The sequence below is a fragment of the Haliotis rufescens genome, unplaced genomic scaffold (assembly GCF_023055435.1).
Source record: "Haliotis rufescens isolate VD_foot unplaced genomic scaffold, xgHalRufe1.0.p SCAF_62, whole genome shotgun sequence".
Taxonomy (NCBI): domain Eukaryota; kingdom Metazoa; phylum Mollusca; class Gastropoda; order Lepetellida; family Haliotidae; genus Haliotis; species Haliotis rufescens.
Genome location: NW_025964353.1, coordinates 1,314,842 through 1,386,930, shown reverse-complemented (window position 1 = coordinate 1,386,930; position 72,089 = coordinate 1,314,842). Strand labels below are relative to the sequence as shown.

Sequence of the window (72,089 nt, the reverse complement as noted above, 5' to 3'; positions counted from 1 at the left end):
TCAGTTTGTTGATTTCACGTCTTCAGTATAGGGTCGTACAGTTAACAGGAACGTCTTTGGCGAACACTGTGATTTCCCTCTTCCAAAATGATACGGACATGATATAAATTCAGCTGATACATCAAGGAGACCAACTGTTGGTCCGATATTCAGAGCGCGGCACTAATGTGGCTTTTCAAATGTTCTTATAGGTGTAAGTTGAAGAAATTCTTCCAAAATGATCTTGAGCGTCGGTTCTGTCATGTTTGCAAACACAACTGCAGGCGCATGTTGATAATGCGTATGCATAGAAATGTCAACAATGCCCATATTTGGGCATATATCAATATTCATGCGCAACCAGATTTTGCAACCGGTTTCAGTTTGGTCTGTCAAGGAACGAAAGGTATGTATTTACACTTAAATATACATCTAACGTGGGAAATAAATAAAATACCACATTTTGGCTCGGTCAGATACCATAGAAAGTCAACTCTTTTCGTAAAAATGGTATCAAACGAGAATGAGTATAGTATTCTTCATAGGTTGCATCACAGTCCTGTGCAGACCATTGTGACGTCATCGGTTACCTTAACGTCACAATCAAAATGGCATCACTAAACTCTCTGCCACTGAAGCTGTGCTATATACACTCGACACACTAGTTATTACTGTTGACAAATAGAATCTCACCCTCGTGTCTTTCAAGCTCAAATATAATTATCGGATATCCTTGAATAATTGTAACTTTTAAAAACCCGTCATGATATATTTGATCTCGGAAGACACTCGGGTGAGATTCTTTGTTTATTAACGTGTGGTTATTTCAGGATCACAGTTTATTATAAAGTATGCACACCAAGAGGTTTGAAGTTTGCGATATGTTGGTACAAAACCAAACTGAATATGCTACTCATTCTGTCACGAGTTATGTCCGTCAGTAACTATTGGTACAGGTGAGTTCTGATCAGTATTGATCACCCTTGCTCACCGTCCGTCCGACCTGCCATACGTCACGTTCTGTTTCAAGAGCATAACCCAGAGATCATTTAATTTTTTATTACCAAACTGTGTATGACTATCGGACTTAAGCTAAATTTGTGCCAATTGTCTGAAAATTTAAATTGGGTTCTGAAAATTGCATTTAGCAATCTCCATGACAAGTTTGACTTACGTTCAAGTGACGGTATCTTTCGCAGGAGTATAATTCAGAGACCCTTTCATTGTTTGTTTTTTATCACACCCTGCACAGGGATTAGTCTGGCCATGAACATTAACTTGTGCTTTTTGCTTTTTAGGAATTTGGGATTTGGTTGTTTTTTTCCTTGACAACAAATTGGACAAAGTAGAGACAGTTTATGGATAACAACTTCTATATTTACTGTAATGGCGACGTTTCGGTATAGATCCTCATACCGGTGTCAAGCAAGACTGAATGAAGAACTTGGTACAGAATATATATGTTAGTTGGAGGAGTAACAGTAACAGCAATTGCATACATACGAGAGATCAACATGAGTAGGTCAAGTAATGCCAACAGAAGGATAATACTGTAACAACATGATGGACAGAGAGCACATGATGAGGAAGCCAATTAAATAAGACAGGGAGCCATATAACACAGGATTAAGCGTACATAAGTGGGGTGATTATTGCTGTTAATTGTTGTTAATTGTCTCTACCGATGACGTCATCTTTATAGTAAATGAAGAAGTTGTTATCCATAAATTGTCTCTACTTTGTTATCTGTCAACTTCTAAGTATTGCCTATCAAACAAATTGGACTTCAAATACACACCACTCAAGGGTTCATTTCCGGAGCATAACTCATGAACTGTTTGTATTTCTACACTTATCAATCAAGTGGTTAACTGGTGATCTGTAATTGCATTAAGAGGGTGGTATTTCATATATCATGTCAGTAAGCTAATATGTTATAAGTTCCAATAAACGAAAGCCTTTGAAAATATCAAATTGCTCATTTTTGTTGAGATAAATGAAGCTACTTTTCCGAGTATTAAAGGGGCACTGATCTAAAGCAATTCCCCGGGACTGGTGGTTGCCTTTGTTATTCCCCCCCCCCCCGTGAGTACCCGGATGATACGCAATGCAACTGAGCGTGACAAGAGACTGGGCTACCGTCTGCAAGGACAGTTAAATAAACTTGGAGGCAATATTTGTTTACGCATTTCTTAACACTGATTGATCTATAAAGATTTCGACAAAGGGCGCATGTTAATTAATTTCTTCAACCTAAACAAACAGACAAAAAGAATGGCGGAGCTCATCGAATGTCGTCATTTGGAAATACTCCTGATTGTTATGTTTTAATGATAAAAAAGTATCCATGCAGTGAAAGCATTTTCGGATTTCGGACTGCGTCGATAATACGATCACTACTCCCTTGTCAGCCACGTTTTCTGGTATAACTCTACACTTGTGTATTTGTCGTCATTCACTTGATGCTCAGTTAATGAATTTATTACAGGTATAATTAGTGGTAGCACCATTCAGATTACCTGACAAAGGTTCCCATTTGGCATTTATTGTGTCTGGGGTAATTATTCAATCTAAATCAAGGTTTGAAGTGAGGTGAAATGTGTGTTTTGTAATATGCACGTGGCAGCCCAGCAAGAGATAAATGATCAGTTGATTTACTTATTTTTGTAAATCAACGGATCGTTCCTAGTCATCAAAGGATTAACAGAAAATACGTTGATTGATTAATGGATATGTCAAAAGTGAGTGTTTACATGTCTAGCTTTACTAAAACAAAGGGAATACGCTGCTATATACGTGAAGTGCCGATGTAAAAACAACATACTTTGATCAAATGGTTAACCGATAATACGTTGATTGATTGCGCATTGTTATCTAACTCAATGGATTTGTTTTAGGAACCGTGGATGTTATGAAAATAGTTGTCACGTGGGCTTTCTCAGCCGACCTTTGAGACTTGACACCTATGTGAAACACCTGAAACAATCTAAGTAATCAGTTGAGAAACGAACACGGGTTATAATATCCCAAGAAACGATAAAATATTTGATTGTTACAGAGACACGTGACATCGAATAAGTTTAAGGTGGGATATTGTTCCTTTGAGTGGATATTCACGGATACATTCCTCGAACAAGGAAGCTGCCTAAAGTTATACACATAAATGTGGTAGGTTGTAATTATGATATTCGCATTTTGTTTTTATTCATTTGCTGTAGCATTCAACAGATTCATTTTTGTTCCTCTGCGTCTTGGTTGAGAAATTCTTCGATGCGCGACAGATGTTGTTTTCACAAGTCTTTTCCTTTGTAAGTGTGTATATATCACAGCCAATTTGTAAAATGTGATTCTCCATTTATTTAACAGATTGACTAAAAATGATTAAGACGATCAAAAGGGCCTAAAACATCACAATAGATTATTATGTAGGATTAGAAGCCAAACAATATAGAAATGTACTTTTCATCGTAACATTTTCAGTCTCTTGTTGGTGATGATATTAAACATAAACATGTTTGGAGTTCATTGTCATAATAATACAGAAGGACATATTTTTCAGTCAGTTTGTAAAATAACTGAATATTTTAGGCGTTTAGTAAATTTCCTAAGCGAAAATTTTGCACAGTTTGACTGTAAAAATATAAACACGATAAAATAGGCAATGCTCAGGTGAAATATTTACTTTGTGTTGCAAGTCACGGGAAAAAACAATAACTAAGGCAACAACCAGTCCCGGGGAATTGCTTTAGATCAGTGCCCCTTTAAGTATAATGCTATGTAACGCAGCAAAGGACTGTGACGTTACAATAAAAGAAATAGGGGGAGTATTTTATAGATCGAGTACTTTATGTTTGTTTCAATTTACATCGTGCTTGCGTTGACCGGCCGTGATGAGACCATGATCTACGACGGCTAGTAAAAAAGTTCTAAGTCTAACAAACAAAACCAACATTTGTGAAAGTGTTCTTTGGATCCCAGAATACAGTGGCCATAACTTTCTTCGCTGATCTTGAATTTCTTTGGTGCTGGAGAAGTGGAATGGTGCTATTGCATGGATTGACGTTTTGACTCGGGATCATAGTATAGTAGACTCATGTTTCATCAACAGAATTTAGAAACTTTGGCCCCCAAGGAGCAGATATCTTATTCATCTGTAAATGTTCATGAATGATAGTTTTAATGGATCCATGAGTTAGACCTCAAGTACAGCAATGGTAATACGTCTATCTGACAGTTTTTCTTTCTCCTTGATTGAATCTTCCTTGATGGAAGTTGAGGGACGTTCAGACCTAGGGTCATCATCAAGGCTTGTTCTCCCAGCCTTAAACATAGCTGCCTAACGTTTAACTGTGGAATAACTAGGTCACGTATCTCCATACACTTGTGACATGCGGTCAGGAATTTATTGGGGAGTACTTTCTCTAAAGTAAAAAAATTGGTGACTGCTCGGTCTTTTTTTCTCCATTACTGTGTCGATTTGGACCCCTATCACGTTCAACTGGCTGTCACCCATATACAAACGGCCTCAACAGACCAAATTCACTTGCAATGAATTATTCAAACAATGTACTACATTGACTAGTTCATTTTGTTTTGGCCTATAGTTGACAGTGGGGATATTTTCTATATTTTTAATATACAAACGGCCTCAACAGACCAAATACACTTTCAATGAACTACTCAAATAATGTACTACATTGACTAGTTCACTTTGTTATGGCCAATAGTTGAAAGTTATACAGGCTTAGAACTTTTTTACAAGCCCTCGTTTAATATTCACCAGAAGGTAAACATGTACATTTATTGAAATACTGTATCCAGAAGGCGCTTATTTCCTGTATAAACGGTCATTGTAAGATTGCCCTTATGGCCTCACATATGGGAAAAAACATCTCAATCTGTAAAAAAACAGTAGCAATATAAATCTTAATGTCGGTAAAATGTGCAGCAATAATATTTGTCCGTGTGTCATTTGTTTTTGTGTGTTTGTTGTGTAACGCTGCACTCGGCAGTATTCTATAGCTAAATGACAGCGGTCTGTAAAAACAATCTGGATGAGTAGGTCAGCTGTACATGAGTCATATTTCATCTGAACTGCTGAACTGTTCGAAAGAATTTGTTTGAATACTCAACAAGAAAAGAAGTTGTACACTGGATCAGTGTTTTGTTCATGCAATCAACCATTGTCTGTATTATGGGCCTATGGCCTTCTTACTGAATAAACTGTCTGTCTGTCTGTCTGTTTTGTCTATGTATTGAAACCAACTGTAAACGAATTGAATAACCAACATGATAAACTGTGTCTTTCCTAGATCTGAATTTGTTGTTCTTGCGGGCCACGTGAGATAGAACTATTTCGACGACCAACGTTCCTCGGTGTCGTGATCTCTTCCTCTTCAGGGGCGGTCGGGTAGTCTAGTGGTTAAAGCGTTCGCTCGTCACGCCGAAGACCCGGGTTCGATTCCCCAGATGGGTACAATGTGTGAAGCCCATTTCTGGTGTCCCCCGCCGTGATGTTGCTGGAATATTGCTAAAAGCGGCGTAAAACTATACTCACTCACTCACTCTTCCTCTTCAATGGATGGTATGTTCCTATTCTCATGTGTATGTGTATATTTAGTGTCGTTGTTAGCAATAGTAGAGCTGCTTTCCAGTGGCCTGTAAATAATCAAGTCTGTGCCTGACAAACCAGTGATTGGTATAATGAGCAACTTTCAACGCCGTCGGACACCTAATCAAGTCACCGATCCATTTAGTTGGCTCTCTAGTTGCCTCTTACCACAAGCATAGATTTGGGACCAACTGTACCCACGAATGATGCAGATGCTTGATGGGTTCCACTATAATGTCGTGGATGTTCAGGATTCTTCGAAGGTATTCAAATTGCAATTTCATACTGGCAGCCAGGAAGTGGTTCCAGGCAGTGCTAAACACATTTCACTCACTCACTCCGAGAGTATACAGTGATGTTCACAGCCTCAGGCCCTAATGGGCAAGTCTGTGCTGATGATAACTGTAAGGCTGCTGACCTGTCTTTGCTGCAGTCCTCAAGAATCCAGCCATATCATGGCGTCTGTAACTGAGTCTGGTCCAAGCAAAGCAGTGGTTGACGTTATGAGCAACATCCATGCGCTCTCAGTACCACGACATGCAATAAACCAAAAACCCACTCCAATGTCACCTCATGACAAGCTAAGCAGTGCTGGGACCTAGTGTAACCCCGGTCCCTACTGTCACCTCATGACAAGCTAAGAAGTGCTAGGACCTATTGTAACCCCGGTCCCTACTGTCACCTCATGACAAGCTAAGCAGTGCTGGGACCTAGTGTAACCCCGGTCCCTACTGTCACCTCATGACAAGCTAAGCAGTGCTGGGACCTAGTGTAACCCCAGTCCCTACTGTCACCTCATGACAGGCTAAGCAGTGCTGGGACCTAGTGTAACCCCGGTCCCTACTGTCACCTCATAACAAGCTAAGGAGAGCTGGGGCCTAGTGTAGACCTTGTGTAACCCAGGTCCCTACTGTCACCTCATAACAAGCTAAGCAGTGCTGGGACCTAGTGTAACCCCGGTCCCTACTGTCTCCTCATGACAAGCTAAGGAGAGCTGGGACCTAGTGTAACTCCGTTTCCTACTGTCTCCTCATGACAAACTAAGGAGAGCTGGGACCTAGTGTGACCCCGACCCCTACTGTCACCTCATGACAAACTAAGGAGAGCTGAGACCTTGTGTAAACCCAGGTCCCTACTGTCACCTCATGACAAACTAAGCAGTGCTTGGACCTTGTGTAAACCCGTCCCTACTGTCACCTCATGACAAACTAAGGAGTGCTGGGGCCTAGTGTAACCCAGGTCCCTACTGTCACCTCATGACAAACTAAGGAGAGCTGAGACCTTGTGTAAACCCGTCCCTACTGTCACCTCATGACAAACTAAGGAGAGCTGAGACCTTGTGTAAACCCGTCCCTACTGTCACCCCATGACAAGCTAAGCAGTGCTGGGACCTAGTGTAACCCCAGTCCCTACTGTCACCTCATGACAAGCTAAGCAGTGCTGGGACCTAGTGTAACCCCAGTCCCTACTGTCACCTCATGACAAGCTAAGCAGTGCTGGGACCTAGTGTAACCCCAGTCCCTACTGTCACCTCATGACAAGCTAAGCAGTGCTGGGACCTAGTGTAACCCAGGTCCCTACTGTCACCTCATGACAAGCTAAGCAGTGCTGGGACCTAGTGTAACCCCGGTCCCTACTGTCACCTCATGACAAGCTAAGCAGTGCTGGGACCTAGTGTAACCCCGGTCCCTACTGTCACCTCATAACAAGCTAAGGAGTGCTAGGACCTAGTGTAACCCCGGTCACTTCTGTCACCTCATAACAAGCTAAGGAGTGCTGGGACCTAGTGTAACCCCGGTCACTTCTGTCACCTCATGACAAGCTAAGGAGTGCTGGGGCCTAGTGTAACCCCGGTCCCTACTGTCACCTCATGACAAGCTAAGGAGTGCTGGGGCCTAGTGTAACCCAGGTCCCTACTGTCACCTCATAACAAGCTAAGCAGTGCTGGGACCTAGTGTAACCCAGGTCCCTACTGTCACCTCATGACAAGCTGAGGAGTGCTGGGGCCTAGTGTAACCCTGGTCCCTACTGTCACCTCATGACAAGCTAAGGAGTGCTGGGGCCTAGTGTAACCCAGGTCCCTACTGTCACCTCATAACAAGCTAAGCAGTGCTGGGACCTAGTGTAACCCCGGTCCCTACTGTCACCTCATGACAAGTTAAGCAGTGCTGGGACCTAGTGTAACCCCAGTCCCTACTGTCGCCTCATGACAAGCTAAGCAGTGCTGGGACCTAGTGTAACCCCAGTCCCTACTGTCACCTCATGACAAGCTAAGCAGTGCTGGGACCTAGTGTAACCCAGGTCCCTACTGTCACCTCATGACAAGCTAAGCAGTGCTGGGACCTAGTGTAACCCCGGTCCCTACTGTCACCTCATGACAAGCTAAGCAGTGCTGGGACCTAGTGTAACCCCGGTCCCTACTGTCACCTCATAACAAGCTAAGGAGTGCTAGGACCTAGTGTAACCCCGGTCACTTCTGTCACCTCATAACAAGCTAAGGAGTGCTGGGACCTAGTGTAACCCCGGTCACTTCTGTCACCTCATGACAAGCTAAGGAGTGCTGGGGCCTAGTGTAACCCCGGTCCCTACTGTCACCTCATGACAAGCTAAGGAGTGCTGGGGCCTAGTGTAACCCAGGTCCCTACTGTCACCTCATAACAAGCTAAGCAGTGCTGGGACCTAGTGTAACCCAGGTCCCTACTGTCACCTCATGACAAGCTGAGGAGTGCTGGGGCCTAGTGTAACCCTGGTCCCTACTGTCACCTCATGACAAGCTAAGGAGTGCTGGGGCCTAGTGTAACCCAGGTCCCTACTGTCACCTCATAACAAGCTAAGCAGTGCTGGGACCTAGTGTAACCCCGGTCCCTACTGTCACCTCATGACAAGTTAAGCAGTGCTGGGACCTAGTGTAACCCCAGTCCCTACTGTCGCCTCATGACAAGCTAAGCAGTGCTGGGACCTAGTGTGACCCAGGTCCCTACTGTCACCTCATGACAAGCTAAGCAGTGCTGGGACCTAGTGTAACCCCAGTCCCTACTGTCACCTCATGACAAGCTAAGGAGTGCTGGGACCTAGTGTAACCCCGGTCCCTACTGTCTACTCATGACAAGCTAAGGAGAGCTGGGACCTAGTGTAACCCCGGTCCCTTCTGTCACCTCATGACAAGCTAAGCAGTGCTGGGACCTAGTGTAACCCCGGTCCCTACTGTCACCTCATGACAAGCTAAGCAGTGCTGGGACCTAGTGTAACCCCGGTCCCTACTGTCACCTCATGACAAGCTAAGAAGTGCTAGGACCTATTGTAACCCCGGTCCCTACTGTCACCTCATGACAAGCTAAGCAGTGCTGGGACCTAGTGTAACCCAGTCCCTACTGTCACCTCATGACAAGCTAAGCAGTGCTGGGACCTAGTGTAACCCCGGTCCCTACTGTCACCTCATGACAAGCTAAGGAGTGCTGGGAACTAGTGTAAACCTGGTCTTTACTGTCACCTCATGACAAGCTAAGCAGTGCTGGGACCTAGTGTAACCCCGGTCCCTACTGTCACCTCATGACAAGCTAAGCAGTGCTGGGACCTAGTGTAACCCAGGTCCCTACTGTCACCTCATGACAAGCTAAGCAGTGCTGGGACCTAGTGTAACCCCGGTCCCTACTGTCACCTCATGACAAGCTAAGGAGTGCTGGGGCCTAGTGTAACCCAGGTCCCTACTGTCACCTCATAACAAGCTAAGCAGTGCTGGGACCTAGTGTAACCCCGGTCCCTACTGTCACCTCATGACAAGCTAAGCAGTGCTGGGACCTAGTGTAACCCCGGTCCCTACTGTCTACTCATGACAAGCTAAGGAGTGCTGGGGCCTAGTGTAACCCAGGTCCCTACTGTCACCTCATGAGAAGCAAAGCAGTGCTGGGACCTAGTGTAACCCAGGTCCCTTCTGTCACCTCATAACAAGCTAAGGAGAGCTGGGACCTAGTGTAGACCTTGTGTAACCAAGATCCCTACTGTCACCTCATGACAAGCTAAGCAGTGCTGGGACCTAGTGTAACCCGGTCCCTACTGTCACCTCATGACAAGCTAAGCAGTGCTGGGACCTAGTGTAACCCAGGTCCCTACTGTCACCTCATGACAAGCTAAGCAGTGCTGGGACCTAGTGTAACCCGGTCCCTACTGTCACCTCATGACAAGCTAAGCAGTGCTGGGACCTAGTGTAACCCAGGTCCCTACTGTCACCTCATGACAAGCTAAGGAGTGCTGGGACCTAGTGTAACCCAGGTCCCTACTGTCACCTCATGACAAGCTGAGGAGTGCTGGGGCCTAGTGTAACCCTGGTCCCTACTGTCACCTCATGACAAGCTAAGGAGTGCTGGGGCCTAGTGTAACCCAGGTCCCTACTGTCACCTCATAACAAGCTAAGCAGTGCTGGGACCTAGTGTAACCCCGGTCCCTACTGTCACCTCATGACAAGTTAAGCAGTGCTGGGACCTAGTGTAACCCCAGTCCCTACTGTCGCCTCATGACAAGCTAAGGAGTGCTGGGACCTAGTGTGACCCAGGTCCCTACTGTCACCTCATGACAAGCTAAGCAGTGCTGGGACCTAGTGTAACCCCAGTCCCTACTGTCACCTCATGACAAGCTAAGGAGTGCTGGGACCTAGTGTAACCCCGGTCCCTACTGTCTACTCATGACAAGCTAAGGAGTGCTGGGACCTAGTGTAACCCCGGTCCCTTCTGTCACCTCATGACAAGCTAAGCAGTGCTGGGACCTAGTGTAACCCCGGTCCCTACTGTCACCTCATGACAAGCTAAGCAGTGCTGGGACCTAGTGTAACCCCGGTCCCTACTGTCACCTCATGACAAGCTAAGAAGTGCTAGGACCTATTGTAACCCCGGTCCCTACTGTCACCTCATGACAAGCTAAGCAGTGCTGGGACCTAGTGTAACCCAGTCCCTACTGTCACCTCATGACAAGCTAAGCAGTGCTGGGACCTAGTGTAACCCCGGTCCCTACTGTCACCTCATGACAAGCTAAGGAGTGCTGGGACCTAGTGTAAACCTGGTCTTTACTGTCACCTCATGACAAGCTAAGCAGTGCTGGGACCTAGTGTAACCCCGGTCCCTACTGTCACCTCATGACAAGCTAAGCAGTGCTGGGACCTAGTGTAACCCAGGTCCCTACTGTCACCTCATGACAAGCTAAGCAGTGCTGGGACCTAGTGTAACCCCGGTCCCTACTGTCACCTCATGACAAGCTAAGGAGTGCTGGGGCCTAGTGTAACCCAGGTCCCTACTGTCACCTCATAACAAGCTAAGCAGTGCTGGGACCTAGTGTAACCCCGGTCCCTACTGTCACCTCATGACAAGCTAAGCAGTGCTGGGACCTAGTGTAACCCCGGTCCCTACTGTCTACTCATGACAAGCTAAGGAGTGCTGGGGCCTAGTGTAACCCAGGTCCCTACTGTCACCTCATGAGAAGCAAAGCAGTGCTGGGACCTAGTGTAACCCAGGTCCCTTCTGTCACCTCATAACAAGCTAAGGAGAGCTGGGACCTAGTGTAGACCTTGTGTAACCAAGATCCCTACTGTCACCTCATGACAAGCTAAGCAGTGCTGGGACCTAGTGTAACCCGGTCCCTACTGTCACCTCATGACAAGCTAAGCAGTGCTGGGACCTAGTGTAACCCAGGTCCCTACTGTCACCTCATGACAAGCTAAGCAGTGCTGGGACCTAGTGTAACCCGGTCCCTACTGTCACCTCATGACAAGCTAAGCAGTGCTGGGACCTAGTGTAACCCAGGTCCCTACTGTCACCTCATGACAAGCTAAGGAGTGCTGGGGCCTAGTGTAACCCCGGTCCCTACTGTCACCTCATGACAAGCTAAGCAGTGCTGGGACCTAGTGTAACCCAGGTCCCTACTGTCGCCTCATGACAAGCTAAGGAGAGCTGGGACCTTGTGTAAACCCGTCCCTACTGTCACCTCATAACAAGCTAAGGAGTGTTAGGACCTAGTGTAACCCCGGTCCCTACTGTCACCTCATGACAAGCTAAGGAGTGCTGGGCCCAGTGTAACCCCAGTCCCTACTGTCACCTCATAACAAGCTAAGGAGTGCTGGGGCCTAGTGTAACCCCGGTCCCTACTGTCGCCTCATGACAAGCTAAGGAGTGCTGGGACCTAGTGTAACCCCGGTCCCTACTGTCACCTCATGACAAGCTAAGCAGTGCTGGGACCTAGTGTAACCCAGGTCCCTACTGTCACCTCATGACAAGCTAAGCAGTGCTGGGACCTAGTGTAACCCCGGTCCCTACTGTCACCTCATGACAAGCTAAGCAGTGCTGGGACCTAGTGTAACCCCAGTCCCTACTGTCACCTCATGACAAGCTAAGCAGTGCTGGGACCTAGTGTAACCCCAGTCCCTACTGTCACCTCATGACAAGCTAAGCAGTGCTGGGACCTAGTGTAACCCCGGTCTCTACTGTCACCTCATGACAAGCTAAGCAGTGATGGGGCCTAGTGTAAACCTGGTCTTTATGGTCACCTCATGACAAGCTAAGCAGTGCTGGGACCTAGTGTAACCCAGGTCCCTACTGTCACCTCATGACAAGCTAAGGAGTGCTGGGACCTAGTGTAACCCCGGTCCCTACTGTCACCTCATGACAAGCTAAGCAGTGCTGGGACCTAGTGTAACCCCAGTCCCTACTGTCACCTCATGATAAGCTAAGGAGTGCTGGGACCTAGTGTAACCCAGGTCCCTACTGTCGCCTACTGAGTGTTAGGACCTGGTGTAACCCCGGTCCCTACTGTCACCTCATGACAAGCTAAGCAGTGCTGGGACCTAGTGTAACCCCAGTCCCTACTGTCACCTCATAACAAGCTAAGGAGAGCTGGGACCTAGTGTAACCCCGGTCCCTACTGTCACCTCATGACAAGCTAAGCAGTGCTGGGACCTAGTGTAACCCCGGTCCCTACTGTCACCTCATGACAAGCTAAGCAGTGCTGGGACCTAGTGTAACCCAGGTCCCTACTGTCACCTCATGACAAGCTAAGCAGTGCTGGGACCTAGTGTAACCCCGGTCCCTACTGTCACCTCATGACAAGCTAAGCAGTGCTGGGACCTAGTGTAACCCCGGTCCCTACTGTCACCTCATGACAAGCTAAGGAGTGCTGGGGCCTAGTGTAACCCAGGTCCCTACTGTCACCTCATGACAAGCTAAGCAGTGCTGGGACCTAGTGTAACCCCAGTCCCTACTGTCACCTCATAACAAGCTAAGGAGAGCTGGGACCTAGTGTAACCCCGGTCCCTACTGTCACCTCATGACAAGCTAAGCAGTGCTGGGACCTAGTGTAACCCCGGTCCCTACTGTCACCTCATGACAAGCTAAGCAGTGCTGGGACCTAGTGTAACCCCGGTCCCTACTGTCACCTCATGACAAGCTAAGCAGTGCTGGGACCTAGTGTAACACCAGTCCCTACTGTCACCTCATGACAAGCTAAGCAGTGCTGGGACCTAGTGTAACCCCGGTCCCTACTGTCACCTCATGACAAGCTAAGCAGTGCTGGGGCCTAGTGTAAACCTGGTCTTTACGGTCACCTCATGACAAGCTAAGCAGTGCTGGGACCTAGTGTAACCCAGGTCCCTACTGTCACCTCATGACAAGCTAAGGAGTGCTGGGACCTAATGTAACCCCGGTCCCTACTGTCACCTCATGACAAGCTAAGCAGTGCTGGGACCTAGTGTAACCCCAGTCCCTACTGTCACCTCATGATAAGCTAAGGAGTGCTGGGACCTAGTGTAACCCAGGTCCCTACTGTCGCCTCATGACAAGCTAAGGAGAGCTGGGACCTTGTGTAAACCCGTCCCTACTGTCACCTCATAACAAGCTAAGGAGTTTTAGGACCTAGTGTAACCCCGGTCCCTACTGTCACCTCATGACAAGCTAAGGAGTGCTGGGCCCAGTGTAACCCCAGTCCCTACTGTCACCTCATAACAAGCTAAGGAGTGCTGGGGCCTAGTGTAACCCCGGTCCCTACTGTCGCCTCATGACAAGCTAAGGAGTGCTGGGACCTATTGTAACCCCGGTCCCTACTGTCACCTCATGACAAGCTAAGCAGTGCTGGGACCTAGTGTAACCCAGGTCCCTACTGTCACCTCATGACAAGCTAAGCAGTGCTGGGACCTAGTGTAACCCCGGTCCCTACTGTCACCTCATGACAAGCTAAGCAGTGCTGGGACCTAGTGTAACCCCAGTCCCTACTGTCACCTCATGACAAGCTAAGCAGTGCTGGGACCTAGTGTAACCCCAGTCCCTACTGTCACCTCATGACAAGCTAAGCAGTGCTGGGACCTAGTGTAACCCCGGTCTCTACTGTCACCTCATGACAAGCTAAGCAGTGCTGGGGCCTAGTGTAAACCTGGTCTTTATGGTCACCTCATGACAAGCTAAGCAGTGCTGGGACCTAGTGTAACCCAGGTCCCTACTGTCACCTCATGACAAGCTAAGGAGTGCTGGGACCTAGTGTAACCCCGGTCCCTACTGTCACCTCATGACAAGCTAAGCAGTGCTGGGACCTAGTGTAACCCCAGTCCCTACTGTCACCTCATGATAAGCTAAGGAGTGCTGGGACCTAGTGTAACCCAGGTCCCTACTGTCGCCTCATGACAAGCTAAGGAGAGCTGGGACCTTGTGTAAACCCGTCCCTACTGTCACCTCATAACAAGCTAAGGAGTGTTAGGACCTGGTGTAACCCCGGTCCCTACTGTCACCTCATGACAAGCTAAGCAGTGCTGGGACCTAGTGTAACCCCAGTCCCTACTGTCACCTCATAACAAGCTAAGGAGAGCTGGGACCTAGTGTAACCCCGGTCCCTACTGTCACCTCATGACAAGCTAAGCAGTGCTGGGACCTAGTGTAACCCCGGTCCCTACTGTCATCTCATGACAAGCTAAGCAGTGCTGGGACCTAGTGTAACCCCGGTCCCTACTGTCACCTCATGACAAGCTAAGCAGTGCTGGGACCTAGTGTAACCCCGGTCCCTACTGTCACCTCATGACAAGCTAAGCAGTGCTGGGACCTAGTGTAACCCCGGTCCCTACTGTCACCTCATGACAAGCTAAGGAGTGCTGGGGCCTAGTGTAACCCAGGTCCCTACTGTCACCTCATGACAAGCTAAGCAGTGCTGGGACCTAGTGTAACCCCAGTCCCTACTGTCACCTCATAACAAGCTAAGGAGAGCTGGGACCTAGTGTAACCCCGGTCCCTACTGTCACCTCATGACAAGCTAAGCAGTGCTGGGACCTAGTGTAACCCCGGTCCCTACTGTCACCTCATGACAAGCTAAGCAGTGCTGGGACCTAGTGTAACCCCGGTCCCTACTGTCACCTCATGACAAGCTAAGCAGTGCTAGGACCTAGTGTAACCCCGGTCCCTACTGTCACCTCATAACAAGCTAAGCAGTGCTGGGACCTAGTGTAACCCCGGTCCCTACTGTCACCTCATGACAAGCTAAGCAGTGCTGGGACCTAGTGTAACCCCAGTCCCTACTGTCGCCTCATGACAAGCTAAGCAGTGCTGGGACCTAGTGTGACCCAGGTCCCTACTGTCACCTCATGACAAGCTAAGCAGTGCTGGGACCTAGTGTAACCCCAGTCCCTACTGTCACCTCATGACAAGCTAAGGAGTGCTGGGACCTAGTGTAACCCCGGTCCCTACTGTCTACTCATGACAAGCTAAGGAGTGCTGGGACCTAGTGTAACCCCGGTCCCTACTGTCTACTCATGACAAGCTAAGGAGTGCTGGGACCTAGTGTAACCCCGGTCCCTTCTGTCACCTCATGACAAGCTAAGCAGTGCTGGGACCTAGTGTAACCCAGGTCCCTACTGTCACCTCATGACAAGCTAAGCAGTGCTGGGACCTAGTGTAACCCCGGTCCCTACTGTCACCTCATGACAAGCTAAGAAGTGCTAGGACCTAGTGTAACCCCGGTCCCTACTGTCACCTCATGACAAGCTAAGCAGTGCTGGGGCCTAGAGTAACCCCGGTCCCTACTGTCACCTCATGACAAGCTAAGCAGTGCTGGGACCTAGTGTAACCCCTGTCCCTACTGTCACCTCATGACAAGCTAAGGCGTGCTTGGACCTAGTGTAACCCAGGTCCCTACTGTCACCTCATGACAAGCTAAGCAGTGCTGGGACCTATTGTAACCCCGGTCCCTACTGTCACCTCATGACAAGCTAAGCAGTGCTGGGGCCTAGTGTAACCCCGGTCCCTACTGTCACCTTATGACAAGCTAAGCAGTGCTGGGACCTAGTGTAACCCCGGTCCCTACTGTCACCTCATGACAAGCTAAGGCGTGCTTGGACCTAGTGTAAACCTGGTCTTTACTGTCACCTCATGACAAGCTAAGGCGTGCTTGGACCTAGTGTAAACCTGGTCTTTACTGTCTCCTCATGACAAGCTAAGCAGTGCTGGGACCTAGTGTAACCCCGGTCCCTACTGTCACCTCATGACAAGCTAAGCAGTGCTGGGACCTAGTGTAACACCAGTCCCTACTGTCACCTCATGACAAGCTAAGCAGTGCTGGGACCTAGTGTAACCCCGGTCCCTACTGTCACCTCATGACAAGCTAAGCAGTGCTGGGGCCTAGTGTAAACCTGGTCTTTACGGTCACCTCATGACAAGCTAAGCAGTGCTGGGACCTAGTGTAACCCAGGTCCCTACTGTCACCTCATGACAAGCTAAGGAGTGCTGGGATCTAGTGTAACCCGGTCCCTACTGTCACCTCATGACAAGCTAAGCAGTGCTGGGGCCTAGAGTAACCCCGGTCCCTACTGTCACCTCATGACAAGCTAAGCAGTGCTGGGACCTAGTGTAACCCCTGTCCCTACTGTCACCTCATGACAAGCTAAGGCGTGCTTGGACCTAGTGTAACCCAGGTCCCTACTGTCACCTCATGACAAGCTAAGCAGTGCTGGGACCTATTGTAACCCCGGTCCCTACTGTCACCTCATGACAAGCTAAGCAGTGCTGGGGCCTAGTGTAACCCCGGTCCCTACTGTCACCTTATGACAAGCTAAGCAGTGCTGGGACCTAGTGTAACCCCGGTCCCTACTGTCACCTCATGACAAGCTAAGGCGTGCTTGGACCTAGTGTAAACCTGGTCTTTACTGTCACCTCATGACAAGCTAAGGAGTGCTGGGTCCTAGTGTAACCCTGGTCCCTACTGTCACCTCATGACAAGCTAAGCAGTGCTGGGTCCTAGTGTAACCCTGGTCCCTACTGTCACCTCATGACAAGCTAAGCAGTGCTGGGACCTAGTGTAACCCCGGTCCCTACTGTCACCTCATGACAAGCTAAGCAGTGCTGGGACCTAGTGTAACCCCAGTCCCTACTGTCACCTCATGACAAGCTAAGCAGTGCTGGGACCTAGTGTAACCCCAGTCCCTACTGTCTCCTCATGACAAGCTAAGCAGTGCTGGGACCTAGTGTAACCCCGGTCCCTACTGTCACCTCATGACAAGCTAAGCAGTGCTGGGACCTAGTGTAACACCAGTCCCTACTGTCACCTCATGACAAGCTAAGCAGTGCTGGGACCTAGTGTAACCCCGGTCCCTACTGTCACCTCATGACAAGCTAAGGAGTGCTGGGACCTAGTGTAACCCAGGTCCCTACTGTCGCCTCATAACAAGCTAAGGAGAGCTGGGACCTTGTGTAAACCCGTCCCTACTGTCACCTCATAACAAGCTAAGGAGTGTTAGGACCTGGTGTAACCCCGGTCCCTACTGTCACCTCATGACAAGCTAAGCAGTGCTGGGACCTAGTGTAACCCCAGTCCCTACTGTCACCTCATAACAAGCTAAGGAGAGCTGGGACCTAGTGTAACCCCGGTCCCTACTGTCACCTCATGACAAGCTAAGCAGTGCTGGGACCTAGTGTAACACCAGTCCCTACTGTCACCTCATGACAAGCTAAGCAGTGCTGGGACCTAGTGTAACCCCGGTCTCTACTGTCACCTCATGACAAGCTAAGCAGTGCTGGGACCTAGTGTAACCCCGGTCCCTACTGTCACCTCATGACAAGCTAAGCAGTGCTGGGACCTAGTGTAACCCTGGTCCCTACTGTCACCTCATGACAAGCTAAGCAGTGCTGGGGCCTAGTGTAAACCTGGTCTTTATGGTCACCTCATGACAAGCTAAGCAGTGCTGGGACCTAGTGTAACCCAGGTCCCTACTGTCACCTCATGACAAGCTAAGGAGTGCTGGGACCTAGTGTAACCCCGGTCCCTACTGTCACCTCATGACAAGCTAAGCAGTGCTGGGACCTAGTGTAACCCCAGTCCCTACTGTCACCTCATGATAAGCTAAGGAGTGCTGGGACCTAGTGTAACCCAGGTCCCTACTGTCGCCTCATGACAAGCTAAGGAGAGCTGGGACCTTGTGTAAACCCGTCCCTACTGTCACCTCATAACAAGCTAAGGAGTGTTAGGACCTGGTGTAACCCCGGTCCCTACTGTCACCTCATGACAAGCTAAGCAGTGCTGGGACCTAGTGTAACCCCAGTCCCTACTGTCACCTCATAACAAGCTAAGGAGAGCTGGGACCTAGTGTAACCCCGGTCCCTACTGTCACCTCATGACAAGCTAAGCAGTGCTGGGACCTAGTGTAACCCCGGTCCCTACTGTCACCTCATGACAAGCTAAGCAGTGCTGGGACCTAGTGTAACCCCGGTCCCTACTGTCACCTCATGACAAGCTAAGCAGTGCTAGGACCTAGTGTAACCCCGGTCCCTACTGTCACCTCATGACAAGCTAAGCAGTGCTAGGACCTAGTGTAACCCTGGTCCCTACTGTCACCTCATGACAAGCTAAGCAGTGCTAGGACCTAGTGTAACCCTGGTCCCTACTGTCACCTTATGACAAGCTAAGCAGTGCTAGGACCTAGTGTAACCCCGGTCCCTACTGTCACCTCATGACAAGCTAAGCAGTGCTAGGACCTAGTGTAACCCCGGTCCCTACTGTCACCTCATGACAAGCTAAGCAGTGCTAGGACCTAGTGTAACCCCGGTCCCTACTGTCACCTCATGACAAGGTAAGCAGTGCTAGGACCTAGTGTAAGCCCGGTCCCTACTGGGCCACTGACTTAGTCACAGGTTGGTCCAACACAGCATGTCCACCAGGCCAAGTCAGGCTGTCTGATAAGAGCTGGGACCTAGTGTAACCCCGGTCCCTACTGGGCCACTGCCTTAGTCACAGGTTGGTCCAACACAGCATGTCCACCAGGCCAAGTCAGGCTGTCTGATAAGAGCTGGGACCTAGTGTAACCCCGGTCCCTACTGGGCCACTGCCTTAGTCACAGGTTGGTCCAACACAGCATGTCCACCAGGCCAAGTCAGGCTGTCTGATAAGAGCTGGGACCTAGTGTAACCCCGGTCCCTACTGGGCCACTGACTTAGTCACAGGTTGGTCCAACACAGCATGTCCACCAGGCCAAGTCAGGCTGTCTGATAATAACCCTGCCCACTACACCCCACATCAAATACAAATAACATTCATCATGTTCAAATGGTGTAAATATATTTCTTGTGTACATTTTAACAGTAGTTTAAATCTTTATTTTTTTAAATAAAAAATAAAAATTAATCCTTACTCTGTTTGAGGAAATCATCAACAACAGCAAAATGAATAAAAATGTGGTAAAATACAGCTGCATAAATATCATCAAAATCTGACATTTCTCTTAAACATATCAACATCAACATCAACAAATATGTGACTTATATGCTTGTACCAGTCAGAAGTCAGCAGTAATACTGAGCATGGCAAACACCAAATTCATGATAGTCATTCTGAGACATGTATCCAGCATCTTCCCAAGGCAAGGGCGTTAACTTACTATAAAGATCCAGTTTCTACTGGATGTTTACAGTCAGTTAACTCCCTTGCCCTAGGAAGCTGTTTATCCAGGAAAATATATATTAAATCATGAATTCTTTAAGCTTAAGATATAGCAGGTTATATTTAAAGGATATGTTATTTTTCCTTAATAATAATCCTTTGAAAACAAGAACAAATTTTAGCCTGGGCATATGACTTTGACCCACGTAATATATGCTTGATTTGTTCATATGACTATAGTTAATCTGTGTTGCCATGATGTACAGAGAAGCCACAAATCAAATCTGACTGATAATACATTGTAAAGGTGAAATGAAACTATGATTCCGGGTAAATCTTGAAATGAAAAAGTGAATAACTGCAAATTTATTGATATCGCAACACAATAGTATATACTTATATATAATAATATAATATACTTGAATATGCCTGATAATTTGATCAGAATAATAACTTGGGACACTCAGCCATTGGTCGTGTGTAATGAACTGTAGTTGTCGTATGATGGGAGCTGCATTCTGATATCAAGGCACTCATGGGAGCTGAGGTGAAATAAGGTTTAACCTCACATTCATAATTATTATCTATTCATCTTCCTGAGGCAAGGCTTTAACTGACTATAAAAGTCCAGTTTCCACCCTTGCCGAACCAGGCTGGAATTGCGGAGTTACAGTTTGGACAGTCCAATCAAAACTGCGTAACAAACAAGACATTCGGTTTGTAAACATGGATTTCAACGTGCAGATTTCGGTCAACTGCAGGATTTGAAAAGATATTGTAAAGATGGCAAATATTTAGCCACGTGCATGTGTGTGTGTGGCTGCTTTTACCAGTCCAGACCAATGCCAGTCTTATAGTGCTAGCCCACTGAGATACCATGCCACAGTTTAACATGGATACCACGCTCAGACACAGTATACTGAATCCAAGCTGACTTGTCATTGTTTCAACCCCTAATGCTGAGCACAAGGCAGGGAAACAAGAAGTACCACTTTTTAACATCTTTGATATGACCTGGACAGAGATCAACCACCAACCTTCTGCTCTATGTACAGATGTTCTATCCACTAGACCAAGGACGCTGAGCATTATCAAGTAATCAAAGCACTTAAAGTGCTAAATATACAGATCACTAATAAATATAATTAATATATTCGTACTATTATATTGTACTGATTGGGACTTTTCTGTAGAAACTGATGAAAGTAAGGGCAAGACATAATCATGACTAGTAACAGGGTAGCAGTCCTCCCACATCGTGAATCAAGGCAACAACCTATACCACAGTGTAGTGGTCCTCTTTAGTCTGGCTATTAGTCACAATCATAAAATGTTAATCATCTTCCAAAGTAGATGATCACAGAATTTACAGACACAACTATGTAATGGTGTTTGTGGTAAACCTTCAAATCACAATGGATGAAAAACTGCTGATGCAGTGTAAAGCAATATTCATCCATTCATCCATCCATCCATCCATCCATCCATTCATTCATTCCAATTGCTGTCTCCAAGGATAAACTAAAATATTCTAATATTACCAAAATACTTTCTTGTGATCTGTCAGATTGTAACAATGTATGATTCTACATTAAGAGTATTTTGTTGGTCAAGTTCATAGATTATTTCCATTTACCTCTACTTCCAAAGTCCCTGGAACCATACCAATGTTTTATTTTACTTTAATTAAAACATTGGGATAAGTCCTTGCTGTTGCAATATCCAACCTCCACTCCTCAGTGACAGAGACTATGGCTAAACAATAGTGTATACATATACATGCACTTGGTAAAGTCTAATCTACTCAATGTTCATGACATCAACATAAAGTGTTATTAATACTGTACATATAGTTTGTTCTCATTTCAACATTATGATAGCACGGGGCAATGCACGTGTCAGCTTCCATGTGGACAAGGCATGCAGCTGATACAGCGATAAACAATAACCACTCACTCACTCACTCACTCACTCCATCAAAGAAAGGTGAATGTCCTTGACTAATTCCAAGCTCACCTCCAAATTCAGGGTATTTATTTTCAATTAAAAAATATACTTTTGCTCTATAGTCAGGTAAAACGTTCACTCTTAGGCTTCACCACTGTGTGAATATAAAAGATATATTTATAGATAAGGCCACAATAAACTACATATTTGATATTTTTTTAAATGTGAGGAGAGAGGCATTCTATTTTCATATTCATTTTCCTTGAACAAATTGTTCAAGGAGTGTGTACATTAGCAGATTTCATTAAAATAAGGCAATAGTATTTGGTAGGACTACACATAAATCGTGTATTTCAAACGTTAAAGAAACAGGGAACATGCATAGTGATGTTCTTAGTGTGGAAGCACTTGGGGCCAATAACATGTCAGGCGGGGAGTATTGGGGATGAACATGTTATGGATTTACAACGGCCTCATGTTTATTGTCTATAGGGACGTGTGCAAAAGGTGGTTCAATTGGGCTTGCATAAAGGAGGTATATCAGGTTTGAAGTGGTTTAAAACAAAATGAGTTATAAAAAAACAACCCGTATAGATTGGTTTGGTTGGTTTGTTGTTTTGTGCTGCATTCAGCAATATTCCAGCTATATGACGGCGGTCTGTAAACAATCGAGTCTGGACCAGACAATCCAGTGATTGATATCATGAGCATCGATCCACGCAATTGGGATCGATGACATGCTTCAACCAAGTCAGCGAGCCTGACCACCCGAACCCGTTACGGGTAGTCGCCTGTTACGGGAGGCATGGGTTGCTGAAGACCTATTCTAACCCGAATCTTCACGGGTCTATCAGTAAAGATATCAAGTAGTCCCCTTTACAGGAGATGTTGAAGCACAAGTTGAAACACTCTCTGAAATATTCCTAATGTCGTCAGGGCTGATTATCTGCTTCTGGATAGTTCATTGAACCCAGGCCTTTTTCCACAAAGCAATCAAAGCAGTGCTAAAAACCCTTTGTGAAACAAGTCCCAGGGCCCAGTGTTAGGCCAGGAACTCACTGTCACCTTTTGCCTTTGTGTTTGGGGTTGTGTTTGGAGTTGTGTTTGGGGTTGTGTTTGGGGTTGTGTTTGGGGTTGTGTTTGGGGTTGTGTTTGGAGTTGTGTTTGGGGTTGTGTTTGGGGTTGTGAATGGGGTTGTGTTTGGAGTTGTGTTTGGAGTTGCATTTGGAGTTGTGTTTGCGAATGCATTTGCGTCTGTGATTGCAGAAAACTCATATATGCGTTTATGTTTGCAACTCTGAACTATTATTGTTCCCAACAGTTGGTAAAAGGCAGGCCAAGAGATTCTGTCTTTAAATATATATACATGTGCTTAAAAACTGCAAGAAGTACCCAAGTCACATGACTATAATCACATGTCTAAAGAACTAAAAATATGTTATATTTAACCTCCATTGGTGCGATATATGATGCAATGTGATTTAAAAATCCTGCCCATTTGATAAAATCGCAATGCAAAACAAATTGCAAAGCAGCAATATAAACACAAGTACACTGATGCAGTCAGTGAGTTTAACATAACATCATCTGATGCTTAAAATGGCAATAGCAGACCATATTTGCAAACATGAACACAGGCAAAACAGTGGCAGTGAGTTTTGGCCCTTACAAAGTGATCTAAGTGCTACAACTATGATGAGTGTGTGGGAGGTAAGGTAGTTGCATCCCAGTGAGAAGCAGATCCCCAGCTGCCTCCCATGCTCAAGCCGTCTGCTTCTCTATTTTGTCCATCACCAGTTTGGCCGACACAACATCCTGAATGCCAAGACCTGAAATACAAGGGCAAGTATTAAACTATGATGGGAATCCTACCATTGGTTTGATATTAATTTGAAATAGGATTTACCTTATAATAACTAGATTCAAAGTTTCACATTTTGCATACCGTGAGGCGAAAGGTTTAACGCTGCAGTGAGCAATATTCCAGCTTCGTCTCAGCAGCCTCTAAATAATCAGGCCTGGACCAAGAAAGTTATTAAAAGCATAGGCCATGCAACGACCCTTGCCATCAGTGCCTGACATCAGCCAAGTCACCGAGACTGACCACCCTATTCTGTTCAGCCGGCTCCTGTGGCAAGCAGGACATACAGGGAACCTATTCCTCCCCTGAATCCGAAGGGGATGTTTTCAATGATTTATGCAGTAAAAAGAATATGTTTTATATGTTAACAGTGTAATGATGTAACTTGCAGTATTATTCTGCCGTTGATGTAGGAGAAACATAGACTCTGTCATCCAATCTGTGTACCTAAGGATTCTATACTTGTCCTGAATGTAAATGTCCTGAATAAAAACTGGTGGATCCAGAGACGGGATGGCCTCCCCTTCTTATGAATATTACAAGCCGACCTATGTCATTCCCTTCCTGCAATTTTCACTTTCTGAATGAAATAGTGTCCAGAATAATGTCAACTTACCAAGAGATTTAAAGACGGTTGTTTTGTCCACGTGAGCTTCCTTCTTCCCGAGAATTACCTCCCCTAGTTCTGCATATATCTCTGCCTGTGAACAAGCAAAATTTGAGAAGGGCATTACTCTCTCACTGATCTTCTATATTTGTAATGACAATTTCTCCTGAAACTTTAACCATAGGTGGTGAGGTGAAATGGGGTTTAACGTTGCACTTATATAGCTACGTGCATGTACATGTGTGTGTTTGTGTGGCTGCTTGTACTAGTCTGGACTGATAGCGATTTATAGTGCTAACTCACTGAGATACCATGCTGCAGTTTAACATGAATACCCCGCTCAGACACAGTATACTGACTCCGAGCCGACCAGTCCTTGTTTTAGTCCCTTAATGCCGAGTGCCAGACAGGGTAACAACAAGTACCATCTTTGGTATGACGCGGTCGGGGATCGAACCCCAGACATTCCGCTCTCTGGGCGGACGCTCTACCACTAGACCATGGAGGCGGTCCCTTTAACCATAAATGAACCCATATAAACAAGCTTACATACCTTAGACAAGACAATGTCTCCACTCTCCTTGTACCCGCCTTCATAGCTGTCAGCATACACCATGCTGTGGAGCATCAGGTCAGGCTCAATCTCGTGCCAGTCAGGTCGACAGGCACCTACCGCTGTAACAGCATCAGCTTCGTCAATAGTATAAGAAACATCGGCAACCCCAACAGTATCAGCAACATTAGTAACAAGAGCATCAGCAACATCAGTAACAACAGCATCAGCAACAACACCATCAGCAACATCAGTAACAACACCATCAGCAACATAAGTAACAACACCATCAGCAACAACACCATCACCAACATCAGTAACAACACCATCAGCAACATCAGTAACAACACCATCAGCAACAACACCATCAGCAACATAAGTAACAACACCATCAGCAACTACAGCATCGGCAACAACAACAGCATCAGCAACATCAGTAATGACAGCATCAACATAAGTGAGTAAGTGAGTTGGGCTTAACACTGCTTTAACAGTATTTCAGTTTTATCGCGGCGTGTCAGCTTAATGTGGGAGGAAAGCCTGAAGTGATGCAGGTCTCAGACGTTTACCACTTCGGTGAAACCCATGAGCATGGGTATGGTGCTGACAAACCTAGAAACATAATCAGGGCGAACCTGGATTTGAACCCACAATCATAGGCTACTTAGAAGACTGGGCCACCCGTGCCCCCGCATCAACATAAGTAACAACACCATCAGCAACAACAGCATCGGCAACAATAACACCATCAGCAACATCAGTAACGACAGCATCAACATAAGTAACAACACCATCAGTAACAACAGCGTCAACATTAGTAACAACACCATCAGCAACAACAGTATCAGGCAACAGCAACAGCATTAGCAACTACAGCATCAGTAACAACAGCATCAGCAACATCAGTAACGACACCATCAGCAGCAACAACAACAGCATCCGTAAGAACATCGGCAACAACGACATTAGCAACAACAGCAACGACACTATCAGTAACAACAGCAGTAACAACAGCATCAGAAACAACAGTAGTAACAACAGCATCAGTAACAACAGCATCAGTAACATTAATTGCACCACCAGCATCAGCAACACCATCAGCATTAACCTGTGGTGCATGTCAAATCTTGATGGTAGCTTTACTCCAAGTGGGACTACTCTCCTGTCTGGAGCCCACTTTCTATGTAGATACAGACGATTCAAGCCTTGAGTGACACTTACTTAGTGTAATCATTCACTTCTTGATAGATTTACATATCTAGATGTTTGATTACCAATCAACAACACAGTTCTCTTACCATTGATGTGCGCCCCAGGTTTAACCCAGTCTTTCTTCAGGACTGGCGTCGGTGAGGATGTTACCGTGACAATGACATCAGCATCACAGACGGCCTCTTCTACAGTTGTACAAACTGTGGCCCCGATCTCAGCCGCCAGAATGTCAGCACGTTCCCTCCTCCAGTTCCACAGTCTCACCTAGTGAGTGAGTGAGTGAGTGAGTGAGTGAGTGAGTGAGTGAGTGAGTGAGTGAGAGGGTGTGTGGTTGAGTGAGTGAGTGAGTGAGAGGGTGAGTGAGTGAGTGAGTGAGTGAGTGAGTGAGTGGGTGGGTGGAGTTTTAAGCTATAGAGAAGTGTTATTGTAAGCGAGAATATTATCCTACCCTATTTTTTATCCCAGGGATGAAATTCTCTAGTGTCAGGATGATTCTCCCTAGTGAATTTGAACCCATACCAGTGTGTTTAATCCTATCCTATACTTTACTCTAGATTAAAACTTCCCCCAGGATAATATTTAGGTAGCATATAATCCTTGCTTACATTATCACCTGTGGAGCAAGGAAACCAGAGGCTTATACTTTCAGCACCACACTATGTTGATACAATAACAAATACTAACAATATTGCCCAATCTGGCCACCAAACTGTGGATTCAATGCCACAATCAGTGATCAGTGATTTTTACAGACTAGCTGAGAGGCCAGTCTTAGTCCCAAGGTCTGCGGAAACGTCAGTAAAAATTCACAAATCTGAATTAAAATATTCCCAATTTATGTTAATATTGTTACAACTTATGTTATGGCTTTTTAAAGTGATTTTCCTCTTACTCAAAACAGCACCAATAAAAAGGAAGAGTCATTATTGTCTCTTATCCAATATTAAAATTAATGAAAAATATTCAAAAAATCCCAATTTGGAACACAATAAGGATTTTCCCCCTAAAACGCCTGCTTAGGGGATTTAGTTTGGAATCCTACATATATATCCTTGCAAATTATCCGAATTCATGCAGGCTGTTTTTGATTATGTCTTGTCAAAGGCTAAGCAGAGACTACCTGATACACCAAAACAGCAATAATGATAAGGCTTCTGTTTTTCCCCAGATCAAGATTTTTGTTTGTGTAAACAAACAGTGATTACATGATAACTATCGGCCATTGACAATCAGAACTTTGATAATATTTTCTGATCAGAGGAACTATTAATTAATTCACTGTGCATGCTACATTTGAATTAGTCTTAAGACATAAGTGCCATTCACAATTTTTATTCTGCAATAAACAAAAAATGAAATGTGAGCACGTTACATTGTGGAAGGTTCTGACGCGAGCCAGGGCGTGGAAGTGGGATCTGGCCTGGGTGCCGGCACCGAGGATGGCGAGAGTCGTGGAGTTCGGGGCGGACAGGAACTGAAACACACAGCGGAGTACTTGTTGAGACACCACATCTGAGCATCTACACAAACTGTCAGCTTATAAAACCGGCGTCTAGGGCGTGACGAGCGAACGCTTTAACCACTAGGCTACCCGACCGCCCCTAGTAGTTGAACAAGAGTTCGCCCACTAACGTGGCTATATCCCCTGCCCATGTTGCAGAATTTATGACATAATTATATCTAAACAAACCCTAACCTTTTTTAACCGAGGTGGAACTTGTCATGGAAATTTTTAAAAAAAGAAGAGTTTGGAACCTAAGTCCATCTTGCTGCCATGGAAACGTAAAAAAATAAAAATTTCTAAAATTTCTAAATAACAAAAGGCACCAGTTCAGCATGTACCTGACACACCTGCAAAGTTTGATGAAAAGATATTGAATGGTGTATGAGTTATGCTCCGGAAACGAACCCTACCCTCACAGAACCTAAGTCCATCTTGTTGCCATGGAAACGTAAAAAATAAAAATTTCTAAAATTTCTAAATAGCAAAAGGCACCAGTTCAGCATGTACCTGACAGACCTGCAAAGTTTGATGAAAAAATATTGAACGGTATATGAGTTATGCTCCGGAAACAAACCCTACCCTCACAGAACCTAAGTCTATCTTGTTGTCATGGAAATTTAAAAAATAAAAATTTCTAAAATTTCTAAATAGCAAAAGGCACCAGTTCAGCATGTACCTGACAGACCTGCAAAGTTTCATGAAAAAATATTGAACGGTTTATGAGTTATGCTCCGGAAACGAAATGTGACGGACGGACGGAGCCCGTTTCTATATCCCCCGCCAACTTTGTTGGGTGGGGGATAACAATGCACGGAATGCATGAACAATGGTTAAACAATCATATCTAGTTGAACAATGCATCAAATGCATGAACAATGGTTAAACAATCATATCTAGTTGAACAATGCATCAAATGCATGAACAATGGTTAAACAATCTCTAGGATACGCTTGATGTAAAGTAGGGTTAAATAGGTGTCAAAAGGAATCACACACTTCATGGAAGTTGCAAACTCCTATAAAAATAGGATTTACAAAACACTAGGAATTAACAGAAATCAGGTAGTCAAAAGGGAAACGGAATCAAGGTGCTTTAAACACTTTCTCACACACACTTAAAATTACACTCTACCTACCTTGGTAGCCACCGCCGATGCTGCTGCCGTCCTCATCATTGTGATCACCTCTCCATCCATTATCTTCAAAACATAAAGTAAAGGACCAGTCTATACCATGACTTTAGCCATTAGTCACAAGCCAAAGAAGAACAAAAATCAGATACGAGTAACAATATTCCATAATCTCCAAAAACCGACACTATCTGTTGAAAATCATGTCTAATATTTGGAATAGTTTTCCACCCTGACTGTAGTTTAGACAGGTTTTTATACCTAGCAAAATGTCGGTCACATCTCTACTCGTTTCTTGAATTAAATATGTAGTGTAATCTGTTTAAAAGATAATCATGGCTCTATAACATATGATAAATATGATAAGAGAAGATATAAGAAAAAATGTTTTCCATGAATTGTTGTTCAAATTCTCAGCACCCAGAAACATACATTGTATAACCTGCCTGTAGTGCAGCTGAACTAGCTACCCTTTAATCTTTTCTCGATGTGGAATATCCAATTAGGCTACCCTTGTTCATATTTTTCCAGATATGGACTCACCAATAAACAATTACTGCCCTAAAGTATGTTTATCACTTATATATCAGCAAACTTTCAGAATAAGAAATAATCAAACTTGGATTTATTTGAAACACTGATAGAAGGAACTGAGCACCCACCGTTTGAAAACACTTTTAGGTTATGTTTTTGCCGAGATCATCCATCCAAAACAGTGCATCATAGGCCCAATATTTTTTTAGTATTCTATCATATATGTTTTCTAATTGTACTTGTTTTTGAAATAGTCCTTTTGGCATTACCATTTTCGTTAGTGCTGTTTATATCAGGATTACCTGGGTCTATGAGTAAACAGAGCCTGCCAGCTATATAAGTATTACCTTAATAGGGCCTCAGTGGGTTTTAACACTGGTCCATAGCGCAGTCATTGTGATGCTGGTAAAAACATCCTTCAACCCATATAGGGCCTTACACATACTTAGAATTCAGGTTTGTTTGTTTATTTGTTGTTTAACGCTGAACTCAGCAATATTGCAGCTATATGATGGCGGTCTGTAAATAATAGTCTGGACCAGACAATGAAGTGATAGACATCATGAGCATAGATCCATGCAAGTGGATATGATGACATGCATCAACCAAGTTAGCGAGCCTGACCACCCGATCCCATTAGTTGCCTCCTACGACAAGCATAGTCGCCTTTTACGGCAAGCATGGGTTGCTGAAGACCTATGCTACCCCGGTCAGAATACAGGTACATCGGGCAGGACACCCCATGGACAGAATTGTCCATGGATTTAACTGTTGTACATCTGTTAAAACTCTTTTGATTGTGTTTTTGTTAATGTCTGGGAAAAGAAGATGACGATCATAACACCTGTGTGGCAGTTAGCTGTCACATTGTGGAGGGTATCCAGGGATACAGCAAGTGAGTTTTGACAGTACAATTTATTTTAAACTAATAAAATGTCCAAAAAAATATGTTTATATTCCGTTGAGCAGGTTGAAATGGTACATAGTAGTATACAATGTTTTATTGTGAACACTTAGGCATAGGTTTTTTTAATATTTTTATAATGACCGACCTTGTTTCGAAAAGCTTGAATAAATCTGGGAAGCACAAAATTAAAAAAGTGTGGCCTATATGGGTGAAGAAGATTACCATCCTTACTCCAAATCCTATCAATTCTACCTAAATTTGGTAAGTGGGAATGTTTGGGGTTCAAATGTTGACAAAGGTAATACATTTTTCATGTCCCTATGGTCTGTACTTCATGTCCCTATGGTCTGAAATATTTGGGTACATAATTCATAGGATGATCTGTTTACAGGTAGATAATAATGGGTCATTGTGCACGGGTAGGAACTGCACACATCACATGATCACAGTGAGACATGACATTAACTTTGCCCATGTAAGCTTGGGACCACTACAGTTGCAGAACTACCTTTGAATCATTAATGCACTGGAATTCAATGTGATGTGCAGTTTCAGTTTCAATGTGCACAAAATCACTTAAACATTTATAAGGCATTTAGGTATGATATTTCCAATATGGCTGCAAAACAAGTGTAGTACATCCTCTATTATTTGAATAATAAAAGGAAGCGTGTTCATAATTCAAGTTAGCAGAGGATGGTGAGTGAGTGAGTTAAAGCTGTATTGAACAGTATTTCAGTTATATCACGGCATGCCTGATTGATGGAGGTGAGGTGAGGTGAGGTGAGGTGAGGTGAGGTGAGATGGGGTTTTACATCATGTCCAAGATTGTTGCACTCATATAGCGACGTGCTTGCACATGTGTGTGTCTGGCTGCTTGTACTAGTCCGGACTGATGCCGATTTATAGTGCCAGCCCGCTGAGACACCATGCCACAGTTTAGTATGGATATCCCACTCAGACACAGTATACTGACTCCAAGCCGACCAGTCCTTGTTTTAGCCCCTTAATGCCGAGCGCCAGACAGGGTAACAGGTACCATCTTTCAACATGTTTTGGTATGACGCGACCAGGGATCGAACCCCGGACCATCTGGTCTCCGGCAGTCGGATGTAGGAGGAAGGCTATAATGCAGGCATTAGACATGTACCACTTTGGTGAAACCCATGAGCACAGGGATGGTGCTGACAAACCCCAAAACACAAACTGGGATTTGAGCCTACGATCATGTTGCTGGTACATCCAAGGGACACAACTCTGCACAGCATATTGCAGAGCCTTCAAGGACTGGGTAACAAGTTACAAGGTTTTCTGACACAATGATCATGATGTTCAACCTACAGTTTTAGGTATTCCATTGTTGATGTCAAACACCAGGATAACGGCGTTGTGTGTTGGCACATCTTTATTCATGGGAAAGAATGTGACCAGCTTGGTCGCCAGAGCTTCATCGTGTTGACTGTAGCCAGGCATAACTCCAAAAAATCTGTCGTAATAAATTGAGAATTTGACCCTCTTGAGTTTTGATGTCATTACATCAGGTAGCCTCATGGGTAAGAATAAATACATGACCTAAAGTATATTAAAAGTTCCTATTTTATTTGTGAAGAAAGTTATACTCCAGTTTGGGAAAACACATGCGCAATGCAAATACAGATATAAAACAAAACGTTCACTTAATAAACAGTTACAAACACATGATCTTGGCTTTCAATTTGAAACAATTAAATACTTTATTATTTAAAGTTGCAAAACTAGGTGCTAACTCTAACAAATGTCATGTCACCTCAATAGCCATGCCACAAGCCATCCTGATATATCCATAAACACTTTCATGCACATGACGGGTTTTGTTGCATGTGCATCAACCACATTTACATGTTTTTCAAGAGTAGAATTTTTTGGGTGCACACATTTCACTTTGCTGTTTTTTTTATCAAAAATATCTAAACTGACAAGGCAAACTCCAAATCATGTCAAAATAAATTTTCCAAACTAGGTAAAAATAACTCCAAACTATGTTTAGTCATGATGATAAGGCCAAAACAACTCCATCATCCAACTGAAAAGTAAAAACAAGGTTGAATATTTGAAGTCCAAATGACAAGGTGTCAACAAGGTTAATTAGTTTGTTGATAGGAATATTTTTGCATAAGAGTAATCTTAACTCACTGATAACCCTATATGATTGTATTAACGGGGTCATTGACCTGCAAGGTCATTCACAGGTCATCCCTCCTGCTTAAGAGATGTTTGAGTTGGATAGAGTCTGCTGATGCATATGGGGGTGATTTAGGGCCGGTAACCTACATTAACTCTTACACATCTAACCCTAAATTGTAAGGATTGAAGAGGAACGCAAGACCAGTGTATAATCAGAGCCAGTGCTGGAGCCAATTAGCTAATAGCTTCACACGATAAAGTCAAGTCATGCCTGAGCTGCTGCCCTTGGAGAAACAACTCCTGAAGTTGTCCAAGTCAATGGTAGCTGTAGCCGAGAGCCGCGATGGCGTCCTCGGCTACGCTAGCTGCATTATGATTATGGTTACTTTTGACGAACCCGTTTTTCGGTGGAACAAAAATGACACTTCTCATCGGTTGGTCGACGCCTGATTCAGGGCGTGAAGAAAACTTCCTGAATGCAGATTCAATCGTGTCGATGAGGTCTTCATATTTTAAAACTTCCAAAACCTTGCCAGCAGGAACGATGCCTATATTTTCCACCATTTTGACCGAGAGAAACAAAGTCACATGACAGAGCCGGATTTGGCAAGGTGGGTGAGTTTTGGCTATTACTCGAGTATTTGTGAACATATGGAAACAGGGAACGGTTACCATTTTACTTAACAGAGACCATCTCTGCTTTTAACATAATGACATTATCAACCATTACTTTCTGTATTTTGATTTAGATTACTATAATGGCAGTATAATTAAATATAGAAGTTCCGTATATATTCCAACAAAAAGGATGAGCTCTTTAGTTCCTTGACAAATGTTTGTTTTATCTCAAAAACGCCAACCGGAAGTGGCAAAGACAAGCATGGCTGCGGAGCGGGAAAGAGAGTTGATGTATCTGGTAAATAAGATTATTATGCGGTAATTTCATTATAGGAAATTTAATATGAAATTTGCAGACGAATTATTAAAGTATACTGCTTCTTCAAAGTGATCAGAAACTAGCTTTCTTTCTTGATTGCTTATGGTGAAGGGAGAAATAATGAGTTGACATTTCAAAACAATATCCAAACTCATAATCACATTAGGTCTCGATCTACAATGAATGATTAAGATTTGGTTATTTCTCAAGACCTTGTTGGCAGTTAATAGATAAAACAGGTCACACCTGTTTAAATAATGGTAGTACCGTAATTATTTGTCACCAGCTGTTCATATGTGTCAATATTGGATCTGCAGATCTACTCAGCAGAAACTTGAAAGTTATGAAACGTTTTCTGTCTTATTATTTTCCCCGCACTGCACTCTCTTCTACGTCTTCCTGATTATCTACAAGTCATAAAATATATTTTTCTTTAATCAAGTAATGGCAGCAATGCAGTAAACCAGTTGCAGCATCGCCCTCTACCAACAGCTCAATTACCACGCTATTGCGCTGTCGCTGTCTCGCTATACCGTTACTGTGGCTTATGCTCGATTGCACTCGCACTCTTCTCAGGAGCTGACATGCCATGGCGATCCAACACCGATTTTCAATCTTTCAGAACTGACACACCTAGGCGACCCAACACCCTTTACGATCTTCGGGAGCTGTCTCGTCTTTACCATCCAATGCCCCTTTTTCGATCTTAGGGACCTGTCAGGCCTTTCCGATCCAACACCCCTTTTCAATCTTAGGGAACTGACACGACTTTCCGATCCAACACCCCTTTTCGATCGTGCGAGTTAGCCTGGTTAGGGCTAGGGCTCCATTTTGATGGACAATGGCAGGCGTGGCTACTTAAAAAATATGAATGGAGACACGTGCACAATCATTGTTTACTTAACTGCGCATACATGAAGATGAGGTGCAACATCTGTTATTCTTATATGAGATATCAACATTTTGTACAGCCTCTTTGTCAGTAGCGATTGTCATATCTCTCCCACTTTTGAATGCGATCATTCTGTCATCGCATTCATTGGCTTTGCCCAGCTACATCATATCATGTACATCAATGAGGAACAACATACAAGACACTTTCCTCTATAAAATAACGTCCAATTTATGTTATCAAGTTGCGAGCGCATGTTCGAATCTCCAGAAATGATGTCATGGTAGAACAATGTTTTATCGTGAAATAAACCACGCTTCTTTCTTCATTGTTCTTTACAATTTATCACGTAGCTAACTTTTATAACACAATATTGAATATCTGTGTGGACTTCATCTCAATTTGTTTGTTTTATAATTATCCTTTTTTTAAGGCTATTCCCTGTGGGTCCAGTGAGGCACTGTCAGCTACATGGGGGCTGGGCAACCAGCTGTATGTTTACCCACAGGGGCGACCAGAGACACTCAGCAAAAGTAAGTTGCATGACCTTCCAGCATATTGTTAGAAGACCTCCACATAAGCTCCACATTTGCCCTCAATATGCAAAATAAATCACCATTACCCAATTAATTATCCCCCGCCCAACAAAGTTGGCGGGGGATATAGAAACGGGCTCTGTCCGTCACGTTTCGTTTCCAGAGCATAACTCAGAAACCGTTCAATATTTTTTCATGAAACTTTGCAGGTCTGTCAAGTACATGCTGAACTGGTGCCTTTTCAGATATTTTTATTTTTTGCATTTCCATGGCAATAAGATGGACTTAGGTTCTGTGAGGGGAGAGTTCGTTTCCGGATCATAACTCATAAACCGTTCAATATTTTTTCATGAAACTTTGCAGGTTTGTCAGGTACATGTTGAACTGGTGCCTTTTGCTATTTAGAAATTTTAGTAATTTTTATTTTTTACGCTTCCATGGCAACAAGATGTACTTAGGTTCCAAACTCTTCTCTTTTTTTTTACAATTTCCATGACAAGTTCCACCTCGGTTAAAAAAGGTTAGGGTTTGTATAGACATAATTATGTCATAAATTCTGCAACAGCAGCGGGGGATATAGCCAGGTGAGTGGAAAACTCTTGTTTTGAGTTGATTGTTTACAAATACGCAAGAATTTCAAAATCCCTACTGTATCATAGCACTGCAACTATCCAATGTATCTTTCAACTTGAGTACCTGTATTTCATTACACATCTTTATTTATTGATCGAATGCAGACATCACACGTACATGAACTCTAGTCTACTGCTGTGAATAATGCATAAACAAGGCGCTGCTTCTTGCTTATTGTTACTTTGATATGTCTGCTGTTGTGAGTTTATGCAACATGTTTCACGCTTGGGGAAGCTCACTGATAAGTTATCTAGAGACGTGTGCTAGTGTTAGTTTCTTTGTTGAGAAAGAAGAAAACAACTTCTTGAGTTATAAAGTGATGTTACTTTTCCTTGGTTACAGACCGACGACAGGGAGCGGGGACATCTGCTGCTGAGGTATCTGACATCCGATGGAACACTGAGATGCATGGACCAGTCACACGCAAACTTGTCAACGAGTCACACAGTAAGGAAATCTAAGAAACTGGGTTAGAATTGGTCAGCAACCTATGTTGTCACAAGAGGCGATTTAATGAATGCGGGTGGTCAAACCCTGTGACTGATATTTGTGTGTGGGATGTGGCTCATAATGTCAGTCTCTGGTTCATCTGGTCAAAACTTGGTTATGAGGTGTTAAATAACAAACAGATGTTTTGATCTAAGTAGGGGTGTCACGATACAGGTACCTCACAATACGATACGTATCTCGATTTTGAGGTCAAGATATGATGCGTATCTCGATACAGCAATACCTACCTTTCATGCGTTAATTTAGGAGCAAACCTTTTAATATCAGGTTCACAATTATGTGTTCTTATCACTATCAGTAGACTAATTTGTAAAATAATAATACTTAGAAAAGGTTGATTCTGTTTAATTAAACAAGTTTCAGATAGTTTCGTATGTGTCAAATTCAGAAAATATGATGACATTTTGACTCGAAAAGAAAAATCAATCGATACGCGAACAAATGGATACCGAGTTCAATAAAATTTCGTATCTATATAAATTTACATGTATGTCAAATCGTATCGTAAGAATTATCTACTGATGCATCGGTACAATCGGTGAATCGTGACATCCCTAGATAAAAGTAAGTAAAGCCCCCAAAAAACTACACAAATCATGCAATGCTCTACTCTACTGTATACAGGTAGGTGAAACGGGATAAGGTTATACACATGGACGAAGTATCATGAATGGTCATGATTACAGAGGACAGCTGAATAATAACCTCTGGATCGCTGTGTATAGTGGTCTTGGTTCAATCTAATGTAGACAGATACCCAGGGAGGGAGTCTTCACCAACAAATCTTTACACTTCAGATATCTTCGTGATGCTCCAGGGGCAAGTCAACAGCCTGTCTGGGACCGCCCTACACACACAGTGAGTGGTTTATTGTGCCTCCTGATCTGATTGGGGTGGGGTGGGGTAGATTAAGGAGTAACACATACACTGGCAAGTATTATGTTTTACTCAATGATGTCCTTGTGCCAGGTTCAGTTTGACGTCGCTACTAGTTTTCAGTATAAGCCAAACCGTCATTACCATGGCATGTAGTAAGCGGCATGTTGTTGATGGGAGTTGTGATGGTTTGCTTCAGACTGGTGAAGGCCAGCAAGCAGTACCGCTCCGTCCTGAAGGCCTGCAGCATGGAGCTGTTGCACCTCGCAGGTAACTCTCGGACCGAGATTATTTTATCTTATCCTGACTCATACTTATATATGGAGACCCGTGAAGATTCATGGGTAGAACAGGTCTTCAGCAACCCATACTTGTCTACACCCGTGAAGATTCTGGGGTAGAACAGGTCTTCAGCAACCCATACTTGTCTACACCCGTGAAGATTCTGGGGTAGAACAGGTCTTCAGCAACCCATACTTGTTTACACCTGTGAAGATCCGCGGTAGAATAGGTCTTCAGCAACCCATGCTTGCCGTAAAAGGTGACTATGCTTGTCGTAAAAGGCGACTAACGGGATCGGGTGGTCAGGCTCGCTGACTTGATTGATGCATGTTATCGTATCCCAAATGCGTGGATCAATGCTCATGATGTCAATCACTGGATTGTCTGGTCCAGACTCTATTATTTTACAGACTGCCGCCATATAGCTGGAGTGCGGCGTTAAACAACAAACAAACAAACTTATATATGGAGCACAGAAAAACATTCCAGTTACACAAGTGGCGCGCTGAGAGGGTGATGAATTACTGGGTTGGTCACTTGGTTTTGGTGCGCATGAGCAAAATAAGGGTGCATTAGGGCTAGCTGTTTTCTCTGTTCTCCGCCAACACAGCGAAGGAAGTTTCCACTACGTGTTCGGAAAAGAGAGAGAAAAGCATAAGTATGAGTCAGGAGATGTATAAATGATATTTTTACACAAAAAAATACATTTTTCAACCTACATACTTGACTGCTCCAAAGTCACTTACCTCCAAATATGTGCACTGGTACCTTGATTCATTGAAAGTGAACTTTGGGATTCCAAATTGAAAACAAAAACCGGTATTCCATTTATTTCCACCAATATCGTAAGCCATTAGCATCGTACACTTCTGAATTTGTGATGCTAAATTTGCAGACACAACCCAGGATGACCACCAGCGGGCTTACTTCGAGGATCAGCTGCAGATGTTTGAGATGATTCAGCTCATCTGGAGCCTCTGTGAGATACTCTTTGTGGACACAAGCTCAGGTAGGTGCTGAGACCATGCAGACAATACAGTAGGATTACTATACCAGAGTTACTAAAGAAAACACCTCAAAATGATAAAATATTTGGAAGTCACAGCAAGTTTGGACTATTAGATTGCATAGATAACCAGTATCACTTGGTCAACTGAAGTAAACATGGTACAGATGAATGGTTGTTGGCATCTTCCCGAGGTAAAGGCGTTTACTGACTATAAAAGTCAAGTTTCCACCCTTGCCGAACTAGGCTGGTATTATGGAGTTATATTTTGGCTGGACTAACGAGTCTGTGCATTGTCCAATCACAATCACACAACGAAATCGAAATCTGGTTTGTAAACTGCCATGCAGATTTCGTGGATTTACAAAGCATGTTCACCGCCAACTCGTTGTCAACAGATATTTTCCAAATCTTTTCATGTTTTTAATCAAGGTGCTCTCTTGATTTGATGCACTTCGCGATATAAGACCAATTTTATGACAATATAGATCGTGATTATCGATCAGATCATCTTGACTTGGCGCCAATATTTTGTTTGAAACAAATGCAAGTGATGCGAGAGGTGGAATCTGATTGGTCCATAGGAGAGGCATAGAAGGGACATAATTTGTAATAGCCACTGGTGGCGCTACTATTGAGCCCAGGAATGCCAGCCCAGTTCGGCAAGGGTGGAAACTAGACTTTTATAGTCAGTTTACTCCCTTTGCCTCGGGAAGATGGGCCTCTCACAGCTTCGACTTTCTGTCTAAATACAGCAGTAAATGGTGTAATGCAGGATAAGTATACAAATGTAAAAATTTTACTAAATTCATTATCAACCCTCATAGCAATAGTGAAAATACACCCACTAGTCACCCATGTGTTTCTGCAGATAATTAGACTGATTATTCTCTGGTGTTGGCGCTTGCCAGTGCGTTTACATACAAGACCTTGATGCATCTAGATTATTGACACGTGTTGTGTCTCCTGTTGTAGATGGGCTGGTGTTGCGGCAGCTGCTGGACTGGCTGAGATGGCACTTCTCTGAGGGGAAAAGGATGGCAATGGAAGTACACAGAGACGAGCAGCCAGACTCGCACCCCATGTACTGGGACGCTGTGAGTGTCTTTGTGGTTATAGATAGTTGTACGACCCGTGAAGATTCAGGGTAGAATAGGTCATCAGCAACCCCTGCTTGCCGTAAAAGGCGACTATGCTTGTCGTAAGAAGCGACTAACGGTATCGGGTGGTCAGGCTCGCTGACTTGGTTGATGCATGTCACCGTATCCCAATTGCGTGGATCGATGCTCATCATATCAATCACTTGATTCTTGTCCAAACTCAATTCTTTACAAATCGTACATACAGCTAAATGTTGCTGATTGTGGCGTTAAACAACAACAACAACAACAACAAAAATAGCTCATGTAGTGGGATTCTACAAGACCTAATTCTGTGAATCTATGAAATCCTTGCTGGATTCCTGGCTGATCAGTTGGGGTATATGTGTTGGGCTGCCAGATGCAGACAGTGTGTGTGTACATGGGACTGCTACTGCAGGGGTTTGTCTGGGATGGGGAACTAAGTGCCCCTGGTAGGCAAAGTGTGTGTGTACATGGGACTGCTACTGCAGGGGTTTGTCTGGGATGGGGAACTAAGTGCCCCTGGTGGGCAAAGTGTGTGTGTACATGGGACTGCTACTGCAGGGGTTTGTCTGGGATGGGGAACTAAGTGCCCCTGGTAGGCAAAGTGGGAAAACATTGTTGCCTTGTTTTTATGTTCTCCTTTTGTTAGATTCAGAGATATGTTAACAGTGTATTTTGAGATTGCAGTCAATGCAATACATTCCAACTCTTCCTCTTTATTGGTGCTGTTATCAGTGAGATGAAGGTTACCTCTACTTTCCATACAAGCAGCTATTAGTTTTTACAGGAATAAGTTTTTTTCAAAACAGAAATTTGACATTGATTTGGTGTGGACTATCTGACAGGTCTTGGTAACTCTGTGTACTGTTCCCCCTCAGATCTACCGACTGACTCTCCAAGGGGAGGCTGAGAGCGTGAGGAGGCTTCTGTCCCAGCACTCCTCGGCAAACTCATCCGATGCATTTGCTGTCATGGATGAACTGCTCCGGAAAATGCCACAAGCACATGTAAGTCACTTCAGATGCACTTTTTCTCCTAAAACAATCAGGACCACTTGACGTCATGCCATGACATGTGACAACTAACCACCTACTGTTGGATAATGTGCAATATGTAATGCAGGATAAGTTAAAAATATTCAGAGTATTATGTTTATTTATATACTTATCCTGCATTACCCAGGGTTGCCCTGACTTATGGCTTCCTACCCACTGTACCATCAGCCCTGAGGGACGTCTTGAAGACAACAATGACACGTAGTGCAATATGTGATGCAGGATAAGTATGCAAAATAAACATGCTTCTTACGGAATGTTTATAGCAATGTGTGCTCTTGGTGTAACCCATGATATGACTGCCAAGTAGCCAAACATGTAACAACAGCAACAAAGTAGACACAATTTATGGATAACAACTTCAATTAGTGTAAAGGCGACATGTCAGTATAGATCCTTATACCATAGTCAAGCAAGACTGTCTTCTTTGACAACGGTATAAGGATCTATACTGAAACGTCGCCTAATTGTGTCTACTTTGTCATACGTCGACTTCTAAGTAATGCCTATCAAACAATTCATGTAACAAAGACACTGAGATGTATCTAATTATAAGGAAAAAGATTAACTGTTTGATTGGCATTCTAGAAGTTGGTGGGTAAATAAGAAAACATACAAATTTATGCATAACAGCTCCATGGATGTAGCGACATTTTGATGTAGGTTTTACACTGTTATAGTGGGTTACTCAAGCTAGGGGCAGTAAACCAGGTGCTGCTATCCATACAGTTGTATGTTTTCTCATGTAGGAAAGTGTTCGTAAAGGAACACCCTGGTACCTACTATTTCCTGCTTGACGTTACCATGGTTACCAATGTCTTACTACCTGTACAACAGCAGTACAATCACATCCCGTCGGCGGCGGAGTACGACATGAAGTGGCGACACTGGAGGGAAGAATGTGGCCGGGTGATGGAGGAGGGACAGTTTGCTGCCTTCACCAACTTGGAGACGTTAGCTCAGGTAGGTGACCACTGCCTCAGGTCCTCTGCCTGCTGTGTACACTGTTGTAGAATTCACTCAAGACTTACAAAGAATGATGAATTCATATATCACCATTAAGTTTAAGAAATTGGAAAAGAGATTGACTGTTGTATGTGTCAGATACTTGTTCCCTTTACAATGTACACAAACCATATTGTGAAATAACGCTTGTCAGATATGAGATTGTAACCCTTGAAGACTTGTGCATGAACAAAATCACCAAGTTCAAGTTTTGAGAGCGTTTAGTTTCTTCTCTTGCAAACTTAGATAAGAAATGGAGACTGTTTCCTTCGTATCCCACGTTTCTCCCATTCGTATCCCACGTTTCTCCCATTCGTATCCCACTTTTCTCCCATTCGTATCCCACATTTCTCCCTACCTGGACCAGTTTTCTAAGGTTATGGCATACCCATGTTTTTATGTATCTTAAGCATATAACTGTTATGTGCAAACACAAGTCAGTCAGAAAGTCACTTTGTTTGTTTTCAGATTTTGTGCGGTGATGATGCAATATTTACTGAAATGAAGGACTACTGTGAAACTTGGTATCACCTGCTTGTATCGAAGATGTTGTATCAGAACCCGACTGTCAAAGCCCTGGACCTTCACTTCCATGTGCAGGTAAGTGTTGCCATCAAACTCCAGTACCATGCTGCCATTCATTGCAGAGTTGTGTCCCTTAGGTGCTGCCATTCACTGCAGAGTTGTGTCCCTTAGGTGCTGCCCTTCACTGCAGAGTTGTGTCCCTTAGGTGTGCCCGAAACATGTTGTGGGTTCAAGTCCTAGATTTGCCCTGATTGTTTCCAGGTTTGTAGGCTTCGTACCTGTGCTTTTGGGTTTCATTGGTGAACATCTGCAACCTGCATCGCTTCTTCTTCCCACATGAAGCTGACACGCCGTGATATAACTGAAACACTGTTCCCAGCAGCGCTATACCAACTCACTCACTCCTGTACCAACTAATGCAAACAACTTAGGATCTGATACCTTAAAGAACTTCCTTTGATTTTTTAAATAAAAGAGGATGTTCTACACTGAATTCAGTCGTTGATTGTGTAAATTGTTCCTGTATAGACGTCTTAGTTGATTGTTTACACATATCAAAACCCGCGAAGATCCGGGGTAGAATAGGTCTTCAGCAACCCATGCTTGCCGTAAAAGGTGACTGTGCTTGTTGTAAGAGGCGAGTAACGGAATCGGTTGGTCATGCTCGTTGACTTGGTTAATGCATGTCATCGTATCCTAATTGCGTGGATCGTCAATTACAGACCGCCGTCATATAGCTGAAATATTGCTGAGTGCGCAAACAAACAAACAAACACATATGAAACTTGTGTTTTCATGTCAGAGCTGTATGGAGGAGTTCTGTCGTGTGGGAGCTCGTATGGGAGAGCTGGACAACATTCTGCAGGCAGCCATTGAGTTCGACATCCATCAAGTGATCAAGGACAGCAGGTAATGTCACTAAAGGTCTTGCTTTGGGGGGTCTCAGGTTGACTATGGTGCCACAATTCACTGATTCACAGTTGTGTCCCTTGGTCATGCCAGAACCTATGATTGTGGGTTCGAATCCTGGTTCGCCCTGAACATGTTTCTAGGTGTGTCAGCACTAAATCTGTGCTCGTAGGTTTCACCAAAGTGGTCAAGCCTAAGACCTGCATCACTGGGCTTTCCTCCCGCGTCACTATGTTTTGTAGGATGAATGTGTGTATGTGCTGTAATTGAAAAATCGAATAACATTGATAAAGTGGATTTGTTCCTGGAAATCTCGCCAACCATGTATGCTATTTTGCCACTACTTGTCCACTCCCCCCTTGAAGATCTGGGTTAGAATTGGTCTTCAGCATCCCATGTTTGTCATAACAGGTTACTAATGGGGTGGGCCAGTCAGACTCGCTGACTTGGTTGATGCATGTCATTGTATCCCAGTTGTGTAGCTCGATACTCATGATGCCATTTACTGAATTGTCTGGTCCAGACTCGATAATTTACAGACTGCCTTCATATGGCTGGAATATTGCTTAGTATGGCATTAAACAACAAACAATACTTATCCACTCACTCTTAATACTGGGGATATTTGCTCTCTTGAAAATAGGATCTCCCTACTGATTATAGGATCTCCCTGCCGATTATAGGATCTCCCTGCTAAAAATAGGATCTCCCTGCTAAAAATAGGATCTTCCTGATAATTTTAGGATCTCCCTGCTAAAAATAGGACCTCCCTACTTATTATAGATCTCCCTCCTGATTATAGGATCTCCCTTCTGATTAAAGGATCTCCCTGCTGATTGTAGATCTCCCTCCTGATAATAGGATCTCCCTCCATATTAAAGTATCTCCATGCTGATAATAGGATCTCCCTGCTGATTATAGGATCTCCCTGCTAAAAATAGGATCTCCCTGCTGAATTTAGGATCTCCCTGCTAAAAATAGGATCTCCCTGCTGATTATAGGATCTCCCTCCTGATTTTAGGATCTCCCTGCTGATTATGGAATATATGAATGCCTATTCTGATGCAGTGACATGATCTGTGTTCCAGTGCGTTTCTGAGTACCGGCAACTGGTGGTTCGTGTCTCACCTGACTGACATCCTCCACCACTGCGGCCAGCTCGACACACACAACCTCGCGTATGTCATGCACCTGCCACTTGCTTAATGGATGTAGCTTCAGTAAATATGAGATGACAACTAGTTTGTAGGGACAAGCCAATTATTCCACGATACATCAAACTGATATTAAACTTATTATCATGATTATGAGTATATGAAAATAGTGCAAACTCTGTCAAGAGTTGAGTATCGCAAATGTCTAGGTTATATAGCTTTTCACGTTTCATGCAATATTGGACCTTTGAAGATCCGGGGTAGAATAGGTCTTCAGCAACCCATGCTTGCCGTAAAAAGAGACTTATAATATGCTTGGATCGGGATCGGGAGGTCAGGCTCGGTGTCTTGGTTAATGCCTGTCATCGTATGATGCATGTCATCGATCAATTCTAATGAAGTCTATCACTGGATTGTCTGTTCCAGACTAGATTATTTACAGACCGCCGTCATATAGCTGGAATATTGCATAGTGGGCGTTAAACAACAATCAAAACAAAAATGCAATATTGTCTTAGTGGCATTTGGAAGATGATGACAACAACAGTGACTTATGGATTTCAACTTTTTTATTGAGAATGGAAAAATGTTTTTGATATTAACAGACATCAAAAGTTCATATGTTTTTTAAATGTTCTTGTCAAATGTCATGTTTGGTTTGTGTTGTATTTTCAGGTTTGGGTCAAATTTGCGAGAGTTTCTGTTGCTGGAGTATGCTTCAACTTTAATGTCACACAAAAGGTCAGTGCATGTAACGAAACACCATCATCTGAAGAACGTATGTCTGACTGTAATGGAGGTCAGTTTCAATGTTATAAAATTTCACCTATTACATGTTTTGTAATCAAGTGCTCCTTTCCGGAGCAGATCTTGAAAAACGTACAATATTTGTTCACCAAACTTGGCACATAGATAGGTCTAGTGGTAAACTGGTGCCTTTTGAAAGTTAGGGATTTTTCAAGTTTCCGTAGCAACGACTTTGATTTTGACTGAAAATGGCGGGAGTGCTCGTTTCCGGAGGGCTAGTGCACACAGCCGGACATGTCATGTTGGCGGGGGATATGAGTACCAGGGATATTTTATGCTTGTTTGATACAGTGTGAAGAATATTCCTTGTTTCAGCTTGTGGCAGGTTGGGGTGGACTATTTCGACTGCTGTCCGGTGTTTGGAAGGTAAGCAGTTGGGTATTTAAATACTGGAGGAATCGTGTCATAAGTGAACCCTTAAACAAAATTCCTGTTCAGGATTATATTTGGATATGTTTTACCTTTAACAGAGGAGAACTTGAGTCAACAAGCTCAGCCGGGATTCAGGAACAAACCATGCCCCAGACACCATGTTTGTCAAGGGACGACCGATATTACATGGGATTGTCACAGTGGCTGATGCCTTGATGGCCTCCATGCCCTGTGCAACTTGGCTGTTTTCATGGGATATTATACCATGACAACTTATAAGCCAGGCGTAATTACTCACTGCTGGTCCTTGTGAAGGCTGACTGTTTTATACCATCTCATAGTCGTTCATGTCATGTGAGAACCGATGGTGCTTGTACTAACCCATTGTCTTTTACACTGCAGCAAGTACCTGGAGCTGTACATCGAGCGTATTCCCCTGGAGACGGAGAAGAAGGCCCAGAAAGTGCTGCACATCTGTGAGGAGAGGAACATGATGGACCAAGGTGAGCTCCTGCAGGACGGCTTGGGAGCTGATGTGTGTAGTGTCGTAGTGTGACTATCTAGATACATGACGTGTCATAGTGTGACTATCTAGATACATGACATGTCGTAGTGTGACTATCTAGATACATGACGTGTCATAGTGTGACTATCTAGATACATGACATGTCGTAGTGTGACTATCTAGATACATGATGTGTCGTAGTGTGACTATCTAGATACATGACGTGTCGTAGTGTGACTATCAAGATACATGACGTGTCGTAGTGTGACTATCAAGATACATGTAGTGTCGTAGTGTGACTATCAAGATACATGTGTGGTAGTGTGACTATCAAGATACATGTAGTGTCGTAGTGTGACTATCAAGATACATGACGTGTCGTAGTGTGACTATCAAGATACATGTAGTGTCGTAGTGTGACTATCAAAGATACATGTAGTGTCGTCGTGTGACTATCAGGATACATGTGTCGTAGTGTGACTATCAAGTTACATGTGTCGTAGTGTGACTATTAAGATACATGTAGTGTCGTAGTGTGACTATCAAGATACATGTAGTGTCGTAGTGTGACTATCAAGATACATGTAGTGTCGTAGTGTGACTATCAAAATACATGTAGTGTTGTAGTGTGACTATCAAGATACATGTAGTGTCGTAGTGTGACTATCAAGATACATGTAGTGTCGTAGTGTGACTATCAAGATATATGAAGTTGTGCAATGTTGCTATCAAGATACATGTAGTGTTGCAATCAAGATACATGACGTGTTGCAATGTTGCTATCAAGATACATGGCATGTTGCTATCAAGATACATGACATGTTGCAATGTGGCTATCAAGATACATGACGTGTTGCAATGCTGCTATCAAGATACATGACGTGTTGCTATCAAGATACATGACGTGTTGCAATGTTGCTATCAAGATGCATGACATGTTGCAATGTTGCTATCAAGATACATGACATGATGCATTGTTGCTATCAAGATACATGATGTGTTGCAATGCTGCTATCAAGATGCATGACGTGTTGCAATGTGGCTATCAAGATACGTGTAGTGTTGCAATGTAGCTATCAAGATACGTGACGTGTTGCATTGTTGCTATCAAGATACATGATGTGTTGCAATGCTGCTATCAAGATGCATGACGTGTTGCAATGTTGCTATCAAGATACGTGTAGTGTTGCAATGTTGCTATCAAGATACATGACGTGTTACATTGTTGCTATCAAGATACATGACGTGTTGCAATGTTGCTATCAACATACATGACGTGTTGCAATGTTGCTATCAAGATACATGTAGTGTTGCAATGTTGCTATCAAGATACATGATGTGTTGCTATCAAGATACATGTAGTGTTGCAATGTTGCTATCAAGAAACGTGTTGCAATGTTGCTATCAAGAAACATGACGGGTTGTAATGTTGCTATCAAGATGCATGTAGTGTTGCAATGTGGCTATCAAGAAACATGTAGTGTTGCAATGTGGCTATCAAGATACATGATGTGTTGCAATGTGGCTATGAAGATGCATGTAGTGTTGCAATGTGGCTATCAGGATACATGATGTGTTGCAATGTTGCTATCAAGATACATGATGTGTTGCAATGTGGCTATCAAGATACATGACGTGTTGCAATGTGGCTATCAAGATGCATGTAGTGTTGCAATGTTGCTATCAAGAAACATGTAGTGTTGCAATGTCGCTATCAAGATGAATGTAGTGTTGCAATGTGGCTATCAAGATACATGTAGTGTTGCAATGTGCCTATCAAGATACATGTAGTGTTGCAATGTTGCTTTCAAGATACATGTAGTGTTGCAATGTGGCTATCAAGATACATGTAGTGTTGCAATGTGCCTATCAAGATGCATGTAGTGTTGCAATGTTGCTATCAAGAAACATGTAGTGTTGCAATGTTGCTATCAAGATGCATGGAGTGTTGCAATGTGGCTATCAAGATACATGTAGTGTTGCAATGTGGCTATCAAGATACATATAGTGTTGCAATGTGGCTATCAAGATACATGACGTGTTGCAATGTTGCTATCAAGATACATGTAGTGTTGCAATGTGGCTATCAAGATACATGTAGTGTTGCAATGTTGCTTTCAAGATACATGTAGTGTTGCAATGTGGCTATCAAGATACATGTAGTGTTGCAATGTTGCTATCAAGATACATGTAGTGTTGCAATGTGGCTATCAAGATACATGTAGTGTTGCAATGTTGCTTTCAAGATACATGTAGTGTTTAATGTGGCTATCAAGAAACCTATAGTGTTGCAATGTGGCTATCAAGATACATGATGTGTTGCAATGTTGCTATCAAGATACATGATGTGTTGCAATGTTGCTATCAAGATACATGTAATGTTGCTATCAAGATACATGATGTGTTGCAATGTGGCTATCAAGATACATGTAGTGTTGCAATGTTGCTTTCAAGATACATGTAGTGTTATAATGTGGCTATCAAGAAACCTATAGTGTTGCAATGTTGCTATCAAGATGCATGACGTGTTGCAATGTTGCTATCAAGATACGTGTAGTGTTGCAATGTTGCTATCAAGATACATGACGTGTTACATTGTTGCTATCAAGATACATGATGTGTTGCAATGTTGCTATCAACATACATGACGTGTTGCAATGTTGCTATCAAGATACATGTAGTGTTGCAATGTTGCTATCAAGATACATGATGTGTTGCAATGTTGCTATCAAGATACATGTAGTGTTGCAATGTTGCTATCAAGATACATGATGTGTTGCAATGTTGCTATCAAGATACATGATGTGTTGCAATGTTGCTATCAAGATACATGTAGTGTTGCAATGTTGCTATCAAGATACATGATGTGTTGCAATGTGGCTATCAAGATACATGTAGTGTTGCAATGTGGCTATCAAGATACATGATGTGTTGCAATGTTGCTATCAAGATACATGTAGTGTTGCAATGTTGCTATCAACATACATGATGTGTTGCAATGTTGCTATCAAGATACATGTAGTGTTGCAATGTTGCTATCAAGATGCATGTAGTGTTGCAATGTTGCTATCAAGATGCATGATGTGTTGCGATGTTGCTATCAAGATACATGTAGTGTTGCCATGTGGCTATCAAGATACATGATGTGTTGCAATGTGGCCATCAAGATGCATATAGTGTTGCAATGTTGCTATCAAGATGCATGATGTGTTGCAATGTTGCTATCAAGATACATGTAGTGTTGCAATGTTGCTATCAAGATACATGATGTGTTGCAATGTTGCTATCAAGATGCATGATGTGTTGCAATGTTGCTATCAAGATGCATGATGTGTTGCGATGTTGCTATCAAGATACATGTAGTGTTGCAATGTTGCTATCAAGATGCATGATGTGTTGCAATGTTGCTATCAAGATACATGACATGTTGCAATGTGGCTATCAAGATACATGTAGTGTTGCAATGTGGCCATCAAGATGCATATAGTGTTGCAATGTGGCTAGCAAGATACATGTAGTGTTGCAATGTTGCTATCAAGATGCATGTAGTGTTGCAATGTTGCTATCAAGAAACATGTAGTGTTGCAATGTGGCTATCAAGATGCATGTAGTGTTGCAATGTGGCTATTAAGATACATGTAGTGTTGCAATGTTGCTATCAAGATACATGACGTGTTGCAATGTGGCTATCAAGATACATGACGTGTTGCAATGTGGCTATCAAGATACATGTAGTGTTGCAATGTTGCTATCAAGATGCATGTAGTGTTGCAATGTTGCTATCAAGATACATGACATGTTACATTGTTGCTATCAAGATACATGATGTGTTGCAATGTTGCTATCAACATACATGACGTGTTGCAATGTTGCTATCAAGATACATGTAGTGTTGCAATGTTGCTATCAAGATACATGTAGTGTTGCAATGTTGCTATCAACATACATGACGTGTTGCAATGTTGCTATCAAGATACATGTAGTGTTGCAATGTGGCTATCAAGGACATGGAATATCGCAAACTGCTATCATGAATTACTAACATAGTATCATAACATAGATCGATAGACATACAGACAGACAGACAGTTGATATTTCAGCCTTATTATAAGTTACAACTAGTATTACAGCCAAGTATATCTCCATCCTTCAGCACAGAGTATCTGCAAGTTGATGGGCATGAAGAGCTACAGGAATGGCCGCCTGGGTTCAGCTCTCTCCTGGTTTCTGCAGTCTAAGGTAAGCCTTTTGTGTGTTTTTGAGAACAGTTGAAAAGTTTGAGCTATTGAGTTTTATTAGGTTGTACATTGGACTTAGAAACTGCCCTTTCCTATTTCATGAGGCCTAATAGACTTTGTTACTTTTTTAGCTTTGCTTTGTTTGGCCTGACCATGTTCACTGTTCGAGCTAGGCAGTTCTATTGCAGCAGTCTCTTGATCTTATGTTGCGAGCCTAGTCGGTGGTTCGAATCCCGACTTGCTCTGATTATCATCAGTGTTTAACTGAAGTGGTAAACGTTGAAGACCCTCATCACTTCCGGCTTTCCTCCCACATCAAGCTGACACGCTGTGATATAACTGAAATACAGTTAAAAGCGGCGTTAAAACCCAACTGACTCACTCGTTATGTTGGGTGATGAGTGTTGGTGATCAGTGAGGCTATAACAGATATTTTTTTGTTGTCCTGCATCACTCCTTCATGCATCTGCTGCTTACCTTTGACAAAGAGACAGTGCCTAGAGGTGGTCCTAGATGAAGGAAAAAGGTTGTTTCCACTTTGAGTCTACTTTACTAAGGACCCATCACAGCTGTCATGTGACTGACTGTACTAAACGTTTGCTGATGATAAAGGATGAAAGTTTGCATCATCATATTGACGAGACCGCCTCCGTGGTCTTGTGGTAGAGCATCGCCCGGAGAGCGGAAGGTCCGGGGTTCGATCCCCAGCCGCGTCATACCAAAAGACGTTAAAAGATGGTACTTGTTGTTACCTTGTCTGGCGCTCGGCATTAAGGGGCTAAAACAAGGACTGGTCGGCATCGAGTCAGTATACTGTGTCTGAGTGGGGTATTCATGTTAAACTGCGGCATGGTATCTGAGTGGGCTAGCAGTATAAATCGGCATCAGTCCGGACTAGTACAAGCAGCCACACACACGTGCATGCACGTCGCTATATAAGTGCAATTATCTTGGACGCGACGTTAAACCCAATTTCACCTCACCTCATTTTGACTAATTGATGGTTATCAGATGTTCCCTGCTTTGGGATATGTTTATGCCTGCATTATTATGTCTGACATTGTGGAACTGATTGCAGGACGTCGCAGCTGCCACGAGGTTAACAGAGAAGTAAGTATTGATCTCCTGGTAGTTATGTCAGCCTCAGCTCATCCTCACCAGCCCACATTTGGTGAGGAGACTTCTTTTCTTTTCTTTTTTCTTTCTTTTTTAAATTTCCCCCCCAAATATGTATACAGTCAACAGATACTCTTTTACATTCACATGTGTCTCAGATTGTCACATGCATACGTTTCACCATACCAACAGAACCCTAGAGTTATATTTATTGATGTAGTGGTTGTACAGACATTATGTATTCCTCATCATATTGTGCACTGTACACATGTGTTTGCTGGAAACAGGTATTTGTTCAAGTAGATGTAATAACTGTTTAACAAACTGTAGATATTCATCAGCCCAGAGTTAATGCTTCTCAGAATTATTATAATAATTGGAAAACACCAGGGTGGGGCAAATGCAGCAGACTAAGGGTTCAGCACAGATGGATCTTTCCCACTTTCAGGATTAAAGTTCTAAAAAGTTGGCTACTTCATGAATTGCAACTTTCAATTGCGTTATCAATTTATATCTCACCCCCCAATAATCCTGTACTAGTATCTTACTATTTTAAAAAATAGTCGGTTGTTAATTGTTTTTTTTGAATGACTTGGCTGATTGTGTGCCATCTTCCCTGAGTGTGTAGATCTTTGCTTGAACTTTCTATCACGGGCTTCCCTGCTCAAAGCCGGGTTACTTAAGGCGCCTGTGGAGCTGGAATAATGCAGACAGCTGCCTTAACCAACATTTTACCATGACATTAAGAAAGGCTTGATTCTGATTGGTTAAAAAGAGGTATCAAATTTCCATTCGATACCTCCAAATTAAGCCTGTTCACACACAAAATGTGCATAAGAATGGCTGCTGATAATCTATCAGAGCTTTGCTCGGTTCCGGATTAAAATGATCTAAATACAGTCAGACGACCTCAAATTTCAAAACACAGTAGATTTATCTCCTAACTCACTCAATCAATAGCCCAGGGAAACTTTGAAGGAGTAAATCAGGGGACCATTATGTTCTTTGTTGTGGATTTGGCACCTTCTAGCAATGATCTGGTTGATTTAGTCAGTCATCATGTGTCATGAAATTGTCACAATGTCAAGACAACTGGTCAGTCTTTGTTACGACACTATGCACCAATACATTCACTGATTCTGAGAGGAGTGGCTCAGTTGTCTGAAACCACACTACTTTGTGTGAAGAGTTGTGTCCCTTGGCTGTCAGGATCTGCTGATTATGATCTTTGGTCTGTTTGCATCATACCTGATTTTTTCTGAACTGTGACACTTTTGGTTCAAGAGATGCTGTTCAAAGCAGTGTTGTACACCAAGTCCCTTACTTTCATCAAATTATGTACAGGATAAAAAACGCCTACTCGGGTTTGGTTCAAAATGTAAGACCTTGAGTTCAGCCAAAACTGAGGAGGCGTGTTTTATCCAACTTAGGAACCGTCTAAATGCAAGAAATACAGAAAAAATAAGAAAACATTGACATACCTTATGGTGAAACAATACAGTGTATCACAGTATAGAAGGAATTGGCTCAAAGCGTGTGATAGAAAAAACATGTGCAGCATGGAGTATCTGTAGTCATGACATGAAAAAAGAACAACTTCTCATCACCTGCCCCGGTAGCTCAGTGGGAAATCAGTGGGTAACAAAGCTTAACATGATATGGGAATGTTAAAAATAATTTGGGACATTTAACCAATCATCAAACACAATTGTATTCACATCAAGAGGCAAGGTTATAAAACGTTAATTGTAAAACCTAGGTATTACAATTAAAATGTATTCATCAGGTCCCCGGCAACGCCCCAGGCATTGTTGATATTGCCTGCCTTGTAAGTTTATCAACATTTAGAAGAACCTAGTGTTACTGTAGTGTGATGTCATCAGAGGTTCATAAGTCTGAATTCATCAGAGGTTCATAAGTCTGAATATTGCTGAGAAGTGCTAAGATTGGTTCCTACTTGCAGCTATGCCTCTAGACAGTAGACAGTAGACAGTAGACAGTGCCTCATTAACTTAGATAGACTGCACTATCATCCTCATCTTTGACCTTGAATCCCTGTTCCAGATTTCTCCTGGAGTATGGCGAGAGGGGGCAGTTCTCTCACCTTGATCTCCTTGACAACCTTGGATCATCTATGTTACTTAGCAACAGGCTGACATTTCTTGGTAAGAATCACATCTTTTCGTGAACTTTTTATGGAATAAACGTTCTGAAAAGTACCAATTCTAAATGTCAATCTTTAAATAATGAGAATAGCCCAAGTTAATAGGAACATTGTATTTGCATTGTTTACCTTCCTCACGTTATATAGAGCATGAAGCACACGGGTGAACACTGAAGGGACGTGTGTCCTGTCCTGTAGTCAGTCCCTTAGGCATGCTAGAAATCTACAATCATGGGTTTGAATCTCAGCTAGGCCTTAATTATGTTTCTAGTTTTGTAAGCACCATACCCACAGAGCTCGAGATCAGCTGCGTATTTGTGTAAAATACCCATTAAATAAACTGAAATACACAGACACATCAAATCTTAGCGTATCAAATTCGCAGCAAAAACTATAAATACGCTATTGAAATAAAATTAATGCGTATATTACAACTATGAGATAAAACCATTGTGTATCAGCCAATTGGCATATTCAGTTAGTTACATTCAGGAAAAGCTTCTGCGACAAACATACCCCGGTACTAATAGATGCCAATTGAAAAGCACATTGTGTCTAGTCAATGTACATGGATCTTCATTAGTCGCCGAGTTCCTCACACATCAAGCTGACATGTTACATAACAAAAGGTTGGTTGGTTGGTTTGTTGTTAAGCGCAATATTCCAGCTATATGACGGCGGTCTGTAAATAATCGAGTCTGGACCAGACAATCCAGTGATTAATATCATGAACATGGATCCATACAATTGGGATCGATGACATGTATCAACCAAGTCAGTGAGCCTGACCACCCGATCCCGTTAGTCGCCTTTTACGACAGGCATAGTCGCCTTTTACGGCAAGTATGGGTTGCTGAAGACCTATTCTACCCTGGAATCTTCACGGGTCACATAACTAAAGGACTGTCCAATTTGGTATGTAACCAAATCACTCACTCAGTGCTAGGTGGACGTTGACACTCTATGTTCGTTAGTGCGGTCACCCTGACCGTAGTCTGTGACCATACCTTGAGAAATCAGGCCACAAAGTGGATATTTTGGTGAAACTCTGTTGTTGTTATTCAGGAAAATACCGCGAGTTCCAGAAACTGTATGAAGACCATGACTTTGATGGCGCTGGCTCCTTGCTACTGTCCCTTCTCTCTGCAAGACTTGCTCCCAAGAAGTAGGTTCAAAATGCCAAAGAATCCGTTGCATGGATGTGCTGCTTTTAGAAAATGAAATGGTGAAATAAACTTGTACATGTCTCTGCATTGTGGGCAGATTCACATTTTCTAAATTATTTACGATGTTTTGGCTGGTGGACCATGATTGGGAATACTTGTTTAAGGTGCTCACTGATCCTTGCTATTGAAATGCATTACCGTATATCGCCACCTATAAAGTGACCCCACCTATAAGGCGACCCCCATGTACACCTTCAAAATCCTATACCCCATCTCTATAGCGACCTGGAATGAAGCACATCACCAGTGCACACACCTTATGTTTGCAATAATAACGTGTTTGTCCTGCCTTTTTTCTGTGATGCTTTGTTGAGTGTGTAACTCAAGCACATATCACAATATTTGTGTTCACACGGTGCAGCACCAAATTGGTGCCCAAAAAATAAAGTTCAAGTAATAAGGACATCTGTTGTTGAACATTTCAGTTTCTGGATCACGCTGCTGATGGATGCCATGCCGCTGCTGGAGGCACCCAAGGTGAGACACGAGGGGAAAGTGATGTCAGGAATGCAAGAAAAATGCTTGTCCTGCTTCATTTAATAAATACGAATCATAGGGCTATGGAAATAGCATAATAATGCAAATCTGCCTAATCTAGCCTATCCTAGCTGACACTGTGATTAGCCTAAAAATGTACTTTTACAGGTAAAATGATGATAAACTTGGAAAATATTCCTATTTTGTCATGCATGTATGAAACAGCCTGTCGCCTGAGGTAATTATCAACACCTGTCCCGAGGTGATGACCTCACACCGTCCCGAGGTGATGACCTCACACCGTCCCGTGGTGATGACCTCACACCGTCCCGAGGTGATGACCTCACACCGTCCCGAGGTGATGACCTCACACCGTCCCGTGGTGATGACCTCACACTGTCCTGAGGTGATGACCTCACACCGTCCCGAGGTGATGCCCTCACACCATCCCATGCATTGTCACAGGTACATGATGTCACCTGAGTAGGGGGTGGTCTCAGTAATTGCTGTTATTGTACTTTTTTTTGATATGTGTTGACAGGGGCAGCAATTAAGATTGTGGAAGTTGTGTTATATCTTGACACGAACACTTCACATTTAGCCCAGATAAGCTCAGAAGGGTTGAGCTCACAATCTGGCTAACATACTGTTTCAGATGATCTGAAGTTAACATTGCAAGATGTCAGATATTCCTGCCTTCAGACTACTCATGGTTGGCAGGACCGGGCGATATGATAACTGAGTTATCCATGACAATGACACTGGGGTTGTTTAGATTGGGCAGTAGCTGATGTTCCATCCAGTCCATGAACAGAGTAAACTAAGTCTCTATGTTTGATTCTGTGTTCAGGTGATCTTCAGCAGCAGCAAGACATACGAGATGATGCATTGTCTGGAGGAACTCACACAAGAGCTCATCAGGGGAGATAACTCTCAATACAGTACTTCAAAGGTAGGTTTCATGTTGTCAGACAAAAGCACATTTGTAGTCTTTGGACAGTTTTTGATGGAGTTTGGATTTCGGTTGAGTTGGGTTGATTTGGAAGATGTTGCTACTTCTTGCTATGTTTATGTTTGTTGTTTAACGCCGCACTAATAATATTCCAGCTATATGACGTCGGTCTATATGTAAATAATCTGAGTCTGGACCAGACAATCCAGTGATTGACACCATGAGAATCAATCCACGCAATTTGGATACAATAACATGCGGTGGTTGGTTGTTTAACGCCACACTCAGCAATATTCCAGGTATATGACGGCGGTCTGTAAATGATCGAGTCTGGGCCAGACAATCCAGTGATTAATATCATGAGAATCGATCCACGCAATTGGGATACAATGACATGCGGTGGTTGGTTGTTTAATGCCACACTCAGCAATATTGCAGCTATATGATGGCGGTCTGTAATTAATCGAGTCTGGACCTGACAATCCAGTGATTAATATCATGAGCATCGATCCACGTAATTGGGATCGATGACATGCATGAACCAAGTCAGCGAGCCTGACCACACAATCCCGTTAGTCGCCTCTTGCGAAAAGCATAGTCGCCTTTTACAGCAAGCATGGGTTGCTGAAGACCTATTCTACCCCGGATCCTTCTTCTTGCCCCATCATCAGGGCGTGACATTTCAGGACTACTTCCTGCCCCTCCATCATGGGCAAGACGTAGCCGTGAAACGTTGTTACAAGAATAAAGAAGTTTGTTATCCATGTGTGTTTCATGTCTTCATTTATTGAAACAAAACTGGGTAAAAACCCAGTTAATTAGGTAACAGTTCCTGGCTTTGACACCTCATCTCTGTTGTAGGGTCTGACGGATGTGGAGAATGAGCGCCTGGAACTGCTCCGCCTCGCGCTCACACGGAACCTGTCCCGAGCGATCATACATGAAGGCACCATCACCCCCTCCTGATACCCACGACTGACATGTTGGGTTGACCGGTGTAATGTCCTTATTCCAGCTACACTCCCTGCATATCGCCGGGGCAGTGGGAACTGAGTGGCAACATGACAACAATGATGGCTGTGTGTGAACTGTTTCTTCATGTGTTCACGAAATGTGTCTGACAGTTGTGAGCCATCTAAGCGTGGTGATTGACCAGCGTGGAGGTTCAAGATGGCACAGTGAACTAAGTGGAAGTATGTTATGCTGGAGCTGTGTAAGACAGCCCACACTGATACAAGACTCGGTGAGATTGTGTGGAAGTCACCGGGAGTGGACACTGACCAGAGGATAACCGTGATGACCCATACTGAACTGAAAGGGCGGATGTCGGCATGTCAAGTGTTTCCGCTACATACATGTCCTGCATCTGTGTTCATAAATGCTCCTAATGATTGCTTAAAAATGTAATGAAATAAAAAATACTTTTGATGATTCTGTTGAGCTTTTTGATAGTAACGTCACATTTTGAAATGGTTACTCGTCTTCCTGAGACTGTTTTGTATCTGATTATCCGTTTTCATGGCGTCTAAAGATTCTCAACATATACAGTGCCAGGTACATATGTCCAAACAGAATAATTCTCTCCACAATAATTTAAGGATTGACTGTTCTACAAAAGTTTGCACCTCAATGAACTGAGAAATATACACAGTCAATGCTTATAATTAAATTCGACAATGTAAAACATGTTTTATCTACAATAGTTTAACCCAAAACAGTTGTATATATCGAAACAGACAAAAATGAAAAGATTGAAAAACATTGAAAAACATTCCAGGTGTATGAATATATACTGTGGCGTGACATGAATCAGGTGATCGTTTAATTTATGCACATAACTTGATACGCCTACACAGTCAGTAGCCAATCAACGCAGAGTAGGAGCAAAACAATGTTCATTGGACCTGTGAATCAAGGCAAAAGGCGAGAAGAACTGCAACAGTCAGACTGTAACGAACCGGAAGAAATATATCCGGGAGAAGGCGGCTGTTCAAATGGCATGGTCAGTTACCGCCCAGATTCAAACATTAGTTCCCTTAAATCGGGAAAACACAGTTGGAAAAATGCTAGTTAGAAACTTGTGGCTAGTTAGAAAGTTGTGGAACCGAGGCTAGCGGGAGGGGGGGTGGGGGGGAACAAAACAGGCGAGTGAGCCTGCATGTTTGGTGTTTCATTCCTCCTCTGCCCTTGGCTTCAAAGGGTAGTTTGGACAATACAGGAGAGAGGAAGACAACACAACACATTTGATGTAAAACGTTTAATTTCCTAACAAACAAAGATTGTATACATGATTATTGCTTAGCAGTCGTGAAAATTAATGCTCACCGTAATGTAACATTAAGAATATCTGTAGATTCAGTACATCATGTTAATAAAAATGTAAAAACTGGATTATGTCCCCTTACTCCACCAGAGAGTTGAGACAGCAGGATACATCAGCCTGTCATTCATTCTGGTGCAACAGCGTGAGTGTTGTGTTATGTTGACATTCTTAGAAATCTCCACTACATCATGGCAACTGCCTGTATAAGACTGATGAAGCCAGGATCAGAGGATGTAAGAGAAGCTGTCAAGGACAAATATTGGGGAAGTATCTGTTCTGGTGTGCTGCTGCTTCAGGGCAACACATCGCAGAAGGCAGTTTTGTTTGTTTGTTGTTTAACGCCACACTCAGCAATATTCCAGCTATATGACGGCGGTCTGTAAATAACGAGTCTGAACCAGTCTATCCAGTGATTGACATCATGAGCTTGGATGCACGCAGTTGGGATACCATGACATGCATCAAACCACTTCGGCGAGCCTGACCACTCGATCCCGTTAGACGCCTCTCACGACAAGCATACACAGAAGGCAGAAGCTGCAGATTGTACTTCCCCCATGCCCTTCTGACTTTCATCTTCTCCAAGATGAAGGCAGCTAGAGACAGACAAGATGGAGCATCACTGGAACACGTGTATTGAAGTCAAAGGCGATTATATAAAAACTATGTGAATCTGTCAAATTACCCTCATAGCACTGGGGACTTGTATCCAAACTTAGGAGCCATTGTTCCCCATCAGCCCCATCAGCCTGTTGCTTCCTTCACGGACTATTTGTAGCATTATGAACCCACTCACATTATCATGTTATTTACAAAAGTAGAAAACTTCGTTAGGTGACCACAAATACACTTATTTCATAAATGGGCTAATCTAAGAAAAATAAGCACATTGAATATATACATACTCGTGAAATCACCTGAAAGTGGACATCATTAAATACGGAACCATAAATTGCACGTTTGTGAGAAATTGTACCAGGATGATATCAGAAGGTATCACTGACCATGTGCATATCTATAAGCATTGCTGACATTCAGCATGCTCAGTCTTTTCAAATTTCAACATCTGATTTGCCTATTAAACTTTATGTTAAACATTTGAGGTAGATCTCTACATAATCCCTGCACTAGTTCAGCTGTGAAAGGCTTGCACACTCGAGTGTAGTTCTGTTCCACAGATGTAAAGTAAAATGCTGGTCCAGGGTAGCATCAGTAGAGAATATGGAGGTTCAGTCCTTGTGTTTACCAAGAAAAATAAATCTACACATTTCAGAACAAGTTAGCAGTGGTTGAAAATCATGACCAAAAAAATTTCTACTATAACAGCATTCAAGTAACACATAAATACAGAATTGGATCACCTGTACATCAATACATAAATACACCTGGAAAAAACTTAAGTACCTTTCATTTATTAGGAATGATATTCCCAACTTTCATGTCAGTTTTGGAAATATCTACACATAACATTGGCGTCACTTTTATGTACCGTATTCGACGTAATAAGCGCCCCGCTCTAATAAGCGCCCACCTCAACATTTGCTAATATATTGCCTAGTGAACAATCCCAATTAGCACCCCTTCCAATTGATCAATGTACACAAGACTTATTTATTCGTGTCTTATGTGCACCCTTAATTATGGGCAATTAAATTCTGGAAAAATATGTCTGTCGTACATAAACACTTCAGGCTGTCAGCATAAACCACAAAATTTATCTTTCAACTCTGTTTTTTTCCACCAAAATATTATTCTAATAAGAGCCACCTATTTCTAATTTCGAGAGCACCCTGGGCGCTTATTACGTCGAATACAGTATGTCAAAAATAATACTGCATGTTTCTCCAGATATCATGCGATGCCAAGATGCAGAGGATGCAGCAACGGTTTGTCAAACTTCTATTGCCATGGAAGAGTTACACAATGTGTATTTCAATACGAGTCGTGTCAGTTTGTAAACAAAAATAAATGTGTTTCATCTGAAAGTAAAGGATGTGTTGGGTTTTTTAATTTGCTATTTTATATGGAGTGAGTGAGTGAGTATGGTTTTACGCTGCTTTTAGCAATATTCCAGCTATATCATGGCGGCGAACACCAGAAATGGGCTTCACACATTGTACCCATGTCAAGAATCAAACCCGGGCCTTCAGCATGACGAGCCAACGCTTTAACCACCAGGCTACCTGACCGCCCCTATTTTACATGGAAATGTTTTTGACGGTGCTTAAATATATTCCAGCTGTATTTTTGATGATTCTAATGCACGATATACATATTCAATATACTTTTATAAATAATAAAAATTGTATTGAAATAGTGCAACAATTCACAAATAGATATGCTCTGTGTGCTTATAAATAGCGACTGTAAGATTGTTGAGACAGAAATGTCTTAAGCTGAGATTTGAAGAGGAAATGGTGGCAGCAGATTTCTGATTTTCTGGCAGATTGTTGTTCCCCAGAGACGCTGCAGTGTATGACAATGTTCTGTTTTCGAAAGTAAAAGTAAAACACCAGGAACTATGAAGAGATGTTGTTGAGATCAGAGACAATGTTCTGTTGTCGAAAGTAAAAGTTTTAACACCAGGAACTATGAAGAGATGTTGTTGAGATCAGAGAGTTTGTTGCGGGACGTAAATCGGTCAGAGTTTCACTGAGGTAGGCAGGTGGAAGGTTGCCACAACACTTGTAGGCATTGATGAGGATCTTATAGTTGACTTGTTGACAGGTGGAAGGTTGCCACAACACTTGTAGGCATTGATGAGGATCTTATAGTTGACTTGTTGACAGGTGGAAGGTTGCCACAACACTTGTAGGCATTGATGAGGATCTTATAGTTGACTTGTTGACAGGTGGAAGGTTGCCACAACACTTGTAGGCATTGATGAGGATCTTATAGTTGACTTGTTGACAGGTGGAAGGTTGCCACAACACTTGTAGGCATTGATGAGGATCTTATAGTTGACTTGTTGACAGGTGGAAGGTTGCCACAACACTGTAGGCATTGATGAGGATCTTATAGTTGACTTGTTGACAGGTGGAAGGTTGCCACAACAGATCTTATAGTTGACTTGTGCAGCACTTGACAGCCAGTGGAGCTCCATGGGATGTTGAGAGACATGGTCAAACCTAGAATATCTGAATATGAGTCTAGCAGCTGTATTTGTGATGGCCTGAAGTCTGTTTATCTGCTCTTTGGATACATTCACAAGGAGGCTGTTACAAAAGTCCATTCTAGATATGGTTAGAGACAATCCAAGTATAAGGCCGAATTAATCCACTATTTGTGTGGTGACAATTAGCTGTGAGCCACACACTGGTCACAAGATAGTCCACAATCTGCTGCTAGTGACATGCCCAGATTTTCCACTTTCTCAGGGCAGAACAATGACTGCATCACCTATCCATTTCTGGATTTCATGTTTGGGGTGTATCACAAAAAATTCCTGGTTATCATCAGCATACTGGGGTTGACTGACTTCGTGCTTGTCACCAATGTTGCTAAGAGATCGTGTACCTAGTGTAAACAGTACTGGTCCTAAGATATAACCTTGAGGGACGCCATGGTCAAGCTTGTAGGCAGGAGTATGCTGATAGATCATCTCTGTCACTTAGAGAGGATCAAAAGCATGGCAGTGTTATAAGGAAGAATGGTTGACCATATCAAATGCTGCCAACAAGCCTTAACAGTAACAAATGTTAAGATTTGGGATAACACTTTCTTAGTAAAATACAGATTCTTGTACTCTTTTGGGTCCAAAAAAAAGTATGAGAATCTGTATTTTACATTTGTTACATTTGACCACTTTCTAAATGGCACTGTGTGTTCAAGTCTTAACAGTATTAGTGCTATCATTTTCCCGTGATCCGCAGCAAGTTAAGATGTCATTCGTGACCCTGATCCACAGCAAGTTAAGAGGTCATTCGTGACCCTGATCCACAGCAAGTTAAGAGGTCATTCGTGACCCTGATCCACAGCAAGTTAAGAGGTCATTCGTGACCCTGATCCACAGCAAGTTAAGAGGTCATTCGTGACCCTGATCCACGGCAAGTTAAGAGGTCATTCGTGACCCTGATCCACAGCAAGTTAAGAGGTCATTCGTGACCCTGATCCATGGCAAGTTAAGAGGTCATTCGTGACCCTGATCCACAGTAAGTTAAGATGTCATTCGTGACCCTGATCCACAGCAAGTTAAGAGGTCATTCGTGACCCTGATCCATGGCAAGTTAAGAGGTCATTCGTGACCCTGATCCACAGCAAGTTCAGATGTCATTCGTGACCCTGATCCACAGCAAGTTAAGAGGTCATTCGTGACCCTGATCCATGGCAAGTTAAGAGGTCATTCGTGACCCTGATCCACAGTAAGTTAAGAGGTCATTCGTGACCCTGATCCACAGCAAGTTAAGAGGTCATTCGTGACCCTGATCCACAGCAAGTTAAGAGGTCATTCGTGACCCTGATCCACAGCAAGTTAAGAGGTCATTCGTGACCCTGATCCACAGCAAGTTAAGAGGTCATTCGTGACCCTGATCCATGGCAAGTTAAGAGGTCATTCGTGACCCTGATCCACAGCAAGTTCAGATGTCATTCGTGACCCTGATCCACAGCAAGTTAAGAGGTCATTCGTGACCCTGATCCATGGCAAGTTAAGAGGTCATTCGTGACCCTGATCCACAGCAAGTTCAGATGTCATTCGTGACCCTGATCCACAGCAAGTTAAGAGGTCATTCGTGACCCTGATCCATGGCAAGTTAAGAGGTCATTCGTGACCCTGATCCACAGCAAGTTTATATGTCATTCGTGGCCCTGATCAATACAGTCTGTGTACTAGCTGTGTCCAACTGTGTAAACAGATTGTAACTTCTCATACAAGTAATTCTTCTTGAGGTGCTCCTGGAGATGAGTGCCAGCTGTTTTCTCTTGTAGTTTGGATAAATACAGAACTTTGGAGACTCATTAATAATTTTGGAGAATTTGCTTATTCAATCCTTCCTTCTTAGTGGGCTGGGTAGAGCATGTTTGATGGAGGAGGGCACTTCATCGGTCATGAGAGAGGTGTTTATTTTTCTGGTACTAAATGGAAGTAGGCAGTCAAGGTATTCCAACAGCAGGCTAGTCAGTATTGGATTTAGATCTAAGCTTTTCTTTTTCAGCTGCTTAATCAACTTGACTACCCGCTACTTCCTCTTCAGAGAATGGAGCTAGTTAAGGTAAAGCAGGACAGTCACTTGCATTGTCAATCTTGACAATTGAAGATATACAAATGTACTGCTGATATGAAGTTTGCTGCTTAATCCACTTGTCCATAGCCCAAGTCTAGTAATAGTCTGATAAGTCTAGTAAGCTCAGCTAGTAATGGTCCATAACACAAAACTCCCCGGGAAATGATGCAAAGAGCCAAGTTTGGGCTGGTAGACTTGGGTATTAGGAAATGTCTACAGATCCCAGTGTCACAGTGTCAAGATTGTTCCATAAAACAACACCTTCTCACCAACATGGATGAGTGAATGAGCAAGTTTCAGTTAATGCCACCATGAACATTATTTTAGTTATAACTAGGAATGCCAGCTTAATTTGAGAGTAAGCCTAAGGTGGGGCAGTTCAAACAGTTCCCCTATTGAGCACCAACCTAAATACAACGGCATGGTGCTGACATATATAATGTAATAATCTTGATTTGAACTCTCAATCAACTGATCCTGGTATAGCCAAGGGACATTACTCTACACGGGGGCATGACACACTGGCCCACTTATACCCCTCCTTGAAGAAGGAAGGAGAACCGTTACCAGGTCACTTCTGAGTAATGATATGGTTGACTGTGACAAAGCCTACGCATATAACCGACCAGGCAAGGATGAGAATAATCCAGCCAACATGGCTGAATGGAGACCTGTGGTAGTTCCGATAATCTATCACAAGTGGATCCTTCCTGGCAAAATACACCAGCAGTGCCGGAATCACATACTGTATTCCTGCACCAGCATAGGAACCCGTTATACCGACCAGGATCTCCACCTCATTGGTTACCATAGCAACAATGGTTGGCGGAATAACTGCCAAAATTGGAAACAGATTCCGTACATACTTCGAGTAATCCCTGTCTGGTTTGAGAAACAGTGTCTGCAGATTATTGCGCAGTGTGATGGCTATGATAGGGAAGTTGGTGCTGAGAGTGAACACTGGAAAGAGAGCAAGAAAATATTGGAAAAACTTGACACTCGTAACAGAATTGTTTCCACACTCGTCTGGCAGGAAGTTGAGGGTGTAGAGATCCTGTATTGACTTGAATGTGTAGATCCCAGTGAAAGACAGCAGGGCGTAGAAAGACAGAATAAGGATATAGTCCGCAGCCAGGACCTTGTACAATTTGGACTTGTCTTTTATTGGTGTGATGAGAGATGGCAGCGAGTGATGACACATGAAGGAGTACACGCACACGCCAAACAGGTTTGGCACTCCCGCTATGTTGCCTATCGCTGGTCGACCTTCACCTCTGTGTTGAGCCAACTGCATCACAGCAAGAACAATCATAATTCCAAACGCTGGAAGAAAACAATAAATGCAAATAATTTCCATCCATTTCAAATCGTCCAACTTGATGAGAGAATTTCTATGTGTCTGTCTGTATACAAGAGTAGTTATCAAAACAATATCATGGAATTGGGATTCGGAACTTTGCATTTTCATGTAAGGTACACATCACTATGTACAGAGTCAAAATCAAACTTGTTGCCATGGAAAAAAATATAAATTCTAAAAATCCCTAAATAGCAAAAGGCCCCAATTGACAACGTGTTTCAAGGAAGAGTAGCTATTAGTTTTAGAGATATGGTCTGGACAAACACACCACTAGCCAAAGTCAAACTTGTTGCCTTGGAAACAGGAAAAAAAATATTTTATTAAAATTACAATATAGCAATTTAAGGGCACCACTTCAGCCCTTGATTAATACAAAAATCAAATTCTGAAAAATTCCTAAATAGCAAATGGCACCACTTCAGTCCTTGGTTAATACATGTACCAGGTTTGAATCAAAAGTCTTTCACAGTTTTCAAGTTGAGACCAAGCTCAAATTGTTCCTATGGAAATCGAGAAAACTAAAAATGCCAAAAAATCTGCAAATAGCAAAAGGCACCACTTCCGGATCTGTCTGATATATCTGCCCAGTTTTGTTCAAAGATATTGAACGGTTGAACGCTCCAGAAACCAAATGATCATGGACGGACGGACAGAGACACGAGGTGTCGACTATATCCCCCCAAAAATTATTTGCGGGGGGGATAATTATAAAAATATTATTGACCACTTTATCACTCTGACCTCTATACACATCAATACTGACCTAGCCACCTTGCTGAGCCAGTGATAACTTGAAGGATCTTCGTTTTCTGGACATTGAAGAACACAAATGGTCCCAAAGCCAGGATGAAACATGCCTGGGAAAGAGCAATAAGAACAAAATTTCAGTACTCACTCATGTGCACACTGACAGTATCAATGACATAAGTGGTGAGTCTATTCAACAAGCCTGAATAATCTTCTTGTTTGTTTGGTTGTTGTTTAAAGCCGCACTCAGCAATATTCCAGCCATATGACGGCGGCCTGTAAATAATGGAGTCTGGACCAGACAGTCAAGGGATTGATATTGTGAGCAATGATCCACACCATCGAGGGATGATGACACACAGTCAACCAAGTCACCAAGTCACCACCAGATCCATCTGGTCACCTCTTATGCCCAGCATATGTTAGTGGGCACCTGTTCTAACCAGGAATCCCCACGGGGAATACTCATCTTGAGTGAGTCAAGTCATCTGCATGTTTTTCTTGACTATCAGCAAGATGTCAGCAACACCATGCAGGGCAGTCCAGAACTGGGCTCTCACATTGTACTCATGTGGGAAATCAAACCGGGCCTGACAATTAGGTGCAAGTCAGTAATATACTAAAAAGGTTTTGGACTAATTTCTTTAAGGTTCATACTCAATGAAATCAAACAGAGAAAAATGAAACATTGAGTTCTGGCAAGTTGTGTTTCGTTGTCCAGTTTGGTAATGTTGGAAAAGACAGGAGTTACTTGAAAATAGACCTTCTCAACTTATTAAAAACTTTCTAAAAATTAACCAGCCAGAGGCCAAGGTCTGACCCACCACAAAGATCCTGTATGCGTCCATCCGACTGAGTGAGGAGGAAGTCCAGCATGGTTCGGTGTCAGACAAGCTTTTGTTGCAGTTGGTCTCGTTAAATGGCCGCCAGGTACTACAACACAAACAAGTACTTGTCTCAAGACCTCACACTGGGACTGATGACTTCTCCATGGTGTTCTCATCCTCCTCTCTGTAAACTGACACCGTTGTCATCCTGTCATGTATCCTGTTTGAGGGATGCATATCTGCACAGTGAGTTGAGGCACCTTAGACCCCTGGGCCCCATTCCACAAATTGATCAAATGTTAAAGTATGGGAGTAACAATCATCTTAGCACTATGATCGCTTTGTGAAACAGTCTCTAAGGGATACAGTCTAGTGAGTACAACATGGGTAACTTCTTTGAACACCTCAGACCCGGGCACCAGTGTTGTACTCACCAGACTGTGTCCCTGAGAGACTGGAACACCTCAGACCCGGGCACCAATGTTGTACTCACCAGACTGTGTCCCTGAGAGACTGGAACACCTTAGACCGGGGCACCAGTGTTGTACTCACCAGACGGTGTCCCTGAGAGACTGGAACACCTTAGACCGGGGCACCAGTGTTGTACTCACCAGACTGTGTCCCTGAGAGACTTGAACACCTCAGACCCGGGCACCCATGTTGTACTCACCAGACTTTGTCCCTGAGAGACTGGAACACCTTAGACCGGGGCACCAGTGTTGTACTCACCAGACGGTGTCCCTGAGAGACTTGAACACCTTAGACCGGGGCACCAGTGTTGTACTCACCAGACGTCGTCTCTGAGAGACTTGAACACTCTAGACCCGGGCACCAGTGTTGTACTCACCAGACTGTGTCCCTGAGAGACTGGAACACATTAGACCGGGGCACCAGTGTTGTACTCACCAGACGGTGTCCCTGAGAGACTGGAACACCTTAGACCGGGGCACCAGTGTTGTACTCACCAGACGGTGTCTCTGAGAGACTTGAACACCTCTAGACCCGGGCACCAGTGTTGTACTCACCAGACTGTGTCCCTGAGAGACTGGAACACCTTAGACCGGGGCACCAGTGTTGTACTCACCAGACGGTGTCCCTGAGAGACTGGAACACCTCAGACCCGGGCACCAATGTTGTACTCACCAGACTGTGTCCCTGAGAGACTGGAACACCTTAGACCGGGGCACCAGTGTTGTACTCACCAGACGGTGTCCCTGAGAGACTGGAACACCTTAGACCGGGGCACCAGTGTTGTACTCACCAGACTGTGTCCCTGAGAGACTTGAACACCTCAGACCCGGGCACCCATGTTGTACTCACCAGACTTTGTCCCTGAGAGACTGGAACACCTTAGACCGGGGCACCAGTGTTGTACTCACCAGACGGTGTCCCTGAGAGACTTGAACACCTTAGACCGGGGCACCAGTGTTGTACTCACCAGACGTCGTCTCTGAGAGACTTGAACACTCTAGACCCGGGCACCAGTGTTGTACTCACCAGACTGTGTCCCTGAGAGACTGGAACACATTAGACCGGGGCACCAGTGTTGTACTCACCAGACGGTGTCCCTGAGAGACTGGAACACCTTAGACCGGGGCACCAGTGTTGTACTCACCAGACGGTGTCTCTGAGAGACTTGAACACCTCTAGACCCGGGCACCAGTGTTGTACTCACCAGACTGTGTCCCTGAGAGACTGGAACACCTTAGACCGGGGCACCAGTGTTGTACTCACCAGACGGTGTCCCTGAGAGACTTGAACACTCTAGACCGGGGCACCAGTGTTGTACTCACCAGACTGTGTCCCTGAGAGACTTGAACACTCTAGACCCGGGCACCAGTGTTGTACTCACCAGACGGTGTCTCTGAGAGACTTGAACACTCTAGACCCGGGCACCAGTGTTGTACTCACCAGACGGTGTCCCTGAGAGACTTTGGCACGGCTGCGACGTAGATGGACATATCCCCGTACAGGTAGATGACTAAACACAGGTAGAACAGCTTCTCTCCAACTGTAATGAGTTTGATACAGGTTTGGCAGTTCCTCAAAGATTGAAAACTGACATTACTGAGGTAAAACTAGTATTAGGTCTGAGTATTTGTATTATTCTTTTAAGCCTACTATCAACCTTCCTATCCCATCTTCGACACCAAAATACGCCATGACGAGATGACAAAAAAAACCAGTTGTTTCAGATGACAGTTAATTTCCGAATCCACAAGTGTCAATGTCATGTTCGATTGTGTATTCCACACAACTAGTAATCATCAATTACTGGGAAAAACAAAGATTAAATTAAACCTATTTGCAATCAGTTTAAACGACAGTCGCCGTTCCTGAGGAAGATCTAGCAAGTTCAAATGAGAGGTAAAAGAAGAGCATTACTTCTCTCCACAATGGCACACTTGAGCCGTCAGAATGGGTTTGTGTTTGATAAACTTGAAGCAACGTCAGGTGGTAAAGTGGTTGATGTTTCTCAAATAGAGGGAGATAACTTAAGCAGTGTTTAACACTTTATTTATTAATGATAAGAATGTTCATATCACAAACATACTTGGTGAGGTTAAATGGAGTTTAACATCGATTTAAAGATTATTGCACTTATCTATGCAGCTGCTAGAACGAGTCTGGAACTATGCTGGTTTCATGGAGCTAGCCCACTGAGACACTATGCCATAGTTTAACATAAATACCTACTCAGACACAGTATACTGACTCCGAGATGTGTGTGTGTGCATGTGCGTGTGGCTGCTTGTACTAGTCCAGACTAATGCCGGTTTCATAGAGCTAACCAGCTGAGATATCATGCTGCAGTTTAACATGGATACCCCACTTGGACACTGAGCCGACAAGTCCTTCTTTTATCCCCTTAAATAATGCCAAGTGCCAGGCAGGGAAACAACCTTTAGGTAAGAAGCGGCCATCCACTAGACCATGGAGGCAGTGTACAAACATACTCCAGGTGATGACCAACTATTAAAGAATGAAACACTATACTGTCTTACTTACCACTGTTGAAAAACATTTTAGCCATTTTGCCCTGAAATAGTAATAAAAACTAGTATTATTAACAAAATGGTACTTGTACCTACAAACGTTATATCTAACTAACTTATCTTCCAATCTAGTGTTACCATGAGATAGGTCTTTGGACCTAATCATATTTTGCTGGCCTCCCATTTTATGTAACTTACTTTTGCATGCCCCCCACCCCCAATACATGTGATATTCTTTTCATTTCCATCCCCTATTTCACCCCCACCCCTATCTCCTTATCTGGGAGCTGATTCCTACATTTACATCACAATCAGGTTTAGCCCATCATGAGGCAGGTGCATGAGTCGGACACACTCACATACCTCTGCAAGATAAACCCATATTTACATTTCATGGAAACAAAAAATATACTTACCATTTCTATCCTTTCCGATATATCAAACAACTTGTCCACATCTGAAAAAAGAGACATGTAAATGTATTGTGGGTCCCAGTGACAAGTATTGTAGGTAAGAGTGACAAGTATTGTAGGTAAGAGTGACAAGTATTGTGGGTCCCAGTGACAAGTATTGTAGGTTAGAGTGACAAGTATTGTAGGTAAGAGTGACAAGTATTGTAGGTAAGAGTGGCAACTATTGTAGGTAAGAGTGACAAGTATTGTAGGTTAGAGTGACATTGGTAAGAGTGACAAGTATTGTAGGTAAGAGTGATAAGTATTATAGGTAAGAGTGACAAGTATTGTAGGTAAGAGTGGCAACTATTGTAGGTAAGAGTGACAAGTATTGTAGGTTAGAGTGACATTGGTAAGAGTGACAAGTATTGTAGGTAAGAGTGATAAGTATTATAGGTAAGAGTGACAAGTATTGTAGGTAAGAGTGGCAACTATTGTAGGTAAGAGTGACAAGTATTGTAGGTAAGAGTGACAAGTATTGTAGGTAAGAGTGACAGGTATTGTAGGTAAGAGTGACATGTATTGTAGGTAAGAGTGACAAGTATTGTAGGTAAGAGTGACACGTATTGTAGGTAAGAGTGACACGTATTGTAGGTAAGAGTGACAAGTATTGTAGGTAAGAGTGACAAGTATTGTAGGTAAGAGTGACAACTGTTGTAGGTTAGAATGACAAGTATTGTAGGTAAGAGTGACAAGTATTGTAGGTTAGAGTGACAAGTATTGTAGGTAAGAGTGACAAGTATTGTAGGTAAGAGTGACAAGTATTGTAGGTTAGAGTGACAAGTATTGTAGGTTAGAGTGACAACTCTTGTAGGTTAGAATGACAAGTATTGTAGGTAAAAGTGACAAGTATTGTAGGTAAGAGTGACAAGTATTGTAGGTAAGAGTGACAAGTATTGTAGGTAAGAGTGACAAATATTGTAGGTTAGAATGACAAGTATTGTAGGTTAGAATGACAAGTATTGTAGGTAAGAGTGACAAGTATTGTAGGTAAGAGTGACAAGTATTGTAGGTTAGAATGACAAGTATTGTAGGTAAGAGTGACAAGTATTGTAGGTAAGAGTGACAAGTATTGTAGGTTAGAGTGACAAGTATTGTAGGTTAGAGTGACAACTATTGGAGGTTAGAATGACACGTATTGTGGGTAAGAGTGACAAGTATTGTAGGTTAGAATGACACGTATTGTAGGTAAGAGTGACAACCCCTTTAGGTTAGAATGACAAGTATTGTAGGTAAGAGTGACAAATATTGTAGGTAAGAGTGACAACTATTGGAGGTTAGAATGACACGTATTGTGGGTAAGAGTGACAAGTATTGTAGGTTAGAATGACACGTATTGTAGGTAAGAGTGACAACCCCTTTAGGTTAGAATGACAAGTATTGTAGGTAAGAGTGACAAATATTGTAGGTAAGAGTGACAACTATTGGAGGTTAGAATGACACGTATTGTGGGTAAGAGTGACAAGTATTGTAGGTTAGAATGACACGTATTGTAGGTAAGAGTGACAACCCCTTTAGGTTAGAATGACAAGTATTGTAGGTAAGAGTGACAAGTATTGTAGGTTAGAGTGACAAGTATTGTAGGTAGGAGTGACAAGTATTGTAGGTAAGAGTGACAAGTATTGTAGGTTAGAGTGACAAGTATTGTAGGTAAGAGTGACAGGTATTGTAGGTAAGAGTGACAAGTATTGTAGGTAAGAGTGACAAGTATTGTAGGTAAAAGTGACAAGTATTGTAGGTTAGAGTGACAAGTATTGTAGGTAAGAGTGACAAGTATTGTAGGTAAAAGTGACAAGTATTGTAGGTAAGAGTGACAAGTATTGTAGGTAAGAGTGACAAGTATTGTAGGTAAAAGTGACAAGTATTGTAGGTAAGAGTGGCAACTATTGTAGGTAAGAGTTACAACTATTGGAGGTTAGAATGACACGTATTGTAGGTAAGAGTGACAAGTACTGTAGGTTAGAGTGACAAGTATTGTAGGTAGGAGTGACAAGTATTGTAGGTAAGAGTGACAAGTATTGTAGGTAAGAGTGACAAGTATTGTAGGTTAGAGTGACAAGTATTGTAGGTAAGAGTGACAGGTATTGTAGGTAAGAGTGACAAGTATTGTAGGTAAGAGTGACAAGTATTGTAGGTAAAAGTGACAAGTATTGTAGGTTAGAGTGACAAGTATTGTAGGTTAGAGTGACATTGGTAAGAGTGATAAGTATTATAGGTTGGAGTGACAAGTATTGTAGGTAAGAGTGACAAGTATTATAGGTAAGAGTGACAAGTATTGTAGGTAAGAGTGACAAGTATTGTAGGTAAGAGTGACAAGTATTGTAGGTTAGAGTGACATTGGTAAGAGTGATAAGTATTGTAGGTTAGAGTGACAAGTATTGTAGGTAAGAATGACAAGTATTGTAGGTTAGAGTGACAAGTATGGTTATATTGTCCAACACTTTGGCTGTGTTTGTGCGCAGTTTAGGAACCAGTTGATGACCACGTGAGTCCTGTGATGACAACTCTGCTTTTCTCTGGCGTGCAACAACCAATAATCTTTGTCATACAGAATCATACCGGGCAACAACCACTAATCTTTGTCATACAGAATCACACCGGGCAACACTTACTCTGCCGAATAGTGCCAAATGTCCTGCATCTACTTCAGGTACTTGTCAGTCTGTTCCAAGTTGAATTCTCCACTCTTTGTAGCTTTAGAAAAATTGGCACTAGTCCTAGCCAATCTGCCCAATAGTTAAGGTATCATAAGGACTGGTAGAAATTTGCCCCTCTGAAGGGTTTGCTATATGTCATCATTATAAGGAGCAGTGGACCAAAACTGTTAGTATTTATCACTGCTCTTTGTCAAATCATGTAGCAAACAAATATTAGCTAAAGTCCAGACTAATTCTGAATGTCCTCCCCCCAACATCTATGCTCATCTCCCCGCAAAGCTAAATTGCCTGCCTGTGTGTATCTAGAGAATCAGTC

The 72,089-nt window shown here is 43.1% G+C and overlaps 3 protein-coding genes across 3 annotated transcripts in view; 1 reads left to right on the top strand and 2 right to left on the bottom strand.

Moving 5' to 3' along the window:
• Positions 1-22,731: 22,731 nt before the first annotated feature.
• Positions 22,732-32,490, bottom strand: LOC124110838 (ketimine reductase mu-crystallin-like). Its single transcript, XM_046470285.2, has 8 exons — positions 32,286-32,490; positions 31,067-31,211; positions 28,291-28,353; positions 27,024-27,125; positions 25,738-25,915; positions 24,440-24,561; positions 23,896-23,980; positions 22,732-23,247 (listed from the first exon to the last, which is right to left on the bottom strand). The coding sequence occupies exons 1-8, from the start codon at positions 32,450-32,452 to the stop codon at positions 23,180-23,182; spliced, it is 930 nt and encodes a 309-aa protein (XP_046326241.2). The 5' UTR covers positions 32,453-32,490; the 3' UTR covers positions 22,732-23,179.
• A 235-nt stretch (positions 32,491-32,725) lies between these two features.
• LOC124110839 (nuclear pore complex protein Nup85-like) lies at positions 32,726-56,620 on the top strand. The gene is made up of 22 exons (XM_048386921.1): positions 32,726-32,804; positions 34,151-34,250; positions 35,229-35,333; positions 36,194-36,254; positions 36,472-36,542; positions 37,450-37,563; positions 38,536-38,657; positions 39,563-39,691; positions 40,577-40,702; positions 41,213-41,344; positions 42,072-42,178; positions 43,267-43,356; positions 44,008-44,073; positions 44,455-44,505; positions 44,914-45,014; positions 49,170-49,255; positions 50,333-50,364; positions 52,435-52,535; positions 53,600-53,699; positions 54,186-54,237; positions 55,088-55,189; positions 56,051-56,620. Exons 1-22 carry the CDS (start codon positions 32,769-32,771, stop codon positions 56,153-56,155), a joined length of 1,989 nt encoding a protein of 662 aa, XP_048242878.1. The 5' UTR covers positions 32,726-32,768; the 3' UTR covers positions 56,156-56,620.
• Positions 56,621-60,224: 3,604 nt separating this feature from the next.
• LOC124110841 (transmembrane protein 104-like) overlaps positions 60,225-72,089 on the bottom strand; it is a 48,728-nt gene continuing 36,863 nt past the window's right edge. The window contains exons 5-10 of the mRNA XM_048386907.1: positions 69,081-69,121; positions 68,678-68,708; positions 67,580-67,679; positions 65,666-65,774; positions 64,858-64,951; positions 60,225-64,057 (exon numbers count right to left, since the gene is read on the bottom strand). Coding sequence (XP_048242864.1) covers positions 63,306-64,057; positions 64,858-64,951; positions 65,666-65,774; positions 67,580-67,679; positions 68,678-68,708; positions 69,081-69,121 — 1,127 coding nt within the window. The 3' untranslated portion in view covers positions 60,225-63,305. The remainder of the gene's footprint in view (positions 64,058-64,857; positions 64,952-65,665; positions 65,775-67,579; positions 67,680-68,677; positions 68,709-69,080; positions 69,122-72,089) is intronic.

What these genes read in the sequence shown, in the direction of transcription:
- LOC124110838 (XM_046470285.2), bottom strand. Translation starts at nt 32,452, where the DNA reads ATGGTGGAAAATATAGGCATCGTTCCTGCTGGCAAGGTTTTGGAAGTT. An exon ending in ACCTGGGGCGCACATCAATG is followed by an intron (nt 24,562 to 25,737) that starts GTAAGAGAACTG and finishes ATGCTGTTACAG; the next exon opens with CGGTAGGTGCCTGTCGACCT. An exon ending in GAGACATTGTCTTGTCTAAG is followed by an intron (nt 23,981 to 24,439) that starts GTATGTAAGCTT and finishes GCTTGTTCACAG; the next exon opens with GCAGAGATATATGCAGAACT.
- LOC124110839 (XM_048386921.1), top strand. Translation starts at nt 32,769, where the DNA reads ATGGCTGCGGAGCGGGAAAGAGAGTTGATGTATCTG. An exon ending in ACTTGGAGACGTTAGCTCAG is followed by an intron (nt 40,703 to 41,212) that starts GTAGGTGACCAC and finishes GTTTGTTTTCAG; the next exon opens with ATTTTGTGCGGTGATGATGC. An exon ending in CTCAATACAGTACTTCAAAG is followed by an intron (nt 55,190 to 56,050) that starts GTAGGTTTCATG and finishes TCTCTGTTGTAG; the next exon opens with GGTCTGACGGATGTGGAGAA.